The sequence below is a fragment of the Cercospora beticola genome, chromosome 3 (genome assembly GCF_033473495.1).
Source record: "Cercospora beticola chromosome 3, complete sequence".
NCBI lineage: Eukaryota > Fungi > Ascomycota > Dothideomycetes > Mycosphaerellales > Mycosphaerellaceae > Cercospora > Cercospora beticola.
The window spans coordinates 2,529,432-2,595,674 of NC_088937.1; the positions used below are offsets into that span (position 1 = coordinate 2,529,432).

The window sequence follows — 66,243 nt, forward strand, 5'->3', positions numbered from 1 at the left end:
TATACTATTAGCTTTATCTAATTATTCCTCTAAAATAGAACTACCTACCTAAAGCTTAGAGAATTTATAGACTAACTAAAGCTCTAAAATATAGGAATTCTCTAAAGCTTTACTCTATTTCTAATTCTCTTTCTTTTCTTTACTTCTACTCTACTTCTAATACTATATAAAGAGACTACTTTAGTAATAGAGTTTATAGATAACTCTAATATCCTTATATATAGTATATTAATAGAGGATAACTATAAGTAACTTAAGAAAGCTTACTAGAAATATAAAGAATAGATAAGAAGATATAGAGTAGAATTTATACTATAGAAATATTAGCTAATCTACTTTACTAGAAGTAGGAAGTATAACTTTAAAGCTATAGTCTAAATCTAGAGATTTAATAGAGAACTACTACTATTACTTAGACTTCTTAAAGTATAGGTAGATACTAAACTTAAATAGAGCCTATATATTAAATAAGTAATAGAAAAGGAAGCCTACTAAATATAATTACTTTAGAGACTATATAAGTCTATATAGAGAGTATCCTTCTAAAGAGTAAAGTACCTCTATATAGTAGTAGTAAGACTAGCTATTACTTTTAGCTACTAAGTCTAGTCTAACCTAGAGAGTATATAAAGCTATTATAAGAATCTTACTAAACCTATTAAGAAGATTTAGAAAGAAGCTCTAAGGAATATTATAGAAGTATATAAGTTAGTTATAATAGTTATTCTAGAGAGAGAAGCAAATATTACTCCTCTCTATTTATATATTTAGAACCTAGCTAGATAAGTATCTAAAAAGTAAGATACCTAACCTATATACTAGTATATTAAAAATAGGTATAGAGAGATTAAAAAGTAAGTATAAGTAGAAAAGAGAGCTAGATAACCTATAATACTAACTTAAACTAAATAGAAGGAAATCCTCTAGATAGTATAAAGCTAAGAAATAATAATATAGATATACCTAGGCTATAAAATATAGTAGGCTAAATATTAGTAGAATAGAAAGTAGAAAAGAAATAAAGAAAAGAGAAGAGTAAAAGTAGAAAAGGAATAACTACTAGTATAGAAAACTACTACTTTCTCTACTATTAGACTAACTCTATATAAAGGACTTACTAGACTAGAGAGTATAATAGTTATACTTCTAAGAATAGAGTATATTAGAATAAAGTAATACTTTACTAAAAAAAGAGTTCTAGGATTTATACTAGACTACGAATATAAATAGAAGTATAAGATACTAAAATATATATATATATTCTATCTAAAATAGAATAAGAGAAAATACCTACTATTCTAAATAAAGAGATCTATAAACTAGAAAGATCTAGCTAATATAAAGAGAGAGCTATATATAGTAGTAAAGTAGCTTATCTAAGAAGAGGTCCTAGACTAATTCTTACTTATAAAAGAAGAGATATAGAAGAATAAAAGAAAAGAAAAAAGGAAGGATAGAGTCTAGTAAAAGAAGAACTTACTAGATATCTAGTATTATCCGAAGGAAAATAGAAGCAAAGAAAGCGGCTATATAGGCTATAAATAAAGGAATATACGCGGGTTTTTCGAAGGCTTTTCTCTCGACCGAAATCTATAGAGCGTACTACTTACTCTAGTTAAAAAAGAGGTAGACTAGTATATAAGAATTATCTATCTATATAACCTAGTATTATATAACTTATATTACCTAATCCTAATCTCTAAAGTATCTCTTAGAATATCTAACTAGACTATACTTTCTAATATCTACTAAGAATTCCTAAAGTCTAAAGTACTACTTATCTAAGGCCTAGCTATTAGATAGAGAAATATAGTATCTATAGAATCTTAAATCGTAATACTCTCTCTAATAACCTATCTCTTAATAGCTAGTAACTTTCCTTAGTCTTATTCTCTATTATAGTAAAAGCTCTTACTTTACTTATATTTTTAAAAGCTAAGACTATACTTCTTATAGGTTCTAGATACTAATAGCTTAATAGTAAGTATCTCTTCTCTTAATATAGAGTATACTATCTAGCTTTAAATAACTCTAAGTTATCTATTCTTTTTCTTTCTTATTATTATTTCTATATAGCTCTTATAGTATAAGCTAAATACTCTAATCCTCTCTCTAGTTTAAGTTATCTAGGTATCTCTACTTCTTTCTTTTCTAGAATAGAAAGAATATTATTAGATAATAAGTATAGTTAGGTATTTATAGTATCTCTAATAGATAACTAAGATTTAGATAAACTACTAAGTAGAACTTAGATTCTATTCTTAGGTTTAACTACTTCTACTATTACTAGCTAGGCCTCTCTTATCTTCTTTCTAAGTAATAGTAAGCTAGACTATACTTATAATATACTCTATAAACTTATTATTTAAAAGGTAAAGTACTACTATACTAGTTTTCTTTCTAATACTTTATTATCCTTATACTTCTTCTTTAGCTCTTACTAGATAGCTTTTACTATCTCTTTCTCTAATACTATCTCTTTATTCTCTTTACTAATATAAAGCTAAATCTAGTAGATTACTTTATAGTTTGCCTTATTAGTTATTAGAGTAGATATTAAGGTCTTAATAGTTAAGTATAGGTCTTCTCTTTTAAGAAATATAGCTATCTTTCTAAACTATTATTCTAAGTTCTCCTTAGAGAGTACTAGATATAGTCTCTTTACTAAAGTACTATTTATTTTATCTTATTTCTATTTTATTTTCTAAAGAGTTAACTTTAGGTATATATATTACTAAGTTCTTCTAACTATAGCTAAGAAATAAATTTATTTTATATAGTAAACTAGAACCTATATATCTTAGTATTTAGTTCTTACTAGACTTTCTTAGTATTTAGTTCTTAGTATATATATAGATAGAAATTCTCTTATACTAGACTATCTAGTAGAGGATTAACTATACTAAGACTTCTCTCTTTTAGCTAGAGCTTCTAGAACTCTATCTTCTAGATAGCTCTAGAGTAGGTATTATACTCTAAGCCTTATATATAGTATATATATTAATAGCTAAAGGAGTATATCTCTCTAGTACTCTCTAGTATAGGAACCTCCTAGTACTACTATATTTATAATAAAGGTAGGTTTATAACTCCTTTTAATCTTAGATATATTAGTTTATCTAACTAGGCCTCTAGAATCTAATTATCTAATCCTTCTTTAAATTCTAGAAATAGTAAGAGATTTAGTTAGTTTCTAAAGTATTATTAGCTAATAGTAAGTCTCTCTAGAACCTACCTTATAACTATTTTCTCTAAATATAACCTATCTAGTATAAACTAATTCTCTAGTCTTATAAAATCTTCCTTTAAATAAGTAGTAAGTTCTATTTATATAGCTATCTTTAGAAGACTCTCTCTCTCTCTCTAATAGTCTAACTACTCTTCTAACTTTATTCTTTTCTACTTTCTAGTAGTAGGGAAATACTAGACTAACTCCTAGTATTATTAGACTATAACTTTTATTTACTAAGTACCTAGCCTAGGTACTTTATAGAGTTTATTCTCTATCTTTATATAGCTATATAGTATATTCTTCTACTTAGAACTAATATATATTAGATATTCTATCTATCTATATATACTATTCTTTCTACTATCTAGTTTATATCTATAAGACTACTTCTTTTACTTCTAACTCTTTTATAGCTTTAGATTCTACTATTACTTTTAAGTCTCTTACTAGAGTATTTTAACTTCTACTAAAAGTACTTACTATTATATTCTCTAGCTCTTAGCTTTCTAGCTATAATATAAACCTAGGCTTATAACCTATTAAATTTAGAGATCTAACCTATCTAGATATAGTAGAATAAAGTAAAGTAAAACTCTTTATAGTAAGTAGTTAGAAAGGCTTAGGTTTCTATCTACTATAAGCTTATAAAGAAATACTCTCTACTAAGAATTCCTAAAGTCTAAAATACTACTTACCTAAGGCCTAACTATTAGATAGAGAGATATAGTATCTATAGAATCTTAAATCGTAATACGTACTATAGATATTAAATTAACTAAAGAATATAGGTTTTAGTATTCTTTTTAGTAGCTATATAACTAAGATACTATACTAGTTATAGTTTTGCTAAGAATTAGCTATAATTAGAGGTTAATTAAGGTTCTAACGATACTATATATAAGTTTAACCTCGTTCTAATTACGCTCTTCTAGCTAGCTAATTTATATAAGAATTAATAAAGACCTTATACTAATTAGTATAGATAGGCTTCTCTATAGAGAGTATTTAGTTAGATAATAAAATAGTAGTATAGTAAAGATTTATTTTCTATTTAATAGAAGGTAGCGAACGAGCGGGCTCTATATACCACTGCCTCGGAACGGAACGTCTATGTTCCGGCAGTTAGGGCTTGAGCCGGTTCATGCGAGGTGGCCACCATGCCATGCCAAACCGACATTATGCATTTGCTATCGCTGCATACACTATATGCGTATCGTCACAAGAAGCTTCATTTCTCCATAATCATTGTCCTGTCATAAAGCTGTGAAGCGTAATCCCTTCCATTCTTTTTTGTTGCCCATCGCCATCGAGTTTCTTGTCCCTTCACCTTGCGCCGATCCTAAACAGCGGCACTATCTCTCTATCTATTCCCAGCAAGCTGGTCAGTACCCTCTTCCTTGTCGCTTCCTAGCGACGGTTGGCTTCTGTGCTCTTTGGTTGCAAATTCACAAGAGGACGTAATTCTCGACGATATCCCTCAGCACACAGCGAGTCCTGCTCGAGCGCTGGGGTCTGGTACGTACAAGGCTGATGCCATTGCACGGGCTGAAAAGTATCTAAGCTCCCACCATTCTTTGGCGGTTGCGGTGACGAGTGAGTGTCATGCTCTGTTAACATAGTTCGTTCTGTAACGAAGACATTTCAACCATTAGGGCCATGCGGCGAACCTGATTGCGAAAGCTTCTCCGCCAGCCTTGAGAAGCTGCGCTCCGGGAGCGGCTCATGTGAAGTCTCGATGGGTGAGGGTGGAATCGTGGTACTGCCTGAGCGAGATCGGATCGCCGGGCTTGCAGGCCGACTTCCTTCCCTGGACCCAAGAAGTCTCGGACTTTGGAGGGCGAACTCCGGCGAGTAGATTTGTCCTCCGTAAGGCGAGGCCGTGATCACTGTTCGGGGCGATGTCAGTGGCGGCGGAACAGGCGACTCCGAACGAAACAAAGGATGAATGTGGTGTTCAACGGCCGGACTGGTTGGGCTGGCAATGCTCGGCGTGCTGCCGCGACGTGTGTGCAGAGGTGGTAGGCTTCGAATTGGGCTCTTCTCGGCCTCGACAATCGCCACTGGTGAAATCTTCGGCGATTGCCCCACAGAGTCCGGAAGTGGCTTGTCTTCAAGCACGGGCTCGTTGGAAAATGGTCCTTCTAGAGCGTGGGCTGGCGAGACTGGCCGGCTACCTGGTATCGGCTCCAGTCGTGGTATCGCAGATTTCTTTTGGTACGACGTATCGAATGAGTGCTTCACGCGAGAAGTGTCCCAGTTCTCGAATTCGTCGGTGCTACGGATCGAATGAATGGCCACTGCAGTGCTTGCTTGGGTACCCCGGGAGCTTCGAGAGCCGAAAGGGCTTTGGAGGATGAGTCTCGTCTTGGAAGTCATCGGTTGAAGTGATTCTGATACTGAGCTTCTGTAAGAGTTCGTTCCATTGGTGGGGAATGTGGGGTATGTTGGCGACATTGGTGTTGAGGATCCCTTGATGGGCGTAAAGAAAGAGCTCGATTGCTTGATACCAATCGCATTGAGATAGACAGAGACGGATCGTTGCTTAGTTTGTTGATCTGGTAGGTATTGATCGTTTGTAGGAAGCACGCTGTGCTGCGCGTTGCGAGGCCAAATCATGCCCCAGAAGAATATTTGTGTCACTAAACCGATTGATGTGGCGACCAGGCCGGCTTCAGCCAAATGACGAACATAGCGATCGTCATTGTAATCGTCGCCGTGGTTGAGAGAACGTGCGTGGGCAGAAGTAATCAAGGCCAAGACAGATCCGACCAAACAGACAAGTGCACCAGGTATCCATACGAGTACGAGAGAGCCACGATCAACCCTGCGGAGAAAGAGTCCGACAGCGACCAGAAGTGCAGCCAGGGCAATAATTTCGAAGACCGAAGCAGTAATCCCCAAAGCAAATATCGATCTGCCGAGCAATGCTGTAGTAGCGAGCGTGGTGGTGGTGGCAATGGTAATGAACTTGGCAATGAAGGCCAGAAATGTGGTGGAGTAAAAGACCAAGGACGATCGATCAACGTGGTGAGACCAGATCCAGGCCATGGTTAAAAGCGAGTGTAGATGTCGAAGGACGGGAAGAAAGAATTCAGGCGAGACGTGTCATGGACCATGTATGTACGTCAAGTGCTCGTGGTCGTGTTCCTCAGCATGATCTTGATAGGTGCATGCAGACGAGAACGTGTTCTGGTGCACAAGGCAGAAGTCGGAGTCGGTTACGAGGACAGCATGGTCGAGTGTGAGGCGGAGTAAGCAGAAGAGACGTCCTTCAGGCGCGAGAACGGAGCGGAGGCTTGTTTATGGCGCGAAGTTTTCGCAGCTGCAGTATTCTGTTCGGTTCGGGGCGCACGTTCAACGTCGCACAGGTCGGGCTGGGAGTACCAGCACTCCGCATCAACCCATGAACAAGGGTTTGCGGGATGCTAACTACTGTGTGTCCGCAGCTGAGGACGGGGTTGCCGGTCTCGCGCCGTGGTGAACGATGAGGGCGAGAAGCATCGCAACGACGCGTCGTGGCAGGGACATGGGGAGGAGGAGAGCGGAAGTAGACAAAGCTAGAGAGATTGCTATGGCGGTGCTGTGGCCGTCGACGCGTGCGAGAGGTCAACGCCGCTCGCAGCATGTCGCGTCGTGGAGCATTGCACGATATTGACCAGGATATGCCCGCTCAACAGCCGCCATTGCGCGCCAAGGCAGCGGACCGGCGCCACAGGTGGACAATTATACAGCGGTTGCAGTACGCTCGTTCATTTCGTGTCGGCCAACGAGCGAGCGAACGGCGGGCGGCAACGTCGGGCCAAACAGCCAGCGTTCTGTCAAACCATCTGACGTGGTCTCGCGGTCACTCTCAGAATAGATCGGTGATACACCGAGCACGTCGCACAGCCATTGAGAACCCTGCAGGAACGGAGGCGATGTGTATGACCAAGTGCTGAGCACCTGCCGCCAGTCATTCTTCACGAAGAACATCGACAGATCCATCTCCTGGCGAATAGTCGACAACTTTCCGCTCCCCGTCTCGGCATGGCCTCCTCTCCACTCAAGCCAAGCAAATGTACCTTTCTCGACCTGCCCGTCGAGCTGCGTCTTGAAATCTACGCCCATGCAATCTTGAACTGCCGCCACATAACCATCGGCACAGCGAAGATTGTGGGAGCGCCAGCTGACATAGTGCATCGACTCTATGCTCTCGGTCGCTCGCCCTACCCCGGCATCCCGCGAAATCATGAGCCCGTCGTGGACACGCAATATGCACCTGCATTACTCTCGGCAGTAGCAGACACAACTGTCGATGCAACTGTCGAGCCGCCAGAATCCGCCTTCCCCAACACCCGGACCTCCTTCCACGCCCTTTCCTGGATCAACAAGCAAATCAAGAACGAGATCCACCGGCACTTCTCCATCCCCACTCAAAGGGGTACGTCGCTGTGGGTCCAATATCCCTCCGGACTACACATCTTGCACACCACCACTCCCCAGCTGCTGCGGCAATCCCGGAGTGTGCATCTGGCAGGATCCTACACTCCACGACACTACTGTCCCTCTCGAGTGGCACGTCTAGGCACTAGACATGCCCTGCCACAAGAGCCATTGCAAGGCAAACTCGTGCCAGACTCCGAGAAGCAGCTAGAGCAGCTGGTCAGGTCGTGTCTTGGACGGGACCTTCAGCACTCTGTCGACCTTATCGAGATGCGTATTTACTATCCTGGGGAGAACTCCTATAGCACCGTGTGGGGTGATGACGAGTCGCCTGTCGTCGTCGCGTTGAGGAACATTGACCGGGGCGAGATCGACATTGAGGTATGGCGAGGTCAGCAAGGAACAGGTGTACGCCTTTGTGCCAAACGTTCCCCGGAAGAAGACAAGAAACGCGTTGTCAGTACCGTCTGGCGGAAGCTCGAGGAAGGCGGTCGGGGCCAACCAGAGACCGGTAGCTGGATCGTAGACGAGCGCTGGCCGGAGTGGGTACCGATGGACGATATTGCCAAGGTGGCAGACGTAATCGCGTCAACCCACACGTCAACAGACGCATAAGTGCTCTCGACACGACGCCAACATAATCCAGACTCGAGCCAGAGCGATTGGCCCCGTCCTTTGAATGCCGGAGCCCGCACTGAAGTCACATGTTGCATAGTCAGAAAGTCACATGGAGTCCAGGGCATTTGTGTTCTTTGGAGAACCGAGCATGTTCCCTTGGCATATGCAATACCATCAATGCTCAAACAGCTGCAATGCACTTCTCGCGATCTCTCATTGTTCCTCGTACAGGCTGACAACCAGGGCGAATGGTACGGTAGTCTCGATGTCGGTCGGCGGCCTCCCTCGAAGGAGACAAGCTATGCCAGAGCTACTCTTGTTGCCCTCAGCTTGGTTTCCGATACCGACTTCGATTCTACACTACAGTACTCCATGACTTGTTGGACGACTGGGCCGGTGAAAAGCGACACTACCACGTTCCTTGATGAGCTTAGCTGACCAGTAATCTCTGAGTGAGGCTGTTCACCAAGTGCTCCACGTCTTGCACATGCAATGCAAGTACTACAGTATATGAATTGATCGCAATGCGTCTCTGACCACGATGTCAAGCTCTTCATCACGCTTGCAATCGTGATCGACGTACTGGAAGTCGACATCTCGAGCTTACACATGTGCTACTATTGCAAAGCGTTGCAACATGCCGAACAATCATGATGGTCTCGACCCACGAAGAACGACGCATCTCCGATCACCTGCTCCACCTTTCTGTACGCATGTGTTCTCCAACAAGACGCAGCTGGCCTTTCTCGCGATTTCTAGAAGTTGTACCAGCAGCTCCACACTCCAAACCCCTGAACTCTATCCTCCTCACGCATCGGTGCACCCTGCGCATGGTAGCTGCAACCTGGACAGAACATGGCTAGCTTTTCGAGCTCCGTCTGATTCAAACTCTATCACTCTATAACCTTGTACCTGGCAATCGCGAGCACCTCCGCTCCCAGCATTGGCGTTGGCGTCATTGCTGCCCTGCATGCTGATGAGCAGTGCGGGTGAAGCGGCGGTTGCCGTGTGAAGACAAGACCTGTACAACGCAGCTGACATCCATCTCACAGGGTGAGAAAAGCGATAGCTCTGCAATCGCCGATGAATGTATACAGTATCGAAATGAGAGCTCGACAGATACGGAGACTTGTGGACTTGTCGATAAAACAGAGCTTCTTATCGGTGGTTCCATCAATTCTGGCATTCGCTACTGCCTGTTTTGCCAGGCCAGGCTCCAAAATAAGTACAGTACCAAAGTTTGCTGTCGTTCCGTAAGCTCTAACCTGTTTCTTGGCATGACAGGGGTCTGTAGGCTCTGATCATCAGAGACAGGCTTAAGATGTCGACTGCTTGGCTCTTGCAGTGCATGGAAGTTTCGAGATTCGTTCGCTCGCCTTATTACTCGCTGGACATGAGTTTCGGCAGTCGCTTGGGTCGAGGTGCTGATGATGGGACACGTGCACTGCGCTGCGACACGGTTCCAGACAGTTGAAGAACATCAAAGATACTGGTCGAGAACCCAACAGGAGAGCGTTGGCCTGTCAACTTCATCCATGAGGAAGCGCAGATTGGACAACCGAATGACAGTTTCCGATTCGGATACCGCAACGTGGAACATGAGACTTCGCACTCGAGAGTTCAGCATTCTAGACTCCTGAATGACAAAGACTTTCAAGACTGATGATGAGGGTACGGCACATGTACGGCACAGCTCTGATGAACTTGAATTGACTTAATTGTTTGTTGTTGATGAGCAGTGGCCTGACTGAGGATGAGCTTCCGTGCCTGAACCAACAACTTCTTGTACTCAGGTACTGAGTTCGACCCTGCTGAGTTACGGCTGCAAGAGACCACTCTATCGGGCTACTGTACGTTTGAGGAAGGAGGGAGACCGACAGTTGAGTTCCTTGTGCTGTTGCCGTTTTTCGCAGTTTGTTGTCTCGTGTTTGTCTCTCTTCAGGTGTGCGGTAGAATCCAGATTCGTCGTCGAGAAATTCGAAGATAGATATGAGAATATCATCAACGGAATACGGACAGTCGGATGCTACGAGTGTCTCGAGGAAGTAGATATCGATCTACGATGCACAGTAGAGAAATAACATGTTCGAGATTGCAAAGCGATGCCACTTCCATCATTTCATCACAGTAGCTGTTGTATTCCACCACAAACATGAACCATTGCTGTACTCAAACATCAGATGACAAAACTACCCATCTCTTCATCATCGTACTTGCCATGATTCATCACAAAGCACAGGCGTGGCATCAATCTGCAGTGGAATCAGTAAAACATAATCACAGCAAAGAGAAGAAGACATCGAAAATTGAGACAGGAAGAGAGAAGAGTTTTTGCGCCTTTAAAAATTGTGTTGTTCAGTACAATCACTCTTATGGAGTGATGCTTTACAAATGGTATGGTTGTTGTCATCCATCAGTGAAGCTAAGCGTTCCCATCCTTCCCGCTACTTTGTCCATTTGTACAGGGGATATCATATCTGCAGTTTTGTCATTTTCAATAACGCCCAGCCCTCGGTGCTTTGCACCATGCCTTTCCAAAAAGAACTCCTAGATACCATGCTTCTGCAGTATGTTGTTGTTGTGAGAATGAAAAAAAGAAAAACCAGTTGGACAAAGTATTGGGGTGCCAACACCATGGACAGCAATGTGCCGACAGCGTTGACGTAGAAGGGAGGCTGTGAACTAACACGAGCGCGCAGGATGATTACATATCCATCCTGAAGTGGCCGATTTCAGAGTAACCGGCATCATCGTCAAAGAGACTGGGTTCCGGCCAGCGTCGCTGTACCTCGACAGGGCGCTGTACCGTCGTTGGCTGTGTCTTGATCGGAAGTGGCGGTTGCTTGTGCTCGCGCCAATTGTTGTCCTCTTGCCAGATTTTGGCACTGACAGAGTTCGACCGAGGTCGTTGAGGGCTTGCTTGGCGCCACGAAGGCGCACGCTCACGTTGTCGTTTGGGCTCAGGCTCTAAAGTGGATTGCGGCTGAGGCTGGGCCTTGTTCTTCTTGCTGCCGAAGGAGGTGAAGCTGGCAAATGCATCCGAATACTTGGTCTTGGGTGGAGTGGCAACAGCGGTGATAGGAGTGACAGCAGGCACTGGGTCCTGTCGAGCACGGCGGAAGTTACCAAGCGCCGCCCAGCGGTCCAGAATGGAAGATGACTTGACTTTAGGCAGCACCTTCGCAGGCTGGTCAGCGTTACCATCGATCTCGGTCTCAGTCAGGGGTGTCGCAGAGCGCGCGTTGACATCGAGTCGAGCGAACGCTTGACGTGGCGTCACACTGCCTCGACCGTCTTCCAAAGCGATGATGTTGAGTTGAGGAGTGCTTGGTTCGACGGCGCGCGATTCATCGAACACCATTCCAGTCTGGTCAAGTATGGGATCGCTGTCAACGATTGCTTCCTCTGCAGCGTCGGCTTCTTCCTCCTCCTCGTCCCAGAGATCGCTCCAGCTCTTAGAGAAGCCACCACTGGTACCATAGGGAGAGGTCTTTGGGCGAGAGAAGCTGATTGGCAAGGATCCCACGAAACCAGACTTTGGCTTCTTGAGAGAAGAAGCCGTAGAGTGCATGGACTTCATAGACTTGGTGGACTTATAAGACAAGCCCAAGCCCGAGTCGACATTGGAAGAGAGGGAAGCCTCGTCGGCGTCGACGTACTGCCACTCTGAGTTGTTGGCAGACGCGGGAAACAAGTCCATGTCTTCGTCTTGGATTGTAGACAACTGACGGGTCGGCTTCTGCGGCGTCTTGAGCAGGGCGGCGGTCCATGGGAAAGAGTCCACACCTGGAAGGTTGGGGCTGGTCACCGAGGGCGTTCGCAACGGCTCGCGAGCAGCGGTTGCGATTGGAGCGATTTCGCATTGATCAGTGCAGAAGTCGTCCAACGCCTCATCGTCGGTAGTGAAGCTGACAACCGCCTCGAGCGCTTCTTTGACGGCAGTCAGAGACCGATTCGACGGGTCAAGAGCCAAGCAATGTTGAAGCACATTGAAAGTATCCTGTGACATATTGGGAAAGACGTCAAACAGGCTTTGGCGGTCGCGAGCAAAGTCGTCGAACAGAGGATCCTTGATTGTTGGTGTCGCGAACGGATTGCGCTGGAACAGGACGTTCAGCAGGACGATGCCAATGGCCCAGACGTCGGCCTGTGCTGGACAGTATCCGTATCCGTAAACACCAGCGTCATACTGTTCGGGAGCCATGTATCTGTCCGAGCCAACAGCGAACTCTGTGGACCAGGTGTCCGTCGTGGCCAGTCCGAAGTCTCCCAGCTTCATGGTGGCTTCGGAGGTCAGGAAGATGTTCTCCGGCTTGATGTCGCGGTGGTAGACTCCATTGTCGTGCAAGTGCTCGACGGCGCTGACGAGTTGCAGCATGAAGTCGCGAACGTGACCTGTTTCAAGTGGTCCCTTGCCCATGCGAATGGCCTCGTAGAGGTCGCCATTGCTGCAGAGCTCAAGCACCATGTACGTATGGTTGTCGGTCTGGAAGCTGGAGACGGTGTTGACGATGTTGGGGTGCTCCGGCAATCGTGAGTGGATCTTGAGCTCCTCGGAGTAGTCGTCGGTGGCTACTGCAGCTGGGCAGTTGGTGTTGGCGCCAGATTTGGTGATGCACTTAATGGCGACGTCTTGTCCGGTGTGGGTGTCGTGAGCGGCAAACACCATGCCGAATGAGCCATGGTTGAGTGGTTTGACAGTTATAAACCGTCCATTATCGAGTGGTCTTCCTTGTTCAAAGCCATCTCGCATACAGGCCATAGGGTAATAGTCCGTGGGATTCGTCGAGGTTCGTAAACAACAAATGGAAAAGGCTCAGCCGCTCCAACACACAATGCCGTTAAAGGTCGTTCGCTGGCAACACACCGTAGTGAACTCCTGCTCGGTCCGCAATAGCAATACAGAAAACAAGTCGCTCAGTCGCCCGCTGGCGGTAACAAAGTGGTGATGGCCGGAGTTGTGGTAGTTTTAAAGGAACATATGGATTGTCGGTGTTATCATGTGTACAAGGAGATTTGTGTTGTTGGTGGAATAGCTCGCCCAGATTTGGCGTGGTCGAGGTGCGCGTCCGTCAAGGAGCAGGTATGGTCGTTATGGCGTTACAAAGAGATGTGGTGGTGTGTTCGGCTCGGAGTTGTCGGTATAAAGCAAGTACACGGAGAAGTAAATGACAAGAAGAGGAGTAGTCGGTGCGGGCGGAAGGTGAGGTCGATCGAGGGGTGCGTCGATCCAGAAGAGGGTATGTGAGTCGAGGAGGTATGCGGGCGGAAGAGTAGTGGAGCTGCCTGAGATCGGGAGCACGCTGCTATTCCTTGTCGAACATCAAAGGGGCGCCAACTGAGTTCGTGAGGCCGGGTTGTTTGTTATAGCAGTGGAGAGCAGGCAGCCAGGCGAGTGCCTTTGCGTGGGTCTCTTGCGTGATGGGGGTGTTCCAAGATGACAGCTGGAGGCGTGGCTTTGTTTCCTTGTCGAGCGTGCCGATGACGCTGCAAAGATCCCGGCGGGCGTAGCGGACACTGGGGACCCTGTTTCGCGCAGTTACATCTGGCGGCGGATGGCGGGGATGGCGGTGATCTCGTAGGAGGTTGCGAGCGTAGAATGAGGTATGGGCGGCGGGTTGTTGCTGTTGCTCGTTGCTGTCCGCCTGACGTCTAGTCGACTGCTCCCTGACTCTGCGCGGTACGGGTGGACGTGCAAGAGCTGTGTGTACGGTCGGGAAGGGCTTGCGACGTGTGCAATGCAAGTGCGGTCTGCCCCAATGCGCAGCGGCAGGACGTGGTTTTGACGAGAGACTTGGTGATGAGAAGGTTACTGAGCGGTGTACGATGGGAGGCTGTTGGACGGGTGGGCGCAGGAGCGGCAGGACGCTTGGGTCTCCAAGCCAGACCTTGCCGCGCAAGCTAAAGGCACGGATGCAGCCTAGCGTGTATGATCACGCATGCCGAAAATGCTGGGATGGCAGGCGTGACCGAGACTCGTTTGCCACTCACTTCTGTCCACGGTCTTTGTTCTTCCACGTTCTTCCGCTTTCCGCCTCGAAGCGCCCTTGTCTATCTCGTCGGCGTCGGCGTCGGCGGCAGCAGCAGCGTCGCACTGTGTCTGCCACTGGCTCACGGGCGCTGATTGATACCTTGAAACGCTTTGCTGGCAGCTCTGACCGAGCGGTAGCTATGCCTGTAGACGCCGTTTCACACCAAGAGAGCTGTCAGTCCACGTCTTCAGGCTCAAGGGCACTGTCCCTGCAAAGCCAATGGCTGCGCAAGCCTTCGTCAGAGGTGGCCACGACGAACTCTAAGTTAGGGAAATTGCGAGATTGCAAGAGCGGACGACCCCGCCAGCACGTCACTCAAAGTAGGCGAAGCAAGCTGGGACAGGAAAAGCGCAATCTCTACTCAGCCGAATAGCCCGAACAGCGGCGTCTTTATCGATCGACCAATGGCACCAAGCTCACCCCCTACCTCCGACGGTATATTGTATCTCGACGACGACCTCTCGACATCTCACAGTGGTACATTGCGAGCTCGCACTCGCAGCTACACATTCTGGCAGCCGACCGCGTGAGCCAATGCATCACGGCGAGGTACGGCGGTACGGGCTCATGCAGGAAACATCAGCCACCAAGGTCGGAGGCAGGCGAGACCACTACCGATCGTTAGCTCGTGTATTTGTCCTCGTGAGCACCTCGGACACAATAATGGCACGCCCGTTTGTGGTGGTGGTGTTGATGACGTTGCCGTAGTATCCTGACAAAGCCTGGTGATGAGTGCAATTTTCACGAATGGAGCCACCAGATTGCCTGCCACCGTGCTTGCAATGCTGACGAGCACAACACAATGGCTTGTCACGTGTGCTGGAATGTGATGCGCGTCGCCCAGCAGAGCTCCTCGGATCGGCCTCGCCAGAGCCTGCCCGAGTCAGTTCTGCCAGAAGGCTTCATCCAGAACGAGGACCATTGGCACATCGCGGCACGGGCAGTCGCGCCGTCACAGGTACACGCTGCGGGATGTGCACGTGCTGCCGGCCCAGTCCGCATCTCAGCAGCCAGAATAGGTCGTCAAGCGCAGCAACTCTCGACACGGCTCGTCTGCCGTGTAACAGTCGGTGTGGAAGGGGTGACAAGTCTGGAGACATCGAAACGCATTGTATGCACTCTTTAATCTGAGCATAACACCCACAGCCAATGTAGAGTCGGCGTGGTGAAAATTTTCTGGGACAACATCTACCTCGTGCAGTAGCTCGACGGAGTGTTTTCATCCTCTCATGCACTGCGTTCCGGTCCTGCAGCCTATCTTTCAGTCACATAACCAAGGCCGGACGAACAACGCCTCGTTAATCGCGCCAACGTTATGATCGGGCTTCTTCAGACATAGGAGCCTGCGGGTGAGGGAACTACACATGGCGGTGTAAGAAAATAACACTGCACGAATGCTGGCCAACTCTCACCATGGCGAACCATCCACGACTCGACGCCGAAAACGTGTTGTTTGGCAGTTCAGCTCAACTGGTCCAGCGAAACGTCTGCACGTCCAATGTCTCATCAATGCCTCACTCAGCGCTTCGCACCGACACCTTCCTCTTTTCCTGGCTGATGAGCGTCCACGAGGAAGGCGCGGCGCCTCCGAACGATGGATGGATGGTTCCTGCATCGATTGTGGCGCTGTGATTGGCCACATTCGTGTCTGAACAACCATGTCGCTTAGAGCTTGGAAGCTTGCCGCCGCGCAACACATCACCTGCGACACCACAAAAATGGACGGAATCAGCTGTGTACTTCTGGACATTGGTACGGCATGCCGTCGAATGGGTGTATTGGAGGTTGACGCTCGTGACTGACATGCGGCGTAGAAGGGACTGTTTGCCCCATCTCATTCGTCCATGCTACGTTGGTAGGTGTTCAATTCTTGGTTCACATTCCAACCACAGCGCTCGGCACAACGACACCTCGTGCTCACACGGCTGCCTCTAGTTTCCCTACGCCCTCAAGGCGTTGCCAGCTGTCCTCAGCAGAAAATGGGACGACGTAACGTTCGTGCCTTATCGTGACGCGTTTCCAGAAGAGCATCGCAAATCGCCAGAAGCTCTTCAAGCGCACGTGGAGGATCTCACGAAGCGCGATGTTAAGGTTGCCTATTTGAAAAATCTTCAAGGCTACCTATGGCAAGATGGCTATCGGACTGGTGCCTATGCAACAACCCTCTTCGAAGATGTGGTTCCCCAACTTCGGCAATGGAAGGACGACGGCTTATCTCTCGCCATCTACTCCTCAGGCAGCGTCTTTGCCCAGAAGTTGCTGTTCGGCCACGTGCAAACAACTGAGACAACGCCCGCAACGGGAACGAAGCGTGCGAGGCCGATAGGGGATACCGAAGTTCAAGCGTCCGATGCGGGTAAGCCCCCGACCAAGAAGCAGCTCGTTGAGACAAGCGGTGATGATGATTCTGATGTCACATCCGGAGCGGGCTCTCAATCTGTTGCAACTACTCCTGCGACCAGTGGTGATGCTGGCAAAGCACCTGACGATGCCGGAAAGGGCTCTGCCAATGATGAACAGCCACCTGGAACTGAGGACTTGACCGCTCTGTTCGACGGCTGGTTTGATACGACCAACGCTGGCATGAAAACTGAGTCGGCGAGTTATGCAACCATAGCTCGGGAACTTGAGGTACGAACGCCTTCGGAAAGCCCGAAGTTGCCTGGCTTGCTTGGAGCTGACGTGCAACAGTGGAAACCTGAGCAGATACTGTTCCTGAGTGACAACGTCAAGGAGATCGATGCTGCTCGTGAGGCTAAAATGCAAGCCGTGCTGGTGCAAAGACCGGGCAATGCTGAGATTGCGTTCGCAGATCGAAGCAGACTGCAAATTGTCGAATCTCTGAGCGAGGTCTACATCAACAAAGGCACAGGCACGGAGGTAGGCAAGGAGTGATTGAATCGTCATAATTCGTGCGAGATGAACACGTTGCAGTGCAATTCGTACGGAGTTCTCCATCACTTCATCTCTGCTCCAAGCACGTGATGCTTCACACAAGCAACCACCCGAACATCACAAACCGAGTTCGATTAAACATATCTTCTCCATCTCGGCTCCTCCAAACTTCCTGCGCATCGTCTCCAACAATCCATCACCACTATACTTCGTAGGCACAATGCTGAACAGAAAATGCAGCTCCGCATCGTCATGATACCGCAAGAAATGTCTCGCAGCCAACCAACTTCCTTCTTCCAGCAGAATCTGTTGCCCATCAATCATCGCAGTCAGTCTACAGAAGAATCTGTACTGCTTAGAAGATGCCATCAGAGCAGCGCGGGCCAGCACTCGACCTTTGAGTAACGTGAGAGCTTCTTGGTACGTGGTCGTGGTAGGCAGCAGGATAGCATCGCCTTGTTCGCTGAGCAATTTGCCGGCTGTCATCAAATGCTCGTCCAGAAGTTGACCAGGAGAGTGTTGGTGTAGTTGGATGATGAGTGGGATGGCCTGATGTGTAAGTTAGCTTACTTGTGCTTCATGCTCGACTCGATTGCGTGTGCTTACGCGTGGTTCCGAATTGGCTTCATGGTAGGACGGCGGTTCAATGTCTGCGGTAGACATGATCGAAGGCTTTTGATTCAGACGTGTGGAGGCGGACGTGTTGCGCGGAGCTGACGATCAAGATCTGAGATCTATCTATACTCAGGCCACATTCACGACTGCGATCAAGACATTCACATTCCATGCTGCGTTTTCGAAAGTGTTTGCTGGGCGTTTCCATATCGTTCACTGCGATTAAAATTGTTCAACGCAGCATTTGACTGCTTGTTGAGGATTTAGCTGCGGCATACAGAAGCCGGTCAAATAGGAGAAGTCTGGTCGCAAGGAAGAGCGCTCGGCGGGCGTATCTGAGCAGAGCCTGACGCCGGAACCCCACAAGCAGCTCAGCACTGACAAGAGGAAAGAAGCCCAGGAGTGGTCCTCCTACCAGAAGACACATTCAATAACGCAAATAAGCAAGAGCAGCTTCGCATCCATCATCTCGTCGCCGTACTGTTTACGGACCAAGGAGCCGAAGCAGAAGTTCCCTGCGACCAGTGTGCCAAAGACGAAGTCCAGTGTATGGTATACAGTGTCGAAGCACGCGCTGCTGGAAGGGACCTCCCAAAGTCTTGCATTCACTGCTACTACAAGAAGCACAGTAGCTGCGACGCCTCAATGGTGACCCTGCAAGCTCCACAAGCTGCGTACAATGAAGAAGGCCACGGCTACAATCAATGTGTGCTCCCACGCGCAGAGGTGACTGCACTGGAAGAGCAACTGGATGAACTGCGAGACGAAGCCAATGACTAGGCGAAGGAGCAAATGCGCCTGAGAGATCAGATGTAGAAGCTGGAGAGTTTTGTGGAGCCGGACTCGTATCGCTGAAGTCTTCACCTGAAACACAGAATACGCGGCCAGCACATTGGGAGTACATGTAACACGACATTTGCTGGGGATGAAACGCGTTGGAAGAACCGGCGGTCGCTGGTTGCGACTTCCTCAGTAGTGTCGTTGGAAGTGATGCGGACAACTTTAAATCAACTTCACCTCGGGCTTCCAACCACCTCATCGACTTCTACCTCAATGACCACACTCATTCTTTCGAGCGTATCTGACCTGCCACGGCAATGCCTCCTACAAGGCAAGACACAGCGCGCGGTGCCTCACGCGGCGTACTGCACGGCACGCCGTACCAACGCCCAGCTGCCGCCACGATAGCTGACTACAACTCCACTCCGCCCGTTGGCCCGTATCCATTGCTCCAGTCTCCAGCATACGGCTACCTAGGAAATGAAGCAGACATCGGCAACGAGCAGGGCCTTTTCACGCGTCACCTTTCCTAACGCCAGCACTTCCACTTCACACTCAACAGCTTTTATCAGCAGCTCGATCAGCAGCTCGATCAGCAGATTGACCCGCGGCTCAACAACTACGACGAAGGCACCCCAAGCATGAGCATCGCGAGCTCGAGCATCCCAAGCATGAGCACCACAAGCCCGATCACCGCAAGCATGAGCACCGCGCGCTCGAGCACCACAAGTACGAGAACCGCGAGCTCGAGCACCGCAAGTTGCAGAACCGCGAGCGTGGGCACGGCCAGCACGAGCATGGGCGTGAACGATGTATGTCGGGTTTCACTCACATGGACGTGCTGTCGCTGACGTTGATCAGACTTCAATTTTCCGAACCCTCAGGGTCAAGCCTTATTCAGCGCAATCCAGGGCCAGGAGTGCCACAAACCCACGCGGGATACCTAGGCTGCTGCACGTAAGTTGCACTCCCACTTCTTTACATCCCGTGTAATCAATCTTACTAAGACTTCCCGAAGCTCAAGGACTTTGACAGCCTGATCAACGACCGCGAGCGACAGGGCCGCGTCATATCGGACAACGAACTCATCCAGTTCATCCAGAAACGCTCTCTCAAGGACTGGGCACATGCACCAAGACTTGTCGCTGGTCTACGGATTCTGCGTGCCGGCTTTTCCCAGAACGAACTCAACCAACTGATCAAGGTGTACACAATCGCTCCGGACGCTGACAATCTAGAACCTGTCCAGACTGCCTTCAAAGAAAAGCACAGGGCCCTGATGGAGTCTTCTGGCATCGGAGAGAGCGAGATTCTTAGTCGAGTGCTGGGTTTTGCTCTCGATGAGATCGATGCCCAATTCGAGATGATGATGAGGAGCGCGAAGAGACAGAAGGTTGCTGCGACGCCCAGCACCACCACACTGGATAATTCGGACAGCGAGGCGATCCCCGACATCAGCAGCGGATGGGAGACACCACAAGGCAGACTTGAAGAGACTCAAGAGACCGAGGTAATCCCTGAGCCGATGAGAAGAAAAGCACTCACTCCCAACGATCGTGACCTCGCTACAACACAGGAATCATACACCCCTCTCCCCGATGAGGCTGATGTTAACGTCAACGACAGTACCACGATCACACACGTTGACACAGAGGTGAAAGTCGGAAAAGACAGTCCGTCCGAGCCCGGACTGGAAACACCTGGTGGGAATTCTGGAATAGACATTCCAGAACAATATGTTCAATGCCTGTGTATAGATCGACCGGGGGACTTCGGAGAAGACTTGACGCCTTGGAGCGAGGCATCAATATTTTCTGCGGAGACATCGGAGCTGCGATATGAACTGCTTCTACAACATACTCGATGGCGGACTCACTCAGCACACACAGAAGACGCCATCTACTAGTTGTCGCTGTCTTTTGCGCGAGAGCTATTCTCCGCGGCTTTGGCAAACGTGTCGCCAACAGTCATCCTTGAACAATTCCAAGACGCAGCAGGCACAAATATACGAACATTCGGTCTCACATGGTGGTCGCAATAGCTCGTATGATCGGGCAAAAGATCCATAGCTCGATCGTGATGGTTCTACCGCGTAAATCGACAACGAACAATACGTTTCTCTGAAAAAGATACGAATGCAGAGCTCCTGAATGTAGCCTCGAATAGATATTTCCTCTGAAGCCGACTGAGAGACTGGGACTGCTTTTGCAGATGAGTTCAGACTCCTAGCTCACAAAGTTGCCAACAGGCATATCGCCAAAACTGAACCAGGTCGCAGACTTCCGGCAGCTGATTACGGAGCATGAGCGGCGTGGATGCATCGTCCCCAAAGGTACAATTCCTAAGTTCTGTGCCGAACACGATCTTATGATAACAAAACTGGGACAAGAGCCCAGATAGTCTGCTGGTGTCCATATACTGCGTTCCGACCGGGATGAGAATGAGTTCGATCAGCTGATGGGGCCGTATGGATCTACAGAGAACAGAGCCGTACTGGAGGTTGTCTGGAAAGGCTTAAAGAAACACATAAGCAGCTACTGGTATCTGCTAACATGGCCGACCCGGAGATACTTACTCTTATACTGATCCAAGCCGTCAACGAGACCAAAGGCGAGATACAAATCAATGCACAGACATTGGCAAGGACCAAGCGGCGATTGATTGATGAAGACGATCCCGCCGAGACCAATGGCGAGTCACAGGTCAATACAAGAAAAGCGGAGCGGATTTAGGCGCGTGCGGAATAAGGCAATACCGCTCTGGACACCCCAGCAACTCAGCCTCTCGGTATCTACCACCCTGATGAGTTGACACTTGACATACAAGATAATGTCGTGATCACACAAGTGTACATACACATGGTATCCCGTCTGTGGTGGCCTCAAAGATATCGATGATCCGGTTCAATCCGATCACAGGCTTAGTAGAAGCGCGACTTCTATGCAGTTAGGCGTCGCGCTCCTGATGGGTGGAGGACCGGCGCTGGCATGCAGCACAGGAGCAAGGAGAATCATTCTGATACGCAAGCCGAACTGTGCTATATGGCCAGGCAAGGGATCGACTGCTCGGTCGTCATGTTGCTTCCGCGCAGATGAATATTCTGAGGTTGCCCGCTCGGACCTCTGCGAACAAGGCGGACTTCGACTGCTTCTTCCAGTCAAGACATACCGTGGTGACTTCGGACGATGCCGCTGCGGACGTGGAGATCAAAGTCGAAGAGGACTTTAAGTCTGAGCCCGAGGTGCTGGATCAGCTGAATGGAATAGATGGGGAGCGAGAATATGTTCGATGCCTGTCTGTCTACAAGCCTGGTGAATTCCACGAAGACTTGGCTGCCTAAAGCCTCGGATTGATCTCTCTTGTAGACACTTCCGAGTTGCAAACCCGACTGCTCCTCGAAGATATTCGATGGCAGGTAACTCCAGCACGCACGGATGAGAATGTGCATTTCCTATCATTGTCATTTGCAAGGAAACTCCTTTCTGGGGCGCTCGCTACCGCCTCCCCAACAGATCTGATCGAAAAGTTCACGAGTGCCACTATGGACGACCTTCAAGATCGCTTTACTCGATTCGTCCGCAAATTGCAACGTTCTCAGTCAAATCTCGACAGCGCAAGGGGCGTGCTGGATGTTAGCACCCCGTGGCCAGCGGGCGACTCTGAAGTTCTGTCCCATTTCCAACAGCGCTTGGCAGATGAGCTTGCGAAGATCCCAGATATCAACATCCCAGAAACTTGCCTGATGTCGCCGAGTGGACAATTCGATAGTCCGTTTGCGTGTCTGATAACCTACCCGTGTCAAGGCAGCGTCAACCCTACAGATGAATGTCAGCAATTCAGTGGTCAAGCTTTCCCTTCGATCGCGTATACCAGGCTGCTTACTAGGGTTTCCCGGACCAATTCGGCACAGATCTCATTCCGTATATCAATACAATGAAGAGTGTTGGTGCCAGCAGTGCCTCTCTTCGGAAAAAGTTGAAACAGCTCCACGGTGGAAAGGTTCTGGATGCATTCAACGACTATCTACATGAGGTTTTCGATCGTGTCAAGTTTCCAGTCATTGTTGCCCAGGGCGAACTATGGCACGACTAGCTCCATGAGGATGTCGCAAGCGTTGAATTTATATTCTTTGGCCCTCTCTCGCTTTTTTCGAGAAGCAATACACAACATCATATATCTTTGCGAGTGGACCCGGATACTCAAGAGATCACGGCCATTGTGTCCATGTGGCAGCACTTGCATTCAGTCCAAATGTAGAACAGTTAGTGTTGGTCAACAGTGGCTATTCTAGATGCCGCAATGGATATCTGGCGCGCCATTCTGGGCAAGGAGCGTGGGTTTTGGACATGTGCAGAGTTTGAGCAAGCAATTTTGGAGGAGAAGACGTCGTATTCTGGTATGAAGGGATTTCAAAGAGGTTTGGAGTTAATATTGGAGCATCGGCGAGGATGAATTCTGGCGCAAAGCAATTGTTTGACACGTTTCTCCGTGAATGCTGTAGTTTCTGAGGGAATGAATGCGGAGATGCCCAGAACATAGAAAGAATTCTGAGTCGGGAAGCGTCACCGAACGGTGTATCTCTCTCCAAGAATCGTGCCATTTCAGAGGTGCCAGGAGAACGGAGACTGATAGTCAAGCAGGAAGAATCTTTCCGAGTAAACGTTCACTAGTAGCCTTGAGGTATGATCTGACTGCAGTCAATATGTTTCGTTCGTCCTCTTCATATGCCATGTTCGTATTATGCTTAGAAACGCTGCCACCGGTCCCCTCTTAACTGGGAATCGCCTTGCAGAAACCTAGAACAACCACACATATGCAAACAAACACCAAATGAAGAAGAAAAACAGAACCCACACCTTCCAACCGACACCCGTCCGCTCTGCCATCCTCAACATGCTATTCATCGTCCCCCTCAGTCGATTCCTCGCCCCTTCAAACGAATCGTTCATCGAATCCGCAAGTTTCGTACTGTCTCGGATTTCGTCTCCAATCGCCATCGTGAGCTGCAACAGTTTTAGCCTCTCCCCACCACCCACAGATCCTCCCAAAATATCTCACCTCCTTCAACATCTTCACCTTCTTACTCATCTCCCCAGCCTGCTCATCATTCTGACTTTCCAAACTCTCCAACACAGCATCACTATACCTCCCCTTGCGATCCGGCGTCGCAGACCTGAACCCCGGCGCATCATCATTCTTCTTATCCGTAACCCCATACGGCGAAGAGCCCCCTCCATTCATCGGTCCAGCATTATACGCTCCATAGACATTGCCGCCTGCGGGCGCGAAATTATCGTTCGCGGCGCCATTCAGCGCATACGGTGAGCCTGTACTGGCATATGGCGGGTTCCTGCTTGAAGAGCGCTGAGGGTTCGAGGCAGCGGAACCGGGTCGAGAGCGATTTGATGCGGAATCGTAGTTGGAGAAGAGCGCGTTGCGCGCGTCGTTTTGACGGGCGAACCTACGAGTTTGCGAAGACCTACCGTTAGTTCTTTGGAGTTCTGTTCTCAAGTCGCGAGAGTTGCGTACCGTGAAGCCATTTGGCAACTTTGTCTCGGCTGGAAGTGTTGAAGTTCGGTTTTGTGGACTGCGATTACGTCAGATGGCGCGCGCCAGTTGGCCAACAGGGGCAACAATGAACATTCGCAGCTGAAAGTGCGTTGACTACATTTGGCAGGATATTCAGTGCTCTGAGATATGCGATGCGAAGACAACAGGACACGTTGATGAACAATTAGGCAGTACTACTATACAATGGGTGTGCCTGAGAGCTAAGAACGCTGAAATCATCCCTCATCTCTTCTTCAGATATCGCATGAGTGTAGAGGTCAAAAACTTCGCAACGACTCTTCAATGTGTCAATCATATGTAGCACGATCGCAGACATGCTGGCCCACACTGGGTTGATTTCACCCTCGCGTGCGTTCGGAACCAGTTGATTCTAGTCATCACACATGTCCTCGTCCTCTTGCGATGATTGATGTCGTTTTCATGGATTATTTTGCGGGCACTGTGAAACCTCTCCTTCTTCATCCTCGGCTAGCTCCTAGTTCTTTGGTGGATACCTGAGCAACGCGTTAGTAATTTACTTTCTATCTCGTTGCTGTGATCATTTCATGGCTTCCTGGTGGCGCGTTGCCTTGAAGCTGAAGCCTGCGTGGAAGCACGCGTCGTGCTGCCCGTGCTCCCGAACGCTCTCGCCGATTCTAGGTAGGATGCCCCGGGGCATCGCCGTGCTGTCGCACAACGATTGGAAGCGTAATGCCAGAGTCTCACTTACTTCTTGAAGAAATATTGTGACACATAGTAGTCACCCACTGCGAACAGACCAACCACGCCTGCCCATGCACCCACGACGTTCCACGTCAGGGTATTGGACTTGTGCGCACGGTATGCGCCAGTGCCCAGCAGAGCTGCAAGACCAGCAATGGCGACAGCATTGCCGAGTACGACTGGGTTGTTCTGGTTCTTCTCAGCCCAGTCGCCAGCCTTCTTTGCATCCTTCTCGACTTCCTTTGCGACCTTGCTACCCTCCTTCTTAGCCTTCTCGTAGCCCTCTTGAGCCTTGCCCTTGGCCTTGTCGAATTCGGCCTCGGCCTTCTTCTCCAGCTTCTTGCCGTCCTTCTTCAAGTCATTTGCGCTCTTCTCTGCAGCATTCTGGAAGTCTCGTGCGTTCTTGTCGAGCTTATCTCCTGCTTGCTTCGCCTGTTGTCGGAGCTCTTCGGCGCGTTCTTCCGCTTCCTGTTGACCGGCATACGACGAGTCTGATGGCAGAGACTGGAGGTGTTCGTTCGATGACTTCAGCGATTCGAGAGAGTGTACGCCTGAATCCTCGTGAAGGATCTCTGGAATGGCATCTGGGACCCTGCGATGGCATGTTAGTTGCGCAAGGCGCCATGTGAGGCTGGTTACTGAGCAGTGATGCTGGGCGGACGCAACGAGCACAGCTCCGTCGCATCCTGAACCTTGTTGGTTCACTGACTGTATCCACGATCGTAGTGCGTTCCTGGGCCGTTCGAGCTCTCAATCGCCATGAAGGAGTCATCAGGCGGTATAAAAGCTTTCACGCCGCGCAGATGAGCAACTGATCGCGAGTTTCGTCAAGCCCAAACACTCGTGCTCAATGGCCTAAGCCCATGCTAAGGGAATACACGTACTTCTATCATGATTGTTAGAAATGAGCAAAATGTAGTGACGTGGTAGATATCAACTCACCTCTTCGAGAGATTGCTCCTGCTCCTTGCCATGAGGCGCGGCTGCTGCGGCGTAGGACATGTCGTCTGCTTCACTGTTCGGTCGCGCGAGGAACTCGAGCTGGCTGTCGGAAGACACTGGGGTCAAGTCGTCAATTACCGCGTCGTGTGTAGGGAGGCTCTTTCGATGGTCGCGAGTGCTCACTGAGGTGATAAATGATGGCAGAGCGGGATGCAGAAGTTGGATAGCGTCGTTCACATGCAGCGCTTGCGCAAGGTCGGAGAGGCAAGAAGACATGCCACACACGTCACTCTTGTGAAGCTCGCAGCTTCACGTCTTGGCGCGACGTCTTTCCGATGATCGCGTCTTCCCTAGCAAGCCCGACAACCACTTCCGACATCCGATCGACGACCAGGCCAGGCACAGCGCACTACCATGTCCGGCGGCTGGAACACCATCGAGAGCGATGCCGTACTGCCTTTCCCACTCCCCGCGCTGATGCACCGCTAATGGCATCAGGGCGTCTTCACCTACCTCATCGAATCGCTGGGCGTCAAGAATGTACAGTTCGAAGAGCTCATTTCGCTGGACGCGGAATCACTCCAGCAGCTCAACCCGATAGGAGTCATCTTCCTGTTCAAATATCCCACCGACGAGAAGCCCAAGAAAGATGCTCCACTAGATGGCGAATTTGACTACGGAGCATTGGAGAATCAAGAAGAGCCAGTCTGGTTTGCAGCGCAGACAATACAGAATGCATGCGGCACACAAGCTCTTCTCAGCGTTCTTCTCAATAAAGACAACCAGGAAGATGGAGGCGTAGAGATTGGACAAAACTTGAAAGACTTCAAGGAATTCACTGCATCTTTTCCAGCCGAATTCCGTGGCGAAGCTTTGTCGAATTCAGACCTCATTCGCGAAACACACAACTCCTTCGCCCGATCATCGCCTTTCGTATCCGACGAGACACGGTTAGCGACCGCCGATGACGATGTCTACCATTTCATCGCCTACACGAGCATCAACAGCACACTCTACGAGCTTGATGGACTTCAGCCTGCACCGATCAGACACGGCGATGCGGGAGCCTGTCCACCAGAGATCTTCTCTGACGCCGTCATGCCTGTGTTGCAGAAGCGGATAGAACGATACCCACAGACAGAAATCCGCTTCAATCTGCTCGCGATGTGTGAGGACTTAAGGTCAAGAGCACGAGAGGTTGGTGACCAGGAGTGGCTGGCTAGGGAGGAGCAGAAGAGACGCGACTGGAGGTGGGAGAACGCGCTGAGGCGACATAACTTCGTTGGTTTCGTCGGCGAGCTCATGAAAGGCGTTGCTGGGCAGAAGCTCAAAGACGGGACGTACGACAAGTGGATTGAAGACGGCAAGGCTGCTACGAAGAAGAGAGTTGAAGATCGGCAGAAGAGAGGACAAGCTAGCGATGAGATGGACATGTCATGAGATTGTGTGGAGTGGTCACGATGGATTTGGGCCATTTTTGACGCCCGTAAGAGACCGCGCCGACATGTAATGACTTCTGCGCATGTATTGCCGCGCAAGTCTCCAGATTCGAAGCTCAATTGCAAAACGTATGAATCCGGAATACCTCATATCAATCTTTGGACGCCGACTGATATAATACAGGACTGCGCTGAGCTACATAGTTTCGAGTTAGAAATGCTGGTGTACGCTGTCATCGTGGCTGTGGAACGCGGAGCTAACAGTCTGAGCGTATTGTATCGCAGTCTGTGATACTCTTCGCGGGCACTTGCACCGTCGTACGATATGTATACTCACATGGCGAATGAGCACGGGCCACCAACTCCTCATTCACACAATGCATTCGGCCCGATAACTTCAAGGAAAGGCAGGTCTTCTGTAACTCATCTCTGCATTCAGTAGGAGTCTCGACTTTCTGTCTCTCTCGTCTATCACAACCAGAAAAACCAAAGCTTATGATACAGAAGAAGAACGCCCAAGCCATATGCGTTTCATGCCTTCACTCACAAAAAGTGAACCAAACCAAATGCCAGCGGGTGTTGTTATGATCTCATTTCTTCTTCAAAACATCGTATCTACAAGTTCTTGATAATCGCATCAGCGTACTCGTGCGTCTTAGCCTTGCCTCCAAGATCACCAGTCAAGTATTTGCCCTCGGCCAGAGTCTTGAAGATGGCCTTCTCAATTTGTGCGGCGTGTTGTGTGAGGTTCATGTGCTGCAACATCATGATGGAGGAGAGGAGCAGGGCAGTTGGGTTGGCGAGGCCCTTGCCTGCGATATCGGGAGCGGAACCGTGCACGGCTTCGAAGATGGAGCACTCGTCACCAATGTTTCCGGAAGGAGTGAGACCGAGACCACCGATGAGACCGGCGCACATGTCGGAGAGAATGTCACCGTAGAGGTTAGGCATGACGAGGACCTTGTCATTGTATGGCAGGGGGTCGGTGACCATCTTCAAGCAGGTGTTGTCGAGCATTTCGGCGTCGAATTCAACGTTGGGGAACTCCTTGGCGATCTCCTTTGCGAGGTTCAGGAAGAGACCGTCGGACATCTTCATGATGGTGGCCTTGTGCACCACACGGACCTTTGGCTTGCCAATGTCTTGTGCGTATTGGAAGGCGAAGCGAAGGACACGCTCGGAGGCTTCTCGGGTGATGAGCTTAATGGATTGCACGACACCATCGACCACAACGTGCTCAATACCAGAGTACTCTCCCTCGGTGTTCTCACGAATAAGGTGGATGTTCACATCGTCGTATGGGGTCTTGTAGCCTGCGATGCTCTTGCAAGGTCGCACGTTGGCGAACAGGTTGAATGTCCTTCGGAGGGTCAGGTTCAGTGAGACGTGACCTTTGCCGATAGGTGTGGCCAGAGGACCCTTAAGGGCAACGTAGTTTCGTGTGATGGAGTCGATCGCCTCGTCTGGGATGGCGGTCTTGCCGTCCTTTAGGATTGGGGTAACATCGACTGGTTCCCACTTGATGGGGACGTTCGCGGCGCTGTAAATGTCCTTGACGGATTGCGAGATCTCGGGTCCAATGCCATCACCCTCGATGAGCGATACTGTGTACTTTCCCTATCCGTCGCCGTTGCGTGAGTATAAACATTCCTCCTTCTGACATGTGTTCGATTATGCACGTACATCTGAGCCTTTCTGGCCCGGGAATTTAGCGATTCTGTCCTCGGCAGCGGTGGCATAGCTTCGTGGCGCGAACTGTAGCAGCTAAATTAGTGACTGAAGCTGCCTCGACAGAGCACTGCCAGTCCAGCAAAAGTGGCAGCGTACTTGAGCAAAAGCTGGTCGCGCAACCTTGAAGCATTGCCGCGGCGCCGCAGCCCGGATTCCCCTCGCCAACATCCTTGCGACGGTGTGCAGAAGACCACTGCGGAGGCTTCAGTCACTCAATGCGACTGCGGGAGACCGAGAGGGAGCGTGGGTGTGGGAAATGGCGCGGTCGTGAAAAGCAAAGATTAGCAGCAGTAGCAACAGCTCGCGGGCAACAGACTTCGTGCATGTGCAAAGTCAAGCGACAGCGGATGCCGGAAACGACCGCTGCTGGGCTTGGATGCGCTCTCGTCGGCATAAAACGGCGGGACTTGATGGTCCATGGAACTTGCGCCGCACACCACGCCGGCCGACGTTCTGCTTTGGTCGTCAAGCCGGTGTGCAGCTACGGTGTGCTATGGTATTGCTTCACGACCGAGACAAGCACACTTGTGTAGTACAGACGCCGTGCAGCAGGGAGTCGGCGTGTCAATGTATGTGAGGCTGTGACCGGCCAATCCCAATGCCGCGCGCGTGGAACCTTCGCCTGTGCACATCTCAATCCTGGGACGCGGCCGTGGATAGCTGCTGCTATCGACCTCTCGCCTGCCCGCTCGCCCTATAGCTGCCTTCGCCCGCGCTCGCCATGCCCATATCGGCCGACACGGAGCGCGAGCTGCTCAACAAGTACAAGCTCACCTCCCTCTATCCCACCGAATGGCCGCACCAGGACGATGACGACGAGGACGACGAAGACGAGTCCGATGAGGAACAGACGCCAGTCCGAGCCCACGCCCGAAAGAACTCGCGCTTCCAGAAGATCGATCGCCATGCCAGTCTGAAGAGCAGCATCACCAGCAAGACCGCTACCAGCGATGCGGGTGTGCAAAAGGACGAGCCGGACGCTCTGGGCGTGGCCCCCTCGGTAGCCGCAGAGCTGCGCAAGAGAGGACTCCCAGTCGAGGACAATCTGGCGCTCCGCAACAAGTTCATGACCTCCAGCACCACATTCAATCCGGCGCTCTACCTGTCCCAGGTGCACCAGCAGGCTAGTACCGAAGACCTGCTGCGCGGGCTCGACTTTCTGAGCAGGAGTATTGAGCAGAAGTCGGCGAGTCTGAAGGTGTTGGTCGAGAGTAACTTTGAGCGCTTCGTGCGCGCAAAGGCGACGATAGACACGGTATACACGGAAATGAGGACGCAGGGCGTGGAGCCGTCGCGGCTATCGCAGATGCCTTCGCTCGGCGCAGGCCTACGACCACATTCGCGGCAGACGAGCAAGAATCAGAGTCATTTCAGAAACACCAGCGGTCCCTTTGGCAGCCAGAACAAAATCCCATACATGGACAAGAAGAAAAATGCGTTGACGAAGGAGTCCGAATATGGCGTGCAGGGCATCAAACAGCCTCTGCAGGAACTCGCCATCAAAGCGGAAGAGGTCTGGGGCCCTGCGCTCGGTGGTCACGAAAAGGAGGAGACTTTGAAAGCAGTGCTGGGCTCACTGGAGCAACATCGGGAAATATTCCGCCTCCCGGGAACGGTGTATGAGGCGATCAAGAAGAACGACTACGACTCGGTCGTGGCCGCCTACAGACAGGCGAAGCAGCACGCGGATAAGGCTCGCGATATTGCTGCAATTGCCAAAGAGAACGAAATGGAGCTCGGTGATGCGGACGTACAGCAGATCATTGTAACAGCACGAATGTGGTATGCGGTAAATGACCAGATCAATGATTTCAAGAAGGAGATCTGGAGACGACTGAAGAACTCTCATGGCCGAAGGCCTGCGAGTGTGGCAGAGGAGAGTGATCGAGAGCTGCACATGGAACTCATCGCCATCCTGCTGCAACTCGGCGCTGAGGAGAACCCCATCTGGGTCTGGATCAACAGTCGCTACCTCTATCTGAAGGACAAGATTGCTCGAACATTCGAACGGAGTAGAATTGAGATTGAGATCCAGCGTCGGAGATTGGCCGCCAACACGAGATTTGATGAAATCGCGCTCGCCAAACACCTTCGTGCTGCCTCTGCTAATAGCACGAATGTCCGCCTTGCTGGTCATGCGACGCGCGATCTCGATACTGAGAACATTCTCTCCTTCTGGGAGAAGGTACAGAGTTCAGTCAACAGTCTCCTGTCACTGCAGAATGGCATACTGGGCGAAGTTATCGACTGGCATGAAAGTGCACAGTCATTCGTCGATAACAAAGCTCAGAAAGCATTCCCAACGGCTGTCTTCGCAATGCAGGACTACACGCATCTGCAATTGTCCCAAGAGCATATTGATGCGATCCGTAAGGAAGCGCTTGAAATGGTCGCCCTGTTACGAGACAACGCCAACGCATTCTTCCAAGATGCCCCTGTGGATGATATAAGCCTGTTGTACAGCCCAATCCCACCGACGCCAATTTCGCCTGATGCGAAGACACCAATCTCCGGCGTTAAATCGCGAAGCTTTTCCTTCGATCCACAGAACATTCCTGAACCAAGCCCAAAGGTGGGAAACGCATGGGAGACGTACGCGTTCTGGCCACCAGGTGCAAATTCCTTGTCCGGCTCCTTCTACCTGTCCCGACTGATTGCCATTACTGGTACTGCGTTCGGAGAGATGGCGGCTATGAGCACCGTGAAGATGTCCAACGAGCCCGAAAAGCTGAAGAACACCCTTGCAGCGGCACGGGAGCGCTGCATAACTGGCATTTGTGCTTCTTGGAGCAGTGATGCCGAGAAGTGCAAGGTGCTTGAAAGCTGGACCAGAAGTCCCGAGCGAAGAGATTTGACTCTGCTACCCAGCTACTTTGAGGCTTGGTTCGACAAAGTGCTGAGCAACGTGCAGAAGATTGCATACATCTCGGACGCGTCAACTAAGAGTGGCGACGTGATCGTGCCTCCCTCTGCAAAGCTGTTGCAGGCCATCCGCAGCACATTCGTGACCAGTCTCTACAAGGGCCTCAATGGAATGGTGGAGAATGCCGAGAGGAGCAACAGAGATGCCTCTGATTTCAACGAGGACGCGGATCCAGATGGCATCACTATTGCGCGCTACCGCCAGGTTGATATGGACGGCGCAGCAGCACTTGGCTCCGAGCCTCTCAACGCATCGAATCGAAATGAACGCATGTTGATCACATTGTCAAATTTGAATCACTTGCGGAGTGAAGTGATACCACAGCTCATCTCGCAATTCGAGTCAGCATTCAGCGTCAAGCTGACGGAGGAAAGCAAGACCATTAGAGACGTGCTTGCGCAAATTGATGCCCGACTATTCCAAGCCTATGTGAAGCCTCTCGTGGACGACCTTACTGCGACGATCACAAACGGAATCGTATCCAAGGGCTGGGAGCCTGCTACACCTCGTCCCATAGACGCTCGAGCATACGTGTACGATGTACTCATTGCACTCGTCCTAGTCCATGCGGAGGTCACCTCTGCCACGACCAGCACTCTCACGAATCAGATCTTGAGCTTTATGCTTGAGCAGTGTTCTGTGGCTTTGATCAATGCTTTCAAGCAGCGAAAGCATTATACTTTGCCCGCTTTGATGCAAGCAACGCTGGATGTTGAGTTCATGGCGCAGACGCTGAACAATTACACAACCGATAGAGCCGGTGAAGTGCAGAGTCAGATCTATCTCGCGCTAGATGAACGAACGGATAACGATGCAAGAGCCAAACTACAGGGCGAGTTGCCGGAGATGCGTGGTATTCTTAAGAAGTTGAGGGAAGGCACAAAGGGCGAGTTTGGATGTTTCAGACGTGAACGAAGAGGGAGGAGAGAGGCGCCGAAGGCATAAGAGCCAGTGCGTTGTCGTCCAAGTCGGCATCAATGTCTGGGTAGCAGCGCAAGATTAGCTATGACAATCGTGTAATCCAATGCCTCGCGGCTTATGCATCGACGAGTAGCTTATCATCATTCCGTCTACATTTGACTTGATTCAAATTATGAGATTTACATAACACTCTCGCATTACTCGTACTGTATTCCAATCATCTACAAGCCACCAACACATCACATCAAACTTCGTCGAATATCTTCTCATCCAAAATACAACCCCGTCGACAAACTTGGCGGTACATCCTCTTGTCTTGTCCCCCACTCACTCTCCGTCTCTCCCAACACCAAATCCAACGTCCCACCCTCCAAGAAGAACATATGATCAAGCCAATTCTTGGTATACTTCTTTCCATTCAATTTCGCACTCTGAATGAAAATCTTCTTATACGTAGGATCGAAATTCACATTCCGAATCGTGGCCGTTTTGCCAGTTTGCGGGTTCTTGATACTCACGCTTGGGAAGAAGGGCGGAATGATGAAGTATACAGACTGTCCTGCGGAGGGGAAGATACCGAGCATGGAGAAGAAGACAAATGTTCCCATTGCCCCACTGTCGTCATTTCCGGGGATACCTTCGATCGTATCGTTGAACATGGAGGGGATGTAGTGGTGTGTGATCTTAGCGGAGAGGGCTGGACGGCCGGCGTAGTGGTAGAGGAAAGTGGTGAGGAAGGCTTGTTCGTCACCCATGTATAGAACTCCGGATGAGTGCAGTTTGTCGAGGCGGGCGAGATAGGCTTCTTTTCCGCCTAAGAGGTCGATGAGGCCTTGCATGTCGCCCGGGACATAGAAGAGGTAGAGCCAGGGACTGCCCTCGTAGGTTTCGTGGCCGGAGGGATTGAGGTAGCAGCCATCGAAATTGTTGAGGGCGGAGCAGAGAGTGGCATTCTGCCAGCCGAAGGTACCATTCGGCCAACGTGGTTGGGGAAAGCCCTTGAAGCCCATGGACTCTTCGTCCGGGTTGTAGACGTTTTTCCAGTTGCTTGCGCGGCCGGCGTATTTCTGGTAATCTTCGCCACGGTTTGTTGCGTTGGCCATTTGAGCGAGGCAGAAGTCGTTGTAGGCATACTCTACTGTTCGAGAGATGGAGCGGGTGCGGGTACCGCCATGATCCTCGTCGCGGAAGGGAATGTATCCGCGTGTCTTCCAGCTTTCGAGACCTCCACGCCCTTCGATGTCCCAGTTTAGTGGTTGCTCCTCGGCGTCCTTCACAATTGCTTGATATGCTTGTGTCCAGTCTACGCCTTTCAGCTTCTTCATGAATGAGTCCACCAGAATGACATCTGCATTAGATCCTCCCTGTGTGAAACCTTTGCAGAAAGACATGCGGCAGTCCGGCAGATATCCAGCGTGTTTGTAAATGTCAAGCAGAGATCGTACCATGCGAGATTGGGAGATGGTATCGACAAGCATGTAGAAGGGGTGCACGCCACGGAAAGTATCCCAGATGCAGTACCAGCTGTCATAGTATGGTTCGGTCGAGTTCCACAACTGGTTCTCGCCAGTGTAGTCCTGCGGGCTCAGGAAGGCTCGGTAAACTCCGCTCCAGTAGTTTCTGAGATGACCTTTGTCCACGCCTGTTGTTTCCAGTCTGATGGGACTCAGCTTCTCTCTCCATGCATCCTCTGCTTGCTTGACCAGACGCTCAAATTTCCAGTCCTTGATTTCCTTCTCAGCATTTTCGCAGGCCCGCTCAGTGCTCAACCAGGACAGACCAACGCGTACTAGCAATTCGTCACCTGGCTGCATCTCCTTCATGCGAACGTAAACTCCTTGTTTGGGCGCGTAGAATTGGTTGTTGCCAGCCATGACTTGCCCGCCAGGAAAGACGGTATTGTTGAAGCCACCAGTATCTTGCAACTCAGCTCCTCCAAAGTCCACGCACTGGTAGTTCTTGTAATCTCCAACGCCGAACGAAGGCCTAAAGGTACCATGCGCTCTGATACGGCCAGTTTCTGGGTCGACTTCCATAATTCTTTCACCATTACTCCCAGGCAGATCTGAGCCATCTAGGAGGAGTACGGGATCTGATGTGTTCGTTGCGTTGGGAAACGTGAACCTGAACAGAGATGCTCTCTCGCCTGCAGTCATCTCAGCACGTACGCCAGAGATCAAGTCTATGGTAAAATAGCCCGGCCTTGCTGATACAGACTCAGGCACATAATGGGTCATTCGCACAGTCTTGTACATCTTGCAATCTGTAACGTTCGGGCATGATGGCTGCACAAAGATCGGGAAGTTGCCCATCGACGGCGATCCTCCAGTTCCAGAGTCGTGTAAGGACGAGAAGCCAGTAATTGGAGTCTGATCTGAAGCGAAGCCTCCCATCCTCTCCCCTACTACATCCGCCACTGGCTTTGCCATTCCGAACGGCAATGTTGCCCCAGCGAACACATGGCCACCAGGTCCAGTACCAATGAGAGGGTCAATGTATTGTAGAACGTCTTCTCTTGGGCCATCGCCGAACACGTCCGTGAAGAAGGCCCCCGCCACAACCACCATGAGGAATGCCGAAACGATGAAGACCCATGTCCAGCAATTCCATAGTAAGGACAGAGACTTTGGCGTCCTCCTTTGCAGGTCTTGTTGTCGCTCTTGCGTGTATCCAACTAGCGTCTTGAATGATTGCATAGACTCCAGAAACTTCTTCCTTTTCTCGCTGACTGGCTTGTCAGCAAGTCCAAACTCCTCGCCATCCGGATCCTCCCCATTCTCCAACAGCTTGTAGGACTGCCGGTTCGACATCCTCGGTACGAGCCTCCTGCCTGCAAGAGGACAAATTACGAAATGACCAAGAGATAGAAAGATGCGATTAGTTCATGATAGACGTGAGAAGCGCAGAGGAAACACCACGTCCTCAGCGCGTCCGTGGATCTACAAGCAGCCACCCTGCCAAGCTGCTCCGTAAAAAGTATACATGATGTGGCTTGCAGGCTAAAACCGAGGTGTGATCGGCGCGCACGCGAGAGCCGCTTTGACCATCTGGTTCGCTGGTTCGATGTGCGGCCGACAGATATCCATACCGTACCATGGTTGCTGATACTCAAGTGTACTTCATGAAGAGGCGTTTGGACGCGACTTCATCATCGTGAAGAAGCGCAGCTGACAGCAGTCACCCTGGTCCTGTATGTGGAAGGGTCTAGTTAGCCAAACCCAACACAAGCGTCGTGCGTCGATCCCGCCGGGCCGCCAAGGGATGCGTGATCCCTGTTTGGTATCTGCACAACACTTGTTCGTCCTTGCTTGCTCTTGCCTCTGTTTCTGTCTTGCAGTTCGACATCGCATCACGTCTCATCATGAAGGTGAATTTCAGGGGAGCATAGTTCTCAGATGAATTCATGTCGTGAAGGGCCCGATCTCCCGCCAGCATTTGCGCTGATCCAAATGCTTAGCAGTACAGCGAATGGTAGCTTCAATCCCACGGTCCAACCCAGAGTTCTGCACATGGAAGGAGCACTCGTGCACACAAGCAATGGAGCCATCTGTCTAACACAGGTCGGAACGTGTCCCGCGCAGCACTTATGTGCGTAAATTCTCCCGGCGAAGCCCACGACGATGCGTCGTCACATTCGAGATGTTCGTACGAGGTCCGATCGGTATTTCTGGGACGTATGGGCGGTGGAGATCTGCAGAAACGGTCAGGGAACGTGGAGGGCTCAGGACTCCGCGTACGCTTGCTCGGAGACTTCCGACGAACGATTCTCGCAGTCCATGAGCACCGCCATTGTGCCAATGAATGTGGCATTCCGTGATGTGCAAACTGAGAAGAGTATCCCTGGTGGAACACAAGCCGCATAGAACACTCTCGCAGGCTCTCCATGGTGGCCGAAAGGTTCTAGTACTGCTGGACACTTCGAAGCTGTGAGTGTACGGTTGGGTATGCCAACACACCGAATGGATAGGGCTATGGGCTATGGGTCCGCGATGTTGTTGCTATTCGCCTTCATTGCCTGCCCCCTATGCATGCTCGGTCGGACCTAGCTGGGTCCCCGACAATTTCACATGCCATGCAAGTGCTTGGCCTACGGCCCTTCCCTTCCCAGAGACCCACTGGCCAATGCCCTTAGTCTTTTCGATCGCACACTGAACAGCGTTCGCATACTAGCGAGTAACAGAATATTCTGTGATCATAATCCGGACGGTAAACCTCAATCTGCCTTCTCAGCGCGACCTGTCCCCGAGTCTGCCACCGTCGCCTCGTTGACGCAATGTCTCTGCTCGTTCTTCCCGGCGGTAGGGTCCAGGGTTATGATGAGAATGGCCGCAAGACATGTTCCTTTGACCTCGTGAGTCATGTGCCACTGAGCTATGGTTCTCTGTTGACGATTCTGATAGCGCGCCATTGCCAAGGGTATTCAGCGTGGACAGCGCCGCTTCAAGACGGTCAACAGCCAGCCACTTGAGTTCTCCGACCTGCCACCTGAAGTCCATGTCGAGATTGCATCGCTCTTGGCCATCGAAGCCGACCCAATCAGTCTGAAGCTCTACCATCCGAAGAGCCAACCTCGCCGCCTTGTTCGAGACACATTCAAGCCAGCATCCAAGGGGCCATCAGATGACGAGGCTGGAGAGGGCGAGACTCAAATGAGCCCCCACTCTGACGCGTCGAGTCTCATGCAGGTCAACAAGTACTTCTACCATACGGTCAAGGCAGTGCTTTATGGCAGCAACCGCTTCGACTTCCATAGTTCGGAGTCGGTTCGCATGCTCAAGAGCCTTGGCAAGATCGGGCCAAGTGCTCTGGTCTTTCTCAAGCACGCCAGTGTCATTCTCGAGGGCTCCAAGAAGGCTAAATGCATGGTGGCGGACTTGAGTGCTTCGCCAATGCTACGCAGCCTCGTCATCGTACACCAGCGCATCAACAAGTGTATCTTCTCGAAGGGGACCTACAGCGTCTCACGCTTGGCTCAGGACATCATGCCATTGATCGACAAGCTCCATGCCAGTCACCGACTCACTCCTCGTAGCTACAAGTTGCAGGATATTGTGTCCCTCCAGGAGTGCCACTGCAAGACTTGCAAGAACACCATCGAGGGCAAAGCCTGCTGCGCTCTCCCCGCGTGTGCCACTGCGCATACCGACTTCGACCGCGAGCTGCGTCAACTCATCGTACAGAAGTACGGTCCGGATGCTTGATTGTACCGGCCCGAATACTTGATTGTATGGTCGCGATGTCTCTTCTGATACGGCTTCCTACTCAACACTCTCCTCTCAGCAGTCACTTTCTTCAACAACACCAAAAGCATCCCACTAGAGACCAACCTCCCCTTACGAACACACTGGTTCCCCCGCCGAATGCCCCTTGATGTGGCTCGCCCTGCACCGGATCTGTCACCCTCGCTTTGATCAAAGCTTCTCCATGCAACTCATATGCATTCGTCAAAGAGCACTTCCTGATGTCAGGATGGATTTCTAGCACCGTTACAGGTGCTGCTGTTGTGGCGGATGCAGAATTTTGTCAGGGGCAAAAATGTAAGACGGTGTATGGAGGCTGCAGCTTGGGTTCAAAAAGTACTTTCTACCATAGCTGTAGGCTAAAAAATTCGAAATCTTTGTCCCTTCTGTTCCTTGGTCACTTTCTGTCGTGGTTTCCTGACCTGTCTCTTGGATGCCTGAGGTTTCATATCAGTCCGTGCTTCGCGCTAGCCTCCACGCCACCCGTTCCTGGCCATCCCATCTCTCACGAGTCTCATCAAGTCCATCGACTACACTTTATCTTCCACGACTACGCTCCTCCTGCAGGATTTAAGTTGCAGACGGCCACTCGTCATGTCCAATTTTGACCAGGAGTGGTGGCTTCTCAACTTTGTTATCGCGAATCGCCGAGCTACTTCGATGACCCGCTTACGCCACGCCGAATCGCAATCGACAGACTGACTGTGAGCATTGAAGTGATGGATCCGCGACAGCTCCTGAATCCGAAGGCCTTTGCCAAAGAAAAGGCAAAGGCCGCGAAAAAGACGCCTAATCATGGTACGTTGTGCTCTGCAACCACCTTCATTGCCAAGCCTTGCTTCACTTCACTTCACTTTGAACAATCGCGCGTGCATCAAATTACGCGTTCTCACATGAAGCCGGCGGCACGTCAAACGATCATGTGCCAGGTTCAACAGCCGAACCACTGTCGTCGTTGAAGCTCAACAAAACACCTCATTTTGATTTCTGCCTTGACTTCCGCACTCGCTCCATGGCTGATCATTACACCCACCCTTGATCAGTACCATCACCCCTTGCACATACCTCCAAGTCTATCACCAAGAGTGGTGACAGGCGCCACTTCATTGCGCGTCTGAAACCAGATCATGGGCTCGTTTGATCGCCCTTTCGAGGCACCTTCCGTGGGCAACGAAAATGACTTCAACCACCTCTCACCGCCCACGGTCGGCGGTTACCAGCAACGGCCGTTTCTGACATTCCCAGGCCCGCAGCAGACTCGCAAGCCGACGAATGCCTCGGACCAAGGGCCACAAGTCCCGCAGGCGTCCTACAATCCACTGGCACTCCTGAATCCAAAAGCCGCCATGGCCAAGACAGTACCTCCTGGCGAAACCGCGCAAGCTCGAGCGGCAGACGCTAACGACACTGAGGTCAACATGGCGCGCATGATCGAGAACCTCAACGGCGTCCAGGAGCGTGATGATGCTCCGATCAAGAAGCGCAAGACTCTTGCCGCGGAAGACGATGAAGAAGAGCGCAAGAAGGCGAAGATTCACTCGACTCAGATTGGTAAAGGCGGCACGATCAGTGAGCACCTTAAGAAGGAGCGTCAGAACATCGCTGCCGATCAGTCTACCGACAACAATGCGATCGATCTTACCAAAGACGATGATGAAGTAGTTGAGCAGGGATCTCGGCAAATCACAACTTCGAAGGCCGAGGAAGACGAAGAGGTCTGCCTTGGGATGTTGGACACCAATTGCAATGTTTTTCGCGTCCCTAGCGCATCCAAAGCAGCAATGAACAGCGTCCCGAAAAGCAGCTGGCCACTGATTCGAGTCACATACCGAAAGGAGAGCGGCCCCGGAAACATCATTGATCTGTACGACCACGCGAACGCAAAATTCGGCAACTTGGATCTCAAAGCAGGCTCGGCCTTAGGCCCGCTGATCGAGGGTCACTCAGTCAACAAGATGCGATTGAAGATGATCTTGCTCAGTCGAAATCGACGAAATGAGTCGCCCGGTATGAAAGTGTCTCAATCGCTGAAGATGGTCGTCACCGTATTCACACCTCGTAAGCTGTCGAAGAGAGTTGGCATGTGGCTCTCGCAGAGGCAGCTCTTCCTCCGCACGCCAACTCAATGGCAAGGCAGGCCAGTCGAGAACCCTCATGATGCCCGCCCGCTTTACACCCCAGCTGCCAACAACAACTCGACCCAGAGGCAGCAAGGCCCAGCAAGTGGGCACCACGTCCAGCGTACTGCTGAAGAGATGCGGCGCGAAGCAGATTCGATGTTCGACAAACTAGCAAAGGAGGAGGATCTGCCAGAAATGGAGAGTAACACGGATATTATCAAGACTTCTTTGATGCCTCACCAGAAGCAAGCGCTCAACTTTTTGCTTACCCACGAGCGCGATGACTATGAAGGCGACGAAATTCCTAGTCACTCACTCTGGAAGTATCGACCAAAGGACAACGGAAAGCCTGCATGGTACCATGTCATTACTGGCCTAGAGGTACACGAGAAACCAGCACCAATTCAAGGTGGTATTTTGGCCGACTCGATGGGTCTCGGCAAGACTTTGAGTATACTGTCACTCATCGCAGCGACGAAACAAGCTGCATCCCGTTTCCGGCAGGAACGACCCAACGAGGCGGACGATCTGGACCGCAACGGCCGTGCCACTCTCATCGTTTGCCCAAAGTCTGTGCTCTCCAATTGGCAAGAGCAGATTGCGACACACACTGTCGCTGGTAGCATGAATTTTTACGTCTATCATGGAACGAATCGTATGCAAGACACGAGCAAGTTGGCCAAGTACGACATCGTGCTCACGTCCTATAACACAGCCGCTTCAGAGTTCAGTGATGGTAATCGAACCAAGAAAGCTCTGAGCAGGATCAATTGGTTCCGTGTTGTGCTTGATGAAGGCCATCAGATTCGTACGCAGACCACAAAAGTTTCGAAGGCCTGCTGTGCTCTTTATGCGCAGCGGCGATGGGCAGTCACGGGCACGCCTGTGCAGAACTCGCTCTACGATCTTGGTGCCTTGATCAAGTTCCTGCGTATTCATCCACTGGACCATCCACAGACATGGACACAATACATCATGTCGCCCTTCAAGAACGGTGACACCAATGTGATCCAACAGCTTCAACTCCTGGTTGGAAGCATCACTCTGCGTCGTGGCAAGCAGACAATTGGCCTACTGGACCGCACAGAAGAGATCACCCGGCTCGAATTCACCGAGGCTGAGCGACACTTGTACAAACAATTTGCAACCACTTGCCGTACCCATTTCCATAATATCACTGGTGGTGGTAACCAGCTGCGTGGCAAGGCCTACGCGCATGTCCTGAAATCTATCGGCCGTTTGCGTGCGATTTGCGCCCACGGCCGAGAGATGTTGACCGAAGAGGACATGAAGGAAATCGAAGGCGACGATCCGAGTAACGCCATTATCCTTGACATTGGAGACGAGCCTGAACTTGCAGATGAGAACGACTTCACTCCTGATAGTCAAGCCTATGGACTGCTCAAGGTTATGCAAGACAGTGAAGTAGACACTTGTGCTTCATGTGCTACCAAGCTCGGCAAGCAGGAGTCACCGGAGGGAGTCGTTGATCTCACAAAAGAAGACAGCGAAGCAAGCTATCAGGCTACTCCAGAGCCAGTCGCCGAGCTGGACGAGGAAGAAAATCTTCTGGGGTATCTGACGAGATGTTTCCATCTGATCTGTCCCAAGTGCGCGCCAGAACATGTCGAGGAGTGCACGAAGAGCATGAATGCTGATCGTTGGCACAAGTGTCCATACGACGAAGCTTACCAGCCAATGGGTATGAAGCCACTCTTCCGCCGCGGACTGGAGCAGCATTTGGACGAGAAAAACCGGACTGAGAATCAGGCGATGGGTGCGAAGTGGGATGCAGACAGCTACGGCGGCCCACATACCAAGGTCCAAGCACTTCTTGCCGACCTCGAAGAGTCTGCCGCCGAGACGCGTGCCCTGCCAGAAGGCGAACCTCCGATCAGATCTGTAGTCTTCAGCGGCTGGACTTCTTACCTGGACCTCATCGAGTATGCCCTCGATCGCCAGGGTATTCGCTACGCACGTCTGGACGGTTCCATGTCAATCAAACAGCGTACAGCTGCAATGGAACAATTCAAGACTGACGAGAACTGCGTGGTCATGCTGGTCTCCATCAAAGCAGGTGGACAAGGTCTCAACTTCACAGCTGCGAACAAGTGTTACGTGATGGAACCCCAATTCAATCCCGGCGTGGAGCAACAGGCCGTCGACCGTGTCCATCGTCTGGGCCAAACACGTGCCGTCTTCATCAAGCACTTCATCATGAATGATTCAATTGAGGAGGGTATTCTGAAGCTGCAGAGAAAGAAAGAGGCTTTGGCTCAGATTTCGATGGACAAGAAGAAGAGTAAGCAGGAAGAGAACAAGGCTCGCATGGACGATCTGAGGGAGCTTTTCAAGTAAAGCAGGGGCGAATGCAATTGCGAGAATGACGTGAAAAGTTGTCGCAGAAAGAAACGCTTTCACATCACGGCTACAGATAGCCACCACGACGTTCAGGGTCGTTTGGTAGTTGTCTTTACGATACCCACGCCAGAGCCGAGTGCCTGGCTAGACCGCAGCTTTTGCGAGGCACAGCGGCCATTAGCATAGACAGGACAGGAGATAATAGAACATGAAATGCGCGTTTTGCTGAGAACCATGCACCGCGTGATTGACAATGCTCTCACAGTACTCATTGACTCTGATACAGATCTCATATTTTTATGCTTCTCAAAAGCATCGCAGACGTTACTACAATACAAGTTTTCTGATTGAAAAAGTTTCCATACATCTGCCCATCCGGCAATTCTCGCCTTGTCACCGGCCGCACGGCCAAACATATCGCAATAGAACAAGGTCGCTAGAGCTGACCGTTCTACAAATCGTGCTTCATGAACCCTTCCGCGTCCTCTCCAACAGGCTCGAATGAGTTGGGGACATCGGTGTCATTTTGTGGCACAGCAGCGACTTCCGGGGTAGGTTCGACATCATCCATGTTCAGGAAATCGTCCATGCCTTCCATTCCCTCCATTCCTTCCATCACTTCAAAAGTGCTCTCAAACTCGTTCGACTCTGGTGCAGTACCCAGGTCTCCGTTGTCTTGCCCGAAGATCGAAGTAGGCTCGGGCTGTTGAGGTGCTTCACTGCCAGCACCAGAGCCGGAAGCTTCAGTGGGTTGGGTAGCTTCCCGCTGCTCAGGAACGGCGTTCTGCTGTTGTGGTTGTTCAGCGCTAGGCTGAGGTTGCTGCAGCTTCATGTTTGCGAATCTGGCTTCTGTCTCACGAACGCGTTTTCGGAACTGCAGTCTGTCGAGGAAAAGCTTTTGGCGGGAACGCTCGATCTCGCGACGCTCTGCCTGAAGGAGCGCTTCCATCTCACTGAATTGTTGCAACTTCAGCTCGAGCTTCTGTAGCTGTAAATTGACAGCTGCAGATACTTGGTTCGTCAATTGTCGTTCAGTGTGCGAGGCGAGAGCAGCTGAGCGAGCAGCAGTCAGGCTCAAGGCTGTTGTCGGCAAGTCGTGTGATGTAGGTGGTTCTCGAGTGGCAAGAGATGTGGTGTCGTCGACGTCCATGCTGTCCTCGCCCTTGACTTCTTGCGGCTGGGCAGATGCATCTGCAGACTTGTCTTTCTCTGCACCGGCAGCTGATGGCGCCTCGGCCTCAATGCGTTGCTTGAGCTGTTTGCGCATCTCCTCAACGCTCTTGCCTGCTGCCTTTGCGGTGGTAGCTGGGTCAGCCAGACCAGCCAGAAAGCCCATGACAGACATGACTGGATTGTCGAATTGGCTGAAAGGTAATCGGCCCCCAGAAAGATATGCCAGGTCCTGAACCCCGACGCCATTTGCCGTAGGTGTCTCTTCCAGATATTTGTCCTCAATCTCCAGCTGCAGGAATTTGAGCACGCATTCCTCTCTCGTCTTGGATCCGACGTGGTCTGCAACCTGTTCCCAGCTATCGTCGAACATTTCCAGACCTTCTAGCAACAGCAGAAGCTCAGCGTCCGTCCATGTCGCCTCCTTGTCACCCACACTACGGTAGTTGTCGTTCTCAAGCTTGACATAGTCGGCAGAGGTGGTCGAGCTGGGGAACCGTCCTTCTTGGAAGCACAAGCTGCAAAGATCATATCGTTGGTCCTTGTTGGGCTTCGGCGTCGTTGCTACGGCGGGTGGATTTTTGGAGTTGTGATACCGCACACGAGTGCAGTCCTTCCCGCAAGAATAGCAGAAATACTGCTTGCCATCCTGTTTGAGGCTCTCTTCAACGCTCTTCTCTCCATTCGCTTCACTGCCCTCTGTCTTCGCAGGTGTGACGTCCTTGCCCTTGTCATCGTAAATGTTTCGTCGCACTTCGAGGTTGAGATCTGCTTTGCCGCCAGCTGCCAATTTTTCGGTGGCTGAGAGCGCCTTGCCCGCTGTCACAGTACTTGCAGCTGGTTGCAGTGGCTGTAACCCGCGTGGGGTATCTGCGGTGATTCGGAAATGGCCCGTAAACGGTGGGCCAATGTTTGAAGGCCGAGTGTCTGGGTCGATCTACAAACCTCGTTAGATGATAAATACTCCATGTTGACGTTAATACACACCTGATAGTTGATGAGACCCCACTGCTCCAGGAACGAGTGGACTCTCATGATCGCGCACACGTCTCCAGCCAAATTCCTTCTGCATGCTGTCACCGTGAGATACTCTGATGGGTTCAAGCGATATGTATTGACCATAAAGTCTCGGTAGTCTTTGTACACAGCTGGGGTCTTGCTGCGATTGCGATTGTTGAAGAACTCGGGCAATGCCTTGCGTTCGAGTGCGTGAATTTCATGCATGTCGAACCAGGCGCTGTAGCTCGGCAAGATGATGGCATGGTTCTGGTCGATAAGATTATTTCGCGCAACCTGTTCCGTCGCAGCTTTGGTTTGTGCTGGCGCAGGTGTAGCTCCCGCCGCAGGAGTCGCGTCGTCCTTAGTGTCGGCCATCTCTTCATCCTCCCCACCCTCTTCAGCGTTCTCGGGTGCGGGCGCATCGGGCGCGTCGAGTGGATTGTCTGATACTGGCGCCGCGTCGTCTGATGTTGGCTTTTCAGCAGCAGGCTGCTCTGCCTTCGCATCGTCCGCGTTTTCAACCATTGACGTGTCTTGATCCTGATTCTGCGATTCCTGCTTGGCGCCTGTCTCGATGGCCTCGTTCTCGGCGTGAATCAGCTCGTCAGATGCCTCTCCAGGGGCATTGGCATCCTCGTTCGCGAATTCGAAGTCCATTGTGGCTGTTTATGGAGGGTGGGATAAAAGTGGGAGCTGTGATGCGCCCAGCCAGCTCTGTCCCCGGACACGAGCCTCTGATGCGCGACAAGAGTGCAGGCCAGTCGCGTATGCTTTGAAAGGCACTTGTGGTATGCTAAGGAGTGTGGAGAGCAGTGTGAAGAGCGCGACTTGATGTCGTGTGGTGGTTCGCGATGCGCTGAGAGGGAGAGACGCGAACGATGCTTGTCGGACGAGTCGGGAGGATGCCGCGCCACGGTGGCCTGAATATGCACAGGCGTCACATAAGGCCCACCTCTGCAGCAACGACCACATGAAACAGGAACGGCCATTTCAGGCGAAGATGGACATCAAAAACATTCATTAGATAGCTATGCCATTCGCTCTCGAAGGCTCATGTGATATATCTCAAAGTACTCGTCGAGCAAAACGTTTGCAGATGTCCTCACGGCGCTTGTTGGTAGTCCGGGGCGTGTTCAATGAAAAGCCTCCGACCTACGAAGTAAGCCATTGTCGAGTTCCTCGTCAAAGCTGACTTCCTCACGTCAGAGCAGACATGCTTCAACGCCCTCTCACGTCGCTTGCGAAGCCTTGTCCCCAACACAAGATATGAAGGCAAGCGCGCCCCTTCAGCTTTTTGTCCCTCTTCCGTGTATCGCGTTTCCAACCTGATACAAGCGCGAGCCGTGGCATAGAATGCTAATGCCAATGTAGCACAACAGACAAACGACCTCCGTTCCAGAACCCATTCTGCCGCATTCGACCTGCGCTGCTGATTCCCGACGGCTGCCCCGCTGAACGCCCGCTTGCAATGTCCCGGTATTTTTCATAAAGAAGGGTTTCCTGTGATGCGTCCTGACGCCGCCCTAGGTAGTTCAGATGGCTCTGTAAATGGAAAATGTGCCAAGTTCGGCAATATGCTATAATATGCCTGAATCCTTCAGTGCGTTCTGCAAAATGGTCTCTTTTACTGCAGCAAAAACAAGGCGAATGTTGGAGGTATCCGTGGCTTGTGTAAGGCTAAACGGCTATTAGTATGTTTTCACAAATCTTTCCAGGACGAGACACTCACTGAGGATACAAATTTAAATGTGCCCGGTTGACCTGATTGAATCGCCATAATAGATATTTCGCAGCGCGATTCACATCGTTTCCGCCGGAATAGTCCGGAAAGTAGTTTCCGAGCGGTGATTTGGCCAGCTTGGCTCGGAACAGATCCACCTTGTTCAAAAACAGGATGATGGATGTCCGCATAAACCACCTCGAGTTTACCACTGAGTCGAACAGAACCAAAGATTCCATCATCCGATTTTGGCTGCTCTCTTCCAGCAGGACCTGATCATATTCAGATAATGCCACGCAGAATATTATTGACGTGACATTCTCGAAGCAGTGGATCCATTTCTTTCGTTCGCTACGCTGGCCGCCGACGTCGAACATATGTATGCTGAGCTGGCCCATTTGGAATCTGGTCTCATAGATACCAGTGGTTTTTGTTCGTGCCCGCAGTACATCAGCTTCGGTGGGAATATAATCGGGTGCTGATATTCTCGTGACTTCGTCAAAGAAACTGTATATCGATTAGCATAAACACTCCAAAGGCGGATACTTCCTCATACTAAGGCGCCGAGTCCATGAGGTAGAACTCGTTCCCGTGCGCGTCCAACAGAGATGCGATGCAGGGATCTTTCCATATGCTTGCAATGGCTTCTCCTACGCGTTGGTCCAGCGCCTGTTGCGGATCCGGATCGACTGTGTACTCCATTATGTAGTCAGTCAATTCCCGATTTGCCGGGTCTTCGACCTCGATCTCGAACTGGCGCATAGCACCAACCAAAGCCTTTGCGCAGTCCACAAGGTTCTTGTAAATGGTATGGCGATAGAGCGCCAATTCGTCCACTGAATATCCATTCTGATGTATGATTTTCATTTGTTTGACGATTGTACTCTTCCCGCTCTCGCCGGATCCTACACAAAGTCAGTGCGCGGTCTATCAATGCCCCAAATGCTGTTGTCGTACCCAGAAGTAATATCTTGCATTCTCGACGTAGCTTCTTTGAGTCCTCCTCAAGCGTTCGGTCGATCGCCTGACTGCGCTTCTTCTGTTCCCCATCTTGGGCATCACCGCTGCTCATACACGCGCCCATGGCGATGCAAGTCGGGATAGCCCGACGGCTCCAGCGAGCTCAGGCGATTACAAGGACGACCCCAAACCGCTGTCGGTGGTGAGGCCAGCTCCGGCAGTGCAGATGTGCAGCTCTGCGCGTGGTTACGCTCGTGCGAGTAGTGCTCTCAATAGTTGACTATGGCAAATGTGGAGAGGTGCAGCGTGTGGAATGCGGCCAGCAAGCGCGCGCGGCTTGTTCGCTCGGTGGCTTCGGGTCCTTTGTGTCCTGGTGATCGTGCTCGATGCGGCGGCGGTGCGCCAAGCGGACGGCGCGACGTCGACAGCGCAGCAGGCGAGATGACGAGGAGCCGGTCGGTGGTGAGGATGGGTCGCAGGCGATGCAGCTGCAGTGGTGCAGCGTCGGCGGGATCGCGCAAGGTGTCGCAGGCGGAGCGGCAGCTGGTTGGGCACGGTGATGATGTCGATGCAGCTCCGATCTCCAGACGGACGGTATGGCGCACAGACGGCAGATGGGCTGCGTGAGGCGGCTTCCTGCGGCGCGCGAAGTGGCGGCCCTGAAGCACGCCGGCGGAGTCGAGGGTAGAGTGGAGTGCCTTCGGCGGCGAGGCTGCGTTCGAAGGGCGAGGGAGGATGTACGACGTCGGTGTGAAGGTCTGCAATGCCTAATAATGCCTGTGCTCGGTAACTCAATCACGACTAACCAAGGTGGAGACGGCGCAGATCTGGGCGTTCTCACAGACTGCACAGCGAGCGCTAGATACCGGCGCGCCACGTTAAGCGGAGAAAAGAACGTGGTCAACACTCTGGCAACCTCTTGCGCCACGGCTTGCTGCATCAACGAACGAGCCTGTGCAAACTACTCCATTGCAATGCCGGGGTGCGATCCCGACGACCACCCCAGGCACTGTCATCACGAAACACAGGCACTGCTATTGCGGCTGGCCGTAGGCCGTAGGCCGCGAATCCGAGCATGTCTTGATCCTGAACGTCGACTTGTCGTATCCCAACCACGCCACACCGAGGGCTCATCGCGTCTCGCCCTCGCCCACGCCCAGTCCGTTATCACAGTACATTATTCTCGCCGCCATGTGGACTCATTGCAGCTGCGCCTACGGGTTTCGTATCCACTGACCTTTTCACGGCCTCGCGTGCCGCTAGTAGCATAGCACATCGTCTGCTATGAGCACGCGACAACCGTGACGCCGCACGTGTCAGACAGTACGTACCCGTCGCCTAGGTGCGGTTCGGCGAGCGGCGGAACAAGCCCTTTTTCGCAATGGCTACTGTTCCCAGAAATGAAGTTTCGAGCAGCAAGCTTCAGGTGTGTACTTCGAAGCCAGGGCATCGCACAATGGCATCACTGCTGCCGGCAGATGAGCGTTTCTTGCGGCAAGAGTGGCAGCAAGCAGGTAAGAAGTGGGAGCCCGGCGATTTCACGAATGGGGAAAATTCCACGCCCAAAGGTCCCAATCCACGTGCTCTGCGCATGCACTGCACTGCATTGCACATGCACTCCGACCCGGCGAGTGCGCTACTCGCACATGTGTGGAATTGTTGCAACAGGCGGTCACTGAGTCGCGATGGGCGAAAAGTTTAATGCATCCGCACACTGCCTGGGACAGCCCTCGACATAGCAGCTGGTCTGACGCAGGGCACATCAAGGACCAGCAGCAGCGTCAGGACTGGCAGCCTGATAAGTGAGTGTATGGCAGGCAGTGGCGGCGTGGAGGAGGCGGGTGTGGGACGTGGAGAGGCAAAGCAGATGAGGGGCAGCGCTGAAATTCTCGTCATGTAGCAACGCAGCGGCCATGGGGGCCTTGGTGTGTTTGCGCCAGCAGCAATGATATCACAGCCTGGCCTGGCGAACGTAAGAGATAGAGCCCGTGAGGTTGCAAAGTCGAGCGATTAGTGGTTATGGATGTTGGCCCGGTCGGCACCTTTCTGGATAACTCGCAAGCGCGCTGAAGGCCTGTTGCTATGACGTTGCAGTGATTCCGACGATTCTGCAAACAAGAGCGGCAAGCCGTCCGCACACCAGCGCGACGAGGAGCCAAAAACGTGGTCGCCATCGTGCCGTGTCCCTCAGCCTCACAATCCTCCCCCTCCGACACTCCCTCTGCCTCCGCATCCGCGTGCCAGTGGCAATCCATCGTGAGCGCGACGAGCTTCTGAAGAGCTTTTGACGGCCCGTGAGCCTGCGATCGATCTTCGATCGACCTAACTTGCACGCGAGAGCGGCTCAAAGACGACTTCGTTGCTGGTGCAATTCCCAACTGCCACAACACCGCCATACAAAGGAACTTTGTGCTGCCACACACAAACACCGAGTGCGCCATCCATCACCAGCGTGGTCCGAGGCAGTCGCGCAAGGAACGTGCAACTTCAGTCGCTCTGCTCTACTTCCCCCCAGCCGCTACCGTCCCCGCTACTCGATCGCCCTGCGACGACCTACGACACCCGCCGAAGCCGCCAACACCCTTCCACCCCACCCCACCAACTTGATTCGAGAGCAAAACCACCTTCACCATGGCGGAATTCGTGCGTGCTCAGATCTTCGGCACGACCTTCGAGATCACGAGCAGGTGCGTCGCAAGAGCTCGAAGGCAACGCCACAGAGGCGTCTGCGCACCAAGAGTCGCGATGTGCGAGGACTGACACTCGCCTAGATATACGGACTTGCAACCCGTGGGCATGGGAGCCTTTGGGCTCGTATGGTGCGTACTTGGGAACAACAGCGAAAGTGCCAGGGCCAGACCACTGACCAGCACTTAGCTCGGCCAAGGATCAGCTCACAGGACAGGCCGTTGCTGTGAAGAAGATAATGAAGCCTTTCAGCACACCAGTCTTGTCCAAGCGTACATACCGAGAGCTCAAGCTGCTCAAGCACCTGAAGCACGAAAATGTACGCTCCCTTCCCCGCTCCTGCGGCACGGTTGCGCGCATACTCACTACGCCCAGGTCATTTCTCTCAGCGACATCTTCATCTCGCCTCTAGAGGATATGTATGTCGGTAAGTCAACCCTGACCACAAACTTGGCTTATTCTCTTCTCACAGTTATTTTGTGACCGAATTGCTCGGGACCGATCTCCACCGCCTCCTTACCTCGCGCCCATTGGAGAAGCAATTCATTCAGTACTTTCTGTACCAAATACTCGTGAGTTGCCCTGTTCCTGTTTTCGAGCACAGAGCTGACTCCTGCAGCGTGGTCTCAAATACGTCCATTCCGCCGGCGTCGTGCACCGTGATTTGAAGCCCTCGAACATTCTTGTGAACGAGAACTGCGACCTAAAGATCTGCGACTTCGGTCTTGCCCGCATCCAAGATCCGCAAATGACCGGATACGTTTCCACGAGGTATTACAGAGCACCCGAAATCATGCTCACATGGCAAAAGTATGACGTGGAGGTGGACATCTGGAGTGCAGGCTGCATTTTCGCGGAGATGCTGGAAGGCAAGCCATTGTTCCCTGGCAAGGACCACGTCAACCAGTTCTCGATCATCACAGAACTTCTGGGTACACCTCCAGACGATGTTATTTCTACCATCTGCAGCGAGAATGTGAGCAGCTCCAAATTAAGTATGCGAGGCAGACTGCTGACCCAATGCCCTAGACTCTGAGATTCGTACAATCTCTACCCAAGCGTGAGCGCCAACCACTGAAGAACAAATTCAAGAACGCCGATCCTCAAGGTAAGCAAGAACGATAAAGAACCTCTAACAACACACTCACTAACGCGCCCAGCCATCGAACTACTTGAGCGTATGCTTGTCTTCGATCCTCGAAAACGTGTCAAGGCGGGCGAAGCACTCGCCGATCCATATCTCGCCCCGTACCACGACCCTACAGACGAGCCTGAAGCGGAAGAGAAGTTTGACTGGTCGTTCAATGATGCCGACCTTCCAGTGGACACATGGAAAATCATGATGTACGGCTAAGCAGACTCAAAAAGGTACTGGAACAGACGCTGACGATGACTTTGCTTAGGTACTCGGAGATCCTCGACTACCACAATGTTGACCAAGGCAACGAGGCCACGGCTGCAGGCGGTCTGACCGAGAACGGAGCTGCTTAGAAAGAAGTCACGACATCAATGAAAGCATAGGGCGGTGCACAGGCGTCCGGGAGTCGGAACGACATGATCCCACGTACCAGCCAGTAATGATATCAGCGGGAGGCAGGGTGCCTATGTCATATGTGTGCGACAGAAGTCAGCCGGCGCTACTTAGCAGGACCAGTTTGGATGCAGTGAGGGGTGGAGTAAGTTTTGACGCGGTGAGATATCAAGTCTCACGCAGCGAAGGAGGCCTTTTGTCACAGCAACGCACCAGAAGTGCTGCAGAGCTGCTTCCCAGTCTCTGCGGCATCCGTACCCTAGATCACATTCAACAACGCAATTGCGCATCGCCTTACATAAAACGATACACGTGGTGATAGAAAGAATTACCAGACAGTCACACAGCCATCAGTAACTATGTCTCATCGACCACAAAGAACAACGATTTGAACATCACTGCAAATGTGGATTTGATCGTCCTCTCTTTTCTCGGAGCGCGTGAGGGCCGGCCTCGGCTCAGACACCCTCTAAGCCGAGAAACGGCATGACATGACGACTTTCTACAGCTCTACCACCTCGCTGTGATCGCAGCAAACCACAACACAATACCGCCAACATGGTTGCACCATTACGGAATGGCGTCCTGCGACAAGCAGCGACTTGCCTTCGCCAGCAACGCAGTACGCCCTCAATTCGACCAATGTCCCGCGAAGCATTGCGCCGCCTGGCATCGACACTTGCGATCCTCGAACAACGCGAAGGCAAGCTGAATATGTCATCCCTGGCTTCAATCTCGGCTGCACAGAAACTGGGAGGTAGCATACATGGCTTCGTGGCAGGCTCCAATATCAAGTCGGTGGCCGACGAGGCCTCCAAGGTCGACGGACTGGAAAAGGTGATCTACGTCGAGAACGGCGCATACGACAAAGGCCTCCCCGAGAATTTTGCTCCTCTTCTGGTCGAGAACATCAAAAAGGGTGGATACACACATGTGCTGGCTGGACATTCTGCCTTTGGGAAGAACCTCATGCCGCGCGTGGCTGCGCTACTTGACGTGCAGCAGATCAGCGACATCACGGACATTGAGGGCGAGGACACATTTGTCAGGCCAATCTATGCTGGAAATGCAATCCTGACTGTGCAAAGTCAAGACGAAGTTAAGGTGGTGACAGTGCGAGGCACAGCTTTCCCGGCAGGTGCAGCTGAGGGCGGATCGGCTGCTGTTGAAGAGGGTACTGACCCAAAGGCGGAATGCCCTACAGAATGGGTGTCTGAGGATCTGGCCAAGAGTGACCGCCCAGATCTGGCTACAGCAGAAAAGGTGGTCAGTGGTGGGCGCGGTTTGAAGAGCAAGGAGGAGTTCGATAAATTGATGCCACCGCTCGCTGATGCTCTCGGTGCCGCTATCGGAGCCAGTCGAGCAGCTGTTGATTCTGGATTCGCAGACAACAGTCTGCAGGTTGGACAGACTGGAAAGAACGTCGCACCACAGCTATATCTCTGCGCTGGTATCTCCGGTGCCATTCAACATTTGGCTGGCATGAAGGATTCGAAGGTGATTGCAGCGATCAACAAAGACCCAGATGCGCCTATTTTCCAGGTGGCGGATGTCGGGCTCGTGGGGGATCTGTTCGAAAAGGTGCCAGAATTGACCGAAAAGCTTAAGAGCTCGTAGACTAGCGACGAGTGATTATACCAGAAAGTGAGGCGTTTGTGGAGCCGACAGGTATGGAAATGCGATCTGTACTGCTCATCTAGCAGATCCTGGCACATTGTATAGTTCGTGCAACGAATATGCTTTCTTTTACCCGCTATTGAGAACATGCCGAGCAGCTTTCAAGGTGATGCTTACTGTGCCACGATGGCAGCGATCGTGTAGCAGAGGATCTCGCCCTATCGTGTGACTCTTTTCCGTATCATCATCATCGGATCAATGTCTCGTGAGTCTTGGCGCATCACCCGCACCAGACCAGACCTGCATGCAGCGGCAGACCCTTGGAGGTATGCGCTGGTCGTGCATATGGCATCGCGTTGCTCCGCTATACGTACAGATTGATTGCGCTCGGCATTGACATACAAAGAGCACAACGATGAGGTTCCTCGTCGCCGAGCCACGAGATTACGCCGGCCCTCTCCCATCTACCCAAGGGATTTAGACTGCGAGCCGTTGGTTCTGAGGAGAAGGTCACCGGACTGCACCAGAAACCTACATTGACCCTCTTTATGCTTTCCACTCTCCTCGCAGGACTGGTCTCGTAAGCTTGTGCTGGCACATGGGCAGTTCGGAAGCGGGAGAGGAGCAGCCATGGCGACGCCGACACCACCACAAATTTCCAGAAGCGGCAGCCCACGACCTCGAGAAAGCGATTTCAAGCCTCTAGTCTGTGTCGTAGACTTCAACCACCACCGCGGACCCGAAATCGAGCATTGGCTGGGTGCAGAAGATGGCGTCGATCCCGCAGTCTCGAACGACTGGGGCCTCATACCGTACATGGCGTTGCCGGACGGCGCTCACCAGAATGAGGAGGAGTTCTCGTATTTCACATTAGTACACAAGGGGAGCACGACGGCTGAGGGGAAAGATGTCGAGCCAACATCTGTCTTCGGGATATCGTGCATGCACCAGATCGACTCCAGCTCCTTGACATGGAAAAGTGAGGAAGTTACAAGAAGTGCTGTACAAAAGGCTGTTGTGGTGATCACAGACCGACCAGAGGGATTCAGCGCGCTCCGGGAGAAACTGAGTGCTGTGACAAGAGCGTGGTTTGCCCAGAAAGATTTCAGAGATCTAGACATACTCCAGGTGGGTTAGTGGAAACTGTGGTAGGTCTAGGATCAGTAAGTGTGCTGACAGCCTGAACAGCGCTTTCAGGAGAACCTCACGGAAGAGATCAACAGGAGCGAGGATGAGAGAGATCAATACTTCGGCTTGAGCTTGCGAGAGCTCCTGCATACCTTCAAGTGGCAGACCTTGGTCATGCTGAAGTGCATGCTGTTGCAGCAGAAGGTCCGCCTGCCTGCTCCTGTACCTGCATTCCAATATCTGAGCTGACAACGTACTGTAGATCCTATTCTTCGGCTCCCACTGCGAGCGAGTCTGCCAGGCACAGTTCTCGTTGATCTCCCTGATACCGGGTTTAGTTCGCAGCCTACGCGATTGCGCAGACCCGGCTATGGATCGGTATGCGGAGACATTGCAGAAATCGGATTCTGTCCGTACAAGCAATCGAGCATCCCTGCTTGCATATATTGGTTTGCCACTGCAACTGTTCGGCAAAGGGTCTATGTTTGGTCCATATACTCCTCTGCAACAGCTTGACATGATCACGGATGCTAACACGCAGAGCTATGTGGTGGGCAGCACTAACAGTCTGCTCCTGCAACAGAAAGACAAGTATTGTGACTTACTGGTCAACTTGGACGAGGATACGGCACAAGTGCTGAACCCGGCATTGAAGAATGCCTTGACATTGACCACCGCCGATCGAAGATGGGTAGACTTCCTCACACAATCGGTGAACGAAACGTGGGATGCGTTTGATCCATCTCGTCCGACAACGCACGGGTACGCGGGTAGCGAGGAGTTCATCAGACTGCAATTTGAAGAATATCTGATTGCTCTGCTGTCGGCGACAAAGTATCATCAGTATATGGCTACGCACAAAGATGGCGATCCGAAACTGCTTCTTGCGGATGTCGAGGGCGACCCGGCCTCAGAATTCTCTCTGGCGTTTGTGGAGGCATGGGAACAATCAGAAAACTACAAAGTCTGGAACAAAACCGCTGACAGCCAACTCTTCGACATTGTCGAACCTCGTCATCCAATGGCAGGTGGTCTGACAATAGAGGATGTACAACGCCGCCTCGCTGTGCAAATATCTGAATTGCACCTCGACGAACGCTTCAGCCAGACAAGAGAAGTGGTTGGCAAACGCTTGGCAGACGGCAGGACGCATGTAACGAGCGCATTCAATCGCGTCTGGGCTGACATTGAGGCCATGCGAGAAGCGCAACGAAAACGAACCGAGGATGCCAGAGCTGCTGCCGCAGCTGCAAATCCCCAAGATGGCGACCCAAGCAAAACTGATCGTCCGGATGCGCAAAAGGCACAAGCTAGCGTAGCTGCCGCAAGCCAGCGGGCAGGCGCATATCTTAGCTCATGGGGAACGTGGGCAGCCGAGAAGAAGAAGTCATGGTATGCGCAACGCAGCACAAGTGGTAATCAGGAAGCGGCGGCGGCGAACACTGCTGCACCAGCGAAAGAGGCGCCGGCGCCATCGTCCTATGCGATCAGAAACTCGATGCCCTCCGGAGGCCTTCGTGAATTGAAGCTCAATCGCTCAAACACGGGCGACGAAAAGATCTCATCTCCTCCGAGGAACCGACCACGAGTAACGACTGTGAGCGAACTGTCTGTTAATGGTACGGCGAAGGCCGAGAAGCCAGTGTCATCGGAGTGACCTGTATATACATAGTTTGTCGCTCGTACGAATTGAGCAGGATCTCACTAATGTGCAGTGGGCGGCATTCTGGAGCGTTTTGGAACATACAGCATCAGCACAGCTTGCAACGGAACAATCGACCACATTAGTCAATGCGCACGCGAGCAGGTTGAGTACTATTGTGCTGGAGATGTGTTTGTAGCAGAGCCAAAACGCATATCCTCGACTCCATGCTGATCTGGGGGGTTGCCCCGTGGGCTTGAACTGGTCATCAATATGTTCATATTGTTGATCTACGTGATCTTCACGGCTCAGAAGGCATGTCCGAGGTCCTGTGCTGGGATTTAGATTGCTTGTGAGTGCAAGGGTGTGCAGTTCACGCCAAGAAGCATCTTATGCTGGCCCGACTGGCTTCCGCCTTCACATCCACTACATCAACTTCAACATCTCCCCATCTCACGGCGGCGAACATGCCATCGATGCAAGACAAGCAAGACTTGTCCCAACTGCATCATGAGAGGCGGCGATGCCAACAGCAAACCTTGCACGCCTTCCGCCATTCACCCCTGCCGCCACATGGGTACTTTGTCACAAGCACGTGTCGCGTACTGTGAACGAGAGAAATGAAGTGAAGCGGGAAGCCTTCCTCGTGACGGCGCATTTGTGGCGGCACTTTTTGCGCGTTTCGGCGTCTGTTGTAGCACACTCTCCAACACCGACCTGATTTTGCCGAGAGGTTGCGTGGGACGTGACACAAAGCTAACGCGTTACCAAACACCCACGCCCTTGATCGGATTTGCAAGCCGCGAGGGCCCAAAGTGCAACAGTTCTGGCAGACCGCCGCGAACATTTTCAAGATTTCTCGACGCAAGGCAAGTGACAGCAAGTTCTATCTCACCGATTTCTTACCCTCTTTGTTTTCAACAACAGGAGGGAGCTATCTCTGGTCCCAGGCTGAATGCCCGGCTCGACTTCTCGAGCGCGTCGAGTCGAGTCGAGATGAACTTCGCGCGAATTACTGACGATGGAATACCATCAATCCGGGACCCATGGCCGGTCAAAGACATTGTTTACGTCGGCATTGTGGGTCCGTTGATGCTCGCAGCATTTTTCGAATGGGCGCTTTGGCTGGTCGCATTTCTCTACTGCCTGGGGAAATGCTTCGTCAAGGCTGGTGGCAGTACGAAATGGTCGACTCGAGTTCTGGCCGTCCTTCTCATGATCATTTTCAGCTGCTTGAGACTGGTCTTCCTACCAATCATGGTCGTCACGCTCCCGCTTCCGGCTCAAGTCGTGCAGTACTTTCCGAAGACTATGGTGAGCGTGCTCCAATGGTTCGCTTTCTGTTCTTTCGCCGGTCTACTCACCATACCTTGGCTGCTTTGCGTTTACCAACTGGTAACACACAACGTCGGGAGACAGAAAAGAATCAAGACAGTCCTGGATGAACACTCAGCGCCGAAGGTCGTCATTGTGATGCCGTGCTACAACGAGAAGCCCGAAGTCCTGCTCACTACCGTGGACTCGATTGTGGATTGCGAGTACCCGCCATCCTGCATGCATGTGTTCCTTAGCTTCGACGGAGAAAAGGAAAATGAGTTGTTCCTGAAGACAATCGATCGCTTAGGAGTACCAATCACACTGGAACACTATCCTAAGAGCATCGACGTCAAATACCGAGGCTGCAGGATCACCGTGTCTCGCTTTCCTCATGGCGGGAAGCGTAGCGTCCAGAAGAAAACCTACAGACTCATTGTAAGTTGAGTGTATGCCAGGTCTTTGTCCTAACCATACTGACTATCGAGCAGGACAAAGTCTATGAGAATTACCTTCGAAAACATGACAATCTTTTCATGTTGTTCATTGACTCCGACTGTATCCTCGACAAATACTGCATCCAGAACTTCATGTATGAGATGGAGCTCAAGCCCGGTAGCAAGCATAACAAACTTGCAATGACGGGCGTTATAACCTCGACGACCAAGAGACACTCCTTGATTACTGTTCTGCAAGATATGGAGTACGTACATGGGCAGCTTTTTGAACGAAGCGTCGAGAGTGCATGCGGCGCCGTCACTTGTCTACCTGGAGCACTGACGATCCTACGCTTCTCCGCATTCCGGCAAATGGCAAAATACTACTTCGCAGACAAGGCGGAGCAGTGCGATGACATGTTCGACTACGGCAAGTGTCATCTCGGCGAGGACAGATGGCTCACGCACCTATTCATGATTGGCGCCACCGAGAGGTATCAGATCGCGATGAACACAAGCGCATTCTGCAAGACGGAGGCAGTAGACACATACAGGAGTCTTCTGAAGCAGCGCAGACGTTGGTTTCTCGGTTTCATCACGAACGAGGCCTGTATGCTCACGGACGTGAGGCTCTGGAAGCGCTACCCTCTTCTGCTCATCTTACGCCTGGCACAAAACACGATCCGGACCACTGCGCTGCTTTTCTTCATCATGGTTATCTCCATCTGTACCACCTCCCAGGAAGTGGCAAACCTTCCTGTCGGATTTCTCGCTGTCTCTCTTGGACTGAATTGGGCGCTGATGTTCTATTTTGGCGCGGTACTCGGAAGATACAAGATCGTAAGTGTGTTCGCTAGAAGGCATTTTCAGACTGCGAAGAGCTCATCCCGAACATTCTCGTACCCTCGACTGACTGTTTGCAGATGCTCTATCCACTTATGTTTGTTCTCAACCCATTCTTTAATTGGGTATACGTAAGTATGGCTCCTAGAAGGCATTTTCAGGCCGCTTCTCTTCTCGGATATACACGTACTCTATACTGACTACTGTTAGATGGTATACGGTATCTGCACGGCCTCTGATAGAACTTGGGGTGGGCCAAGAGCAGATGCTGCAGAGGCAGACGAAAAGACGACTCCCGCGCAGGCGATATCCAATGCTCTTGCGGCTGGCGACGAATTGAACATCAAGCCAGAGACGTTCCGACCGAATGCAGAATCTCGACCACCATTGATGCCATCGGACTCACTCGAAGGTCGATTTGCGCCAGCCGAGCAAGCACCTGGTGGCTTTTACAGACAGGTGAAGCCCTCTCCCCGCTTGCACTCGGACATGACTCCAAGGGAGCAAGAAGTCGGTGTACGTCGCGATAGGTCACAGGACTCTTACACGTCTGAATGGAGCTCTGGTGACTCTCGCAACTCTTTGTCAATGCCACGCAGAGTGGAAAGCATCGTTGGCCCCGAAATCACAGCGGCATATCACCAGCGACAAGCCCAGCAGCGACCGGCTGGAGGCGCTTTCTTCGAGTCCGGATTATACGATGACGAAGAAGAACTTCGACGGGAGACAGAGAAGCGATCCGCCAGCTTGGAGCGACCTCGACAAACTGCTACACGCTCGGTGTCTGCTGACAGTACGAGGTCGGGCGACTCATCGGTCGAAATGCACTTCCCGGTCCAAACTGCCCCCTTAGCCCAACCGCCAAGTCCACGCGTACGAATACCAACCAGAACAGGCGATGCATCGCCAAATCGTGGATCTCCGCCGACCGGATTGGCTGCTCCTCTGACCTCCTACCACCCAAATGGCCGCTCGGGCGCTGGATCTCGCATCGGAAAGAGTCCCTTGACGCGCAAGAGCTTCACTCGCTTGGCAACCGACGATGCTCCATCTACAGCTGGTACTTCCACTGAAGTCGAAGTGCGGGTGCCGAGGAGAAGCTCGACCGAGGAAGATGTACCGAGAGGGCGAAGACGGAGAACGAGCATGGGCCCAGACGGTCGACGTCGGCTCAGTAAGCAGGCTCCAGGAAGCAGATCAACGAGCAGGGCCTGAGTTGGCAGGAGTCAAGCTTCTTGAGATTGGTATTAGGGGATACGGCTACCATACACTACGCTATACGGTTGCGTGCCAACCTGAAGGTTTGTTGTTCGTTGAGCCTGGGATTACCCGTGGCCTGTTTTGCAATGCCTACGAGACTTGGATGATGCATTTCGGCATAGCGTGGTTGCAAGGCACAGAGTAGCATGGCTAACGAGGCATGAATTACGAAATCAGACGATGAAAAGATAGAAGACATGGAAAGATACGGAGCCATGTGTTCCCAGTGCGATGCAATCACAACAGCGAGAAGGCACAGTGAAATCCAGACAGAGCAGTACAGACTCTCTGCGCTCGATATAGATTCTCTACGACCAGCTCGCAATCGCTGCAGCATCCGCATTATCCGCGTGTGCACTCTTCTCTAGCGGTTCATCTTCCTTCCGTCCACCTCTTTGCGCATACCAATACTCTTCCACGTTCTTCCGCGCATAGCGTCTCTTCTGCTCATATCCCTCAACTCTTTCAGCGTAATCCTCCGCCGCCTGTAGAATATCCCAACAACGATCATCACCCACACGCGCGAGCTGCATGGCCAGTGCTTCCAGCGTCCCGAAACGAGGCATCCAGCCCAGAGGCTGCATATCAGCAAAATGCCGGAATGACCAGTCCACGAGCTCCACGCCTCGCTCATGCTCTTCTTTGGCCTTGACGGGATCCTGAATCTCACTAGCCTTGCGCAGAGCATATTTCGCGGCTTCGATGAAGCATAAAATGAGTCGATCGTAGGTCATAGCCGTTGGCACGACGCGGAGGGCTAGGAGTTCAGATACCAAAAATGACGCTTGTTGCTCGTCTGGCGGGTTTGCGACTCTGCAACCTTTGAGTAGCAAGTTGAAAGTTTCGATATTTGCAAAAGATTTCTGTGCACCTTGGCCGAGTGGCGCGAAAGTGTGGATAATCTTGTAGAGTTTCATGGCTTCGGCGAGATTCTTCTGCTCGATGTAGCATTCGATCAGTAGGTTGAGGATCGTGATGGAGATTTTGCGGCCCGCAGTATGCAGTTCGCGAAGTGTTGTCACGGCCTGCTTGACGAGGGCAGGCTTGTCTTTGATGTACATGAAGATGCCTCTCGTCTGCGCGATCGTGGGCTCTAGCTTCTCCAGCGGCATGATCGTTAGAATGCTGATGGCTCGACCTAGATCCGGCGGGCTTGCGGACAGGTAGGCTGATATCAGTAATTCGTAGTGAATTGGCCGAAACGCACTTCCTCGTTTGCTCAGATGTGTGAAGACTTCTGTAGCCATCGGAGCATCGCCTGCTTGGGCAGCAGTCGCGAGCACGTTCAGGCACGTGCCGGAAGATGGGTTGAAGTATCCGCGGTTGACTTGGCTCATCCAGACGAGAGATGTAGCATTGTGGTGCCGCGCCTCGCTCCCTTTGTCGAGAAGGTACGCCCATACAGCTTGTCTCAGTCGTAGCTCTCCAGCATCATATCGTGTCCGCATTATCCGAAACGCCTCTTCTATCTCGCCAGCATCACACAGGGCGAAGACGGCCATATCCAGCAACCAGGGTTCGATATGCATTCTTTCTTGCCTCATCTTGTCCAGCCTTTCGAGTGCTTGCTCAAATCTCGCCTCCCTCAACATCCCAGCGATCATGTCGTGCCATCCTTCCTCGCTGAGCTGGAACCATCTCTTGTGCATGTACTCCAGGATCTCAGTCCTCAGTAAATGATCCAAGTGTACACTCAACACCTTCAGCACAGCATGGCATGTCCCGACATCTGGCTGCAGCCCGGCTTCTCTCATCTCCTCTAGCAGATCGTGTACTCTCCATGCCGCTCCCAACTCGTGATGCGTGTTGCTCGTAATGAGAGCGTTGTAAAGCTGTACGTTTGGCTTCTCTTTTCTCTCTTTGACAAGGTATTCGGCGATGTTGAAACAAGTATTCGTTTGGCCCTCTGCCGCTGATAATCGGAGACGCCCGTAGAGCAAGCGCGTCTCTTCGTGCTCCAAATTGGCATCATGTTTCGTCTCCAGGGGTGTCGCTGTGCGACTCTTTGACTGGGGCTGCTGTAAGGGTTGGAAAGATGCTGTGCTATAGGCCCGGATGTCATGATGGGCAGTCGTAGCGTTGTGAGAAGGCCGTGTCCAGGTCGACTGTCGCAAGCATTGTCGCTGCTCTGGCGCTCGCCGGCTCCGACTGGCAACGCGTGTCGCCCGCAGGAGGCCGACCGATGACCATGATGGGCAGAGGCATTGCCAAAGCGGATCAATGGCAAGTTTCGCGGTGCTCATAGCATCGTTCCAGTATCGTCAGCTTCGTCTTCTCTCGTCCGTCGGAATTCCATCTGCTCACCAAAGTGGGTCCCGCTAGGAACGTTGCCGACCCCTGCTACTCAGCCCTATCGAAGCTTCCTCAGTCGCGTCACTTCACTACTACTGAACCTGAGGAACATCGACTACAACATCTTCATACAACAAACGTGTTCTTGTGATCATTGGTGCATTCTCCAGTGTCGGTATTTTCCTAGCGATTGGCATAGCACGGCGAAAACATTACGCCAGCGGCAGAGAGCACAGCGCAGCAGACCACGACCAAATGCCAGCCCAGAACTGGCGAAGTGTTCAGCAAGAGCTACCAAGTCAAGTATTTCATGACTTGAACTCCCTCACTCTTCTTTCCCTCAGTTGTTCTATTGAATGTTGTTGCATTACTCTGTTGGAAGGCCTCGGATCTGCATGCACTTTTTGCCAAGGATATCAAACACAACGTCATCGCAGGGAAACCTGGCGCGCGTGAACCTTGTCCAATACGCGCTCCATCTCACCACACTTCATCGTGCACACTCCGAGATTAGTCGCAGAAATCACTCCTACGAACGACTATGATTCGGTAACAGTACATTACTTGGTGAGCCAGGCGGCTTCAACGCATCACGATGCTGGCGCGCAGAGGGCTACATCGAGCAGCTGCTCCCTTGCTCAGATCTTCGCCCAGTCCGAACACACATCTATTGGCGTCGCGCATCTCGAGACGATGTGTAACAGGAGAAGCTGGAGATAACAATACTGGCCATATCTCGACCAACTCGCAAGAGGGCATTCTATTCTTCAACAGCATCTTACCGTCAAATTTACAATGGTTCTTTCGACTCACATCTGCCATTCCGACAGGACGGAAAACTCCAAAGATCTTGGACCCGTCAAGCAGTAACTACGGTGTCGTCAATCCCGCTTCTGCCTTTCAGAAGGCTTTGAAAGCGGAGAACATCGCAGGCAAAGCAGACGTTGTGGAAATCTTGCCTCGGTATGGAGAGGGTGCTGCGTTTTTGAAGTTCAGCCACGACGGCACGAGTGATTCGAAGACAATCTCAGAGGCGGTCAAGAAGTATCTCAATGAAAATACTGCGCGACCTTGGTGGAATCCTTTCATGACTGTACAAGTTGGTCGTGTCCTGGGCAAGCCTTGGGTTGAGGATCTTTCGCGACGTCCTTCTTCGAGGCTGAGGGTCGAATTTCTGCCGACTGAACCTGGTGCTAGCGCGGCTGAGCTTACACAAGAGCAGCTTTACAGCTTCTTCAGGCCGTTTGGAAAGCTCTCCGAGATTCTCGTGCAACCCTCGGACTCGAAAGTGCTGCCCAAGTATGCTTATCTGGATTTTGAAAGCTATCGCAAAGCTGTCATGGCGAAGAATTGTATGCATGGTTACCTCGTCAACGATTCTGAAGGAGGCGGAAAGACTGGGACATTGCTTCGCTTGACCTACGAAAAGAGGCAGCGTGCAGGCTGGATCAAGGATTGGATCATGAACCACCCTCGCATCGTTATACCACTCCTGGTCGCGTTAATTGCCGGTATATCAGCTGTAATCTTTGATCCGATCCGGACGATTGCCATCAAAGCCCACATTACGCGTGCATTCCACATTGAGGACAATTGGATCTTTGCCTGGCTCATCAAGCAGAGTGAAGACTTGGTCAATAAAGTCAAGTCGCTTGGACGGGATCTAGATGTCAATGACGGTGGCATGGCTGTTGTGTGGGAGGACAGACAGAAAGAGATTGAGCAGATTCAATCCTGGTTGATGGAAAGTACAGATACTTTCATTGTTGTGCAAGGTCCTCGCGGCAGCGGCAAGCGTGAGCTAGTGCTTGACCATGCGTTGAAGCACAAGCGAGAGAACAACCGGGTCCTGACTATTGATTGCAAGCCGCTGCAGGAAGCAAGAGGAGATGCTGCGACCATCGCGGCGGCTGCGAATCAAGTTGGGTATAAGCCAGTGTTCAGTTGGATCAACAACATCAGCGGCCTGGTCGATCTGGCAGCGCAGGGTATGACAGGATCCAAAGCTGGCTTCTCCGAGACCCTCGAAAATCAGCTTGTCAAGATTTGGACCAAGACGACTGCTGCTTTGAAGGGCATTGCTCTCGAAGGTCGCAAGAAAGACGACAAGGATGCAAAACTCTCAGACGATGAGTACCTTGAGGGCCATCCGGAGAGACGACCTGTTGTCGTGATCGAGAACTTCTTGCACAAAGGTTCGGAATCGGGTGCAGCTTTGATTTATGACAAGCTTGCAGAATGGGCTGCGACACTCTCGACCTCCAATATTGCCCACGTCATCTTTCTGACCAACGATGTCTCTTTCACCAAGTCTTTGAGTAAAGCCTTGCCAGACAGGGTCTTCAGACAAATCTCGTTAGGCGACTGCTCGCCCGAAGTGGCTAAGCGCTATGTCATTCAGCACTTGGACTTCGATGCTGACCCTAGTCAAGTCACTGGCGACAAAGGTTCCGAAGGAGAGGATGTCAAACATCTGACTCCTTCGCAGAAACGCGAGGATCTGCGCGAACTGGACTCTGTCATCGGCCAGCTAGGTGGCCGTCTCACCGATCTTGAATTCTTCGCCAGGCGTATCAAGGCTGGTGAGACACCAACACGAGCTGTCAAAGAGATCGTCGATCAGTCTGCGTCGGAGATCCTCAAGATGTACTTACTACTTGGCAGTGACAGCAGAGAATGGACTTCGGCACAAGCGTGGACTCTTGTCCGCGAACTAGCCGACAAGGAGGGCCTACGCTACAATGAGGTTCTGCTTGCCGACCCGTTCAAATCTGGCGGCGAGAAGGCCATTGCAGCTTTGGAGCAGGCAGAGCTGATTACCGTGCAATCGAGCAACGGTCGACCTTACAAAATCATGCCCGGAAAGCCAGTCTACCAGCCTGCTTTCCAGAACCTCGTGTCGGATAATGTCCTACGAGCGAAACTGGAACTGGCATTACTCAGCGACGCCATCGCTAGCGAGAACAAGTCGATCGACAAGTACGAGCAAGAATTACGTCTACTTTCTGAGCTACCCAAGCAGCCGCCAGAATTGTACGACCGCATGAAGTGGTTGTTGGGCAATGTTGCGAAGAGCCAGAAGAGCATTGAGAGTTTGGAGAAGGAGAGCGCAGCGCTGAAGAAGATCTTGCAGTCGGAATTTTGAGGCAATCGTAATGAGGGAGACGAGTGAAATCATGACCAGGCTAACATTCGGCAGAAAATTGGATGCAACTGTACAAATTTAGGAAGATACCACTCAGCATTGACAGGATTGAAGAACCACCACCGATCGATTGCGCATTGTGAAGAGAACGTTACATGTGGAGAAGTATACCCATGTTGGTTATGCTGTCATTGCCAAGCCAGCTGAATTGAAGTGGTCAAGGTATTGATCCTGCGACCCATCCGCATTTCCAAAACCAGAGCAAAACGACCCATCAAGCTTGTCAAGCGGGAGGGAGAGGCCTCATCCCGTCCATTGTTCCCTTGGCGGGCGGTTGGTTCTCCACGCTTGTGTGTATAACAGTCGCCCCATGGCATCCATTGCCAAGATTTTCCCATCCATCGCCGCTCGCACTGACCTTAAGCACTGTGTTACCACATTTGGTGACGCAAGAAGGATTGAACTGCGTATCGTGTTAACATCGGGAGTCATGTTCACATTGAAAATAGGTATATGGCCCTCGTTCGGCGTCGTTGGAAGGATGCGAAGGACGAAGCTAGACGAGTTGATTCGGGAGACTCGGAGGGCATCGATCGATCAACACGAGCGCATCTGGCTGGGACTGAACATAGAAGATACCGTCGAATCGTCGAGGAAGTGAACATCAACGACAACGACACCAGCGCCAGCACCAGCAGAGCCCTCACAACCTTTTACAACGCAAGAACACTGCACACTCCGACTACAAGTCACAATGAAGCAATTCACCCTCATCACCGCAGCTCTCGCAGCTCTGCTGCCATCTGCATTTGCCGACTTCGACATTTACTACTCTACGTTCGCCGAAGGCATCTCTCAGACCTCCGACACAGGCTTCAGCATTTTCGACGGCGAACCCGACTGCAACGACGTCTTCAACAACCGAATGTGGGGTTCGTTCGGTGATGTCAGCG

The 66,243-nt window shown here is 51.5% G+C and overlaps 25 protein-coding genes across 25 annotated transcripts in view; 15 read left to right on the forward strand and 10 right to left on the reverse strand.

Annotated features, from left to right (window-relative positions):
• Positions 1 to 4,873: 4,873 nt before the first annotated feature.
• RHO25_004965 (uncharacterized protein) lies at positions 4,874 to 6,280 on the reverse strand (the record flags this gene model as incomplete). Its single annotated transcript, XM_023595875.2, has 1 exon — positions 4,874 to 6,280. The coding sequence occupies one exon, from the start codon at positions 6,278 to 6,280 to the stop codon at positions 4,874 to 4,876; it is 1,407 nt and encodes a 468-aa protein (XP_023457882.1).
• A 978-nt stretch (positions 6,281 to 7,258) lies between these two features.
• Positions 7,259 to 8,269, forward strand: RHO25_004966 (uncharacterized protein; the record flags this gene model as incomplete). The annotated part of the gene is made up of 1 exon (XM_023595876.2): positions 7,259 to 8,269. One exon carries the CDS (start codon positions 7,259 to 7,261, stop codon positions 8,267 to 8,269), a length of 1,011 nt encoding a protein of 336 aa, XP_023457883.1.
• A 2,707-nt stretch (positions 8,270 to 10,976) lies between these two features.
• RHO25_004967 (uncharacterized protein) lies at positions 10,977 to 12,941 on the reverse strand (the record flags this gene model as incomplete). The annotated part of the gene is made up of 1 exon (XM_023595877.2): positions 10,977 to 12,941. The coding sequence occupies one exon, from the start codon at positions 12,939 to 12,941 to the stop codon at positions 10,977 to 10,979; it is 1,965 nt and encodes a 654-aa protein (XP_023457889.2).
• Positions 12,942 to 16,022: 3,081 nt separating this feature from the next.
• RHO25_004968 (uncharacterized protein) lies at positions 16,023 to 17,199 on the forward strand (the record flags this gene model as incomplete). Its single annotated transcript, XM_023595878.2, has 4 exons — positions 16,023 to 16,056; positions 16,119 to 16,159; positions 16,240 to 16,935; positions 16,996 to 17,199. 4 exons carry the CDS (start codon positions 16,023 to 16,025, stop codon positions 17,197 to 17,199), a joined length of 975 nt encoding a protein of 324 aa, XP_023457890.2.
• A 117-nt stretch (positions 17,200 to 17,316) lies between these two features.
• RHO25_004969 (uncharacterized protein) lies at positions 17,317 to 17,862 on the reverse strand (the record flags this gene model as incomplete). The annotated part of the gene is made up of 2 exons (XM_023595879.1): positions 17,317 to 17,748; positions 17,806 to 17,862. The coding sequence occupies 2 exons, from the start codon at positions 17,860 to 17,862 to the stop codon at positions 17,317 to 17,319; spliced, it is 489 nt and encodes a 162-aa protein (XP_023457193.1).
• Positions 17,863 to 19,391: 1,529 nt separating this feature from the next.
• RHO25_004970 (uncharacterized protein) lies at positions 19,392 to 20,500 on the forward strand (the record flags this gene model as incomplete). Its single annotated transcript, XM_023595880.2, has 3 exons — positions 19,392 to 19,406; positions 19,456 to 19,551; positions 19,613 to 20,500. The coding sequence occupies 3 exons, from the start codon at positions 19,392 to 19,394 to the stop codon at positions 20,498 to 20,500; spliced, it is 999 nt and encodes a 332-aa protein (XP_023457192.2).
• Positions 20,501 to 21,146: 646 nt separating this feature from the next.
• RHO25_004971 (uncharacterized protein) lies at positions 21,147 to 21,326 on the forward strand (the record flags this gene model as incomplete). The annotated part of the gene is made up of 1 exon (XM_065602611.1): positions 21,147 to 21,326. The coding sequence occupies one exon, from the start codon at positions 21,147 to 21,149 to the stop codon at positions 21,324 to 21,326; it is 180 nt and encodes a 59-aa protein (XP_065458683.1).
• A 359-nt stretch (positions 21,327 to 21,685) lies between these two features.
• Positions 21,686 to 22,686, forward strand: RHO25_004972 (uncharacterized protein; the record flags this gene model as incomplete). The annotated part of the gene is made up of 3 exons (XM_065602612.1): positions 21,686 to 21,905; positions 21,960 to 22,421; positions 22,505 to 22,686. 3 exons carry the CDS (start codon positions 21,686 to 21,688, stop codon positions 22,684 to 22,686), a joined length of 864 nt encoding a protein of 287 aa, XP_065458684.1.
• Positions 22,687 to 23,390: 704 nt separating this feature from the next.
• RHO25_004973 (uncharacterized protein) lies at positions 23,391 to 24,134 on the reverse strand (the record flags this gene model as incomplete). The annotated part of the gene is made up of 3 exons (XM_065602613.1): positions 23,391 to 23,597; positions 23,653 to 24,055; positions 24,124 to 24,134. 3 exons carry the CDS (start codon positions 24,132 to 24,134, stop codon positions 23,391 to 23,393), a joined length of 621 nt encoding a protein of 206 aa, XP_065458685.1.
• Positions 24,135 to 24,640: 506 nt separating this feature from the next.
• RHO25_004974 (uncharacterized protein) lies at positions 24,641 to 25,841 on the reverse strand (the record flags this gene model as incomplete). Its single annotated transcript, XM_023595882.2, has 3 exons — positions 24,641 to 24,659; positions 24,875 to 25,459; positions 25,810 to 25,841. 3 exons carry the CDS (start codon positions 25,839 to 25,841, stop codon positions 24,641 to 24,643), a joined length of 636 nt encoding a protein of 211 aa, XP_023457194.1.
• A 382-nt stretch (positions 25,842 to 26,223) lies between these two features.
• RHO25_004975 (uncharacterized protein) lies at positions 26,224 to 27,249 on the forward strand (the record flags this gene model as incomplete). The annotated part of the gene is made up of 2 exons (XM_023595883.2): positions 26,224 to 26,259; positions 26,308 to 27,249. The coding sequence occupies 2 exons, from the start codon at positions 26,224 to 26,226 to the stop codon at positions 27,247 to 27,249; spliced, it is 978 nt and encodes a 325-aa protein (XP_023457189.1).
• Positions 27,250 to 27,863: 614 nt separating this feature from the next.
• Positions 27,864 to 29,147, reverse strand: IDH2 (NAD-dependent isocitrate dehydrogenase; the record flags this gene model as incomplete). The annotated part of the gene is made up of 3 exons (XM_023595884.2): positions 27,864 to 28,865; positions 28,932 to 29,003; positions 29,076 to 29,147. The coding sequence occupies 3 exons, from the start codon at positions 29,145 to 29,147 to the stop codon at positions 27,864 to 27,866; spliced, it is 1,146 nt and encodes a 381-aa protein (XP_023457188.1).
• A 553-nt stretch (positions 29,148 to 29,700) lies between these two features.
• Positions 29,701 to 32,847, forward strand: RHO25_004977 (uncharacterized protein; the record flags this gene model as incomplete). The annotated part of the gene is made up of 1 exon (XM_023595885.2): positions 29,701 to 32,847. One exon carries the CDS (start codon positions 29,701 to 29,703, stop codon positions 32,845 to 32,847), a length of 3,147 nt encoding a protein of 1,048 aa, XP_023457191.1.
• A 242-nt stretch (positions 32,848 to 33,089) lies between these two features.
• RHO25_004978 (uncharacterized protein) lies at positions 33,090 to 35,633 on the reverse strand (the record flags this gene model as incomplete). The annotated part of the gene is made up of 1 exon (XM_023595886.2): positions 33,090 to 35,633. The coding sequence occupies one exon, from the start codon at positions 35,631 to 35,633 to the stop codon at positions 33,090 to 33,092; it is 2,544 nt and encodes an 847-aa protein (XP_023457190.1).
• A 1,463-nt stretch (positions 35,634 to 37,096) lies between these two features.
• RHO25_004979 (uncharacterized protein) lies at positions 37,097 to 38,024 on the forward strand (the record flags this gene model as incomplete). The annotated part of the gene is made up of 2 exons (XM_023595887.2): positions 37,097 to 37,174; positions 37,224 to 38,024. The coding sequence occupies 2 exons, from the start codon at positions 37,097 to 37,099 to the stop codon at positions 38,022 to 38,024; spliced, it is 879 nt and encodes a 292-aa protein (XP_023457197.1).
• A 1,166-nt stretch (positions 38,025 to 39,190) lies between these two features.
• RHO25_004980 (uncharacterized protein) lies at positions 39,191 to 42,541 on the forward strand (the record flags this gene model as incomplete). Its single annotated transcript, XM_023595888.2, has 1 exon — positions 39,191 to 42,541. One exon carries the CDS (start codon positions 39,191 to 39,193, stop codon positions 42,539 to 42,541), a length of 3,351 nt encoding a protein of 1,116 aa, XP_023457196.2.
• Positions 42,542 to 42,995: 454 nt separating this feature from the next.
• On the reverse strand, positions 42,996 to 45,370 carry RHO25_004981 (uncharacterized protein; the record flags this gene model as incomplete). The annotated part of the gene is made up of 2 exons (XM_023595889.2): positions 42,996 to 44,651; positions 44,702 to 45,370. The coding sequence occupies 2 exons, from the start codon at positions 45,368 to 45,370 to the stop codon at positions 42,996 to 42,998; spliced, it is 2,325 nt and encodes a 774-aa protein (XP_023456456.1).
• A 920-nt stretch (positions 45,371 to 46,290) lies between these two features.
• On the reverse strand, positions 46,291 to 47,517 carry GNA3 (G protein alpha subunit; the record flags this gene model as incomplete). The annotated part of the gene is made up of 4 exons (XM_023595890.2): positions 46,291 to 46,390; positions 46,443 to 46,940; positions 46,990 to 47,338; positions 47,391 to 47,517. The coding sequence occupies 4 exons, from the start codon at positions 47,515 to 47,517 to the stop codon at positions 46,291 to 46,293; spliced, it is 1,074 nt and encodes a 357-aa protein (XP_023456457.1).
• Positions 47,518 to 50,024: 2,507 nt separating this feature from the next.
• HOG1 (MAPK protein hog1) lies at positions 50,025 to 51,572 on the forward strand (the record flags this gene model as incomplete). Its single annotated transcript, XM_023595891.2, has 9 exons — positions 50,025 to 50,080; positions 50,165 to 50,212; positions 50,271 to 50,400; positions 50,457 to 50,500; positions 50,554 to 50,653; positions 50,701 to 51,057; positions 51,111 to 51,189; positions 51,242 to 51,425; positions 51,485 to 51,572. The coding sequence occupies 9 exons, from the start codon at positions 50,025 to 50,027 to the stop codon at positions 51,570 to 51,572; spliced, it is 1,086 nt and encodes a 361-aa protein (XP_023456454.1).
• A 598-nt stretch (positions 51,573 to 52,170) lies between these two features.
• RHO25_004984 (uncharacterized protein) lies at positions 52,171 to 53,229 on the forward strand (the record flags this gene model as incomplete). The annotated part of the gene is made up of 1 exon (XM_023595892.2): positions 52,171 to 53,229. One exon carries the CDS (start codon positions 52,171 to 52,173, stop codon positions 53,227 to 53,229), a length of 1,059 nt encoding a protein of 352 aa, XP_023456455.1.
• A 630-nt stretch (positions 53,230 to 53,859) lies between these two features.
• On the forward strand, positions 53,860 to 56,014 carry RHO25_004985 (uncharacterized protein; the record flags this gene model as incomplete). The annotated part of the gene is made up of 3 exons (XM_023595893.2): positions 53,860 to 54,357; positions 54,418 to 54,561; positions 54,620 to 56,014. The coding sequence occupies 3 exons, from the start codon at positions 53,860 to 53,862 to the stop codon at positions 56,012 to 56,014; spliced, it is 2,037 nt and encodes a 678-aa protein (XP_023456460.1).
• A 981-nt stretch (positions 56,015 to 56,995) lies between these two features.
• RHO25_004986 (uncharacterized protein) lies at positions 56,996 to 59,808 on the forward strand (the record flags this gene model as incomplete). Its single annotated transcript, XM_023595894.1, has 4 exons — positions 56,996 to 57,751; positions 57,805 to 58,590; positions 58,674 to 58,724; positions 58,804 to 59,808. The coding sequence occupies 4 exons, from the start codon at positions 56,996 to 56,998 to the stop codon at positions 59,806 to 59,808; spliced, it is 2,598 nt and encodes an 865-aa protein (XP_023456461.1).
• A 353-nt stretch (positions 59,809 to 60,161) lies between these two features.
• On the reverse strand, positions 60,162 to 62,096 carry RHO25_004987 (uncharacterized protein; the record flags this gene model as incomplete). The annotated part of the gene is made up of 1 exon (XM_023595895.2): positions 60,162 to 62,096. One exon carries the CDS (start codon positions 62,094 to 62,096, stop codon positions 60,162 to 60,164), a length of 1,935 nt encoding a protein of 644 aa, XP_023456458.1.
• A 644-nt stretch (positions 62,097 to 62,740) lies between these two features.
• On the forward strand, positions 62,741 to 65,290 carry RHO25_004988 (uncharacterized protein; the record flags this gene model as incomplete). The annotated part of the gene is made up of 1 exon (XM_023595896.2): positions 62,741 to 65,290. One exon carries the CDS (start codon positions 62,741 to 62,743, stop codon positions 65,288 to 65,290), a length of 2,550 nt encoding a protein of 849 aa, XP_023456459.1.
• Positions 65,291 to 66,044: 754 nt separating this feature from the next.
• RHO25_004989 (uncharacterized protein) overlaps positions 66,045 to 66,243 on the forward strand; it is a gene marked incomplete at both ends in the record, with an annotated part of 558 nt that continues 359 nt past the window's right edge. Inside the window, one exon of the mRNA XM_023595897.2 lies at positions 66,045 to 66,243. This exon is cut by the window's right edge and continues 111 nt beyond it. Coding sequence (XP_023456452.1) covers positions 66,045 to 66,243 — 199 coding nt within the window.